At 40.5% G+C, this 72,089-nt stretch overlaps 2 protein-coding genes across 5 annotated transcripts; one reads left to right on the top strand and one right to left on the bottom strand.

Moving 5' to 3' along the window:
* Positions 1–17,127: 17,127 nt before the first annotated feature.
* Positions 17,128–37,193, top strand: TTC14 (tetratricopeptide repeat domain 14). 4 transcript variants are annotated; one of them, XM_081954220.1, is made up of 12 exons: positions 17,128–17,240; positions 19,919–20,043; positions 21,054–21,253; positions 23,196–23,280; positions 23,384–23,513; positions 25,189–25,341; positions 26,254–26,325; positions 28,567–28,686; positions 28,785–28,907; positions 30,391–30,508; positions 33,427–33,536; positions 36,015–37,193. In XM_081954220.1, exons 3-12 carry the CDS (start codon positions 21,089–21,091, stop codon positions 36,925–36,927), a joined length of 1,989 nt encoding a protein of 662 aa, XP_081810346.1. In that variant the 5' UTR covers positions 17,128–17,240; positions 19,919–20,043; positions 21,054–21,088; the 3' UTR covers positions 36,928–37,193. The 4 variants fall into 4 exon arrangements, with proteins under 4 accessions (XP_081810346.1, XP_081810347.1, XP_081810344.1 ...); XM_081954221.1 differs by having other exon boundaries at positions 17,144–17,440; positions 33,444–33,536; positions 36,015–36,150; XM_081954218.1 differs by having other exon boundaries at positions 17,150–17,440.
* A 1,714-nt stretch (positions 37,194–38,907) lies between these two features.
* On the bottom strand, positions 38,908–69,158 carry CCDC39 (coiled-coil domain 39 molecular ruler complex subunit). The gene is made up of 20 exons (XM_081956554.1): positions 68,936–69,158; positions 66,377–66,496; positions 64,968–65,114; positions 63,641–63,799; positions 61,079–61,171; positions 60,851–60,979; positions 60,413–60,604; positions 59,894–59,997; positions 57,056–57,188; positions 55,317–55,511; positions 53,810–53,974; positions 52,265–52,402; positions 51,738–51,946; positions 48,938–49,058; positions 48,242–48,401; positions 46,440–46,546; positions 44,860–45,000; positions 44,510–44,689; positions 43,043–43,116; positions 38,908–39,197 (listed from the first exon to the last, which is right to left on the bottom strand). The coding sequence occupies exons 1-20, from the start codon at positions 69,101–69,103 to the stop codon at positions 39,053–39,055; spliced, it is 2,880 nt and encodes a 959-aa protein (XP_081812680.1). The 5' UTR covers positions 69,104–69,158; the 3' UTR covers positions 38,908–39,052.
* Positions 69,159–72,089: the final 2,931 nt, after the last annotated feature.

Genomic DNA, 72,089 nt, shown 5'->3' with positions numbered 1-72,089 from the left:
AATTAGTTCGTTTAATTGGTTCGTGACTCTCCGAGACTCCTTGCTAAGTCTTGCAGATATCGGCCTGTCAGCTCTTCAAGCCAGATAAGGTCTGTGACTGTAAATCCTCCCTTGAAAAGACTTTGCTGGAGGTGAATGAGCAGAATTCACAGTAAATTATTAAAAAGGGGTTTTTGTCAGGACAAGTGAGGGTGTCTCTCTCTCTCCTTGTGTTATCTGTCCTTGTGTATCTCTCTCGTGTATCTCTGTGTAGAGTAGAAGATTGATTGATTGCCTGGTATTTGCCTAACGTGTATGTATGTATATATAGGTCCCGTATATAAACCATTGTTTGAAAGACAAAACCTCTGTGTACTGTATTTTTGCTCCTGGGTTGTCTCAAAATAGTAGTGACACTGTGCTCACTCTGGCAGAGTTTTTTCTCACTCCACAACCTTTCTTGCCATGGTTGTTAAGTGAATCGCTGCAGTTGTGAAGTTAGTAACACGGTTGCTAAGTGAATCTGGCTTCCCCATTGACTTTGCTTGTCAGAAGGTTGGAAAAAAAAGTGACTCCAGGACGCTACAACCGTCATAAACACATGTCATTTGCCAAGCATTCAAATTTTGATCATGTGACCACGGGGATGTGAAAGTGTGAAAAATGGTCATAAGTCACTTGCTGTTGCAACTTTGAACAGTCGCTAAATGAGTGGCTGTAAGTCCAGGGGTCAGCCCTGAAGCTGGCATAACTGAGGCCATTTTGAGGGATAAGGAGGGGAGGAATGGAGATAGTTGGGACATTGTAGTCAAAGCAAAATACTTTCTCTTGGGAACCAAGGACATTCCTGCAGATGTTTGGAAGGAGGGGACTGGAGTCACCTTGCAACTGGACGGTATCCTGATTGGACCATGTGACTGATGGTTTTGAGAAAGTGACAAACCTTTACTTTTAATTAGGTGAAAACCGTGGGAAGAATCAGAGTCGGCTTTCACCAGCCTGGGCCAATATGGCATATCCAATAAACCTTTTCTTTGAGGAAATTGCCTGCCTCAGAATTTTGTTTGCTATGGGTATATTACTTGGAACCCTGATATTAAACAGACTCATCTAAACTTTACACTCCAATCGGAGACTCTGTCCAGAGTCCTAAGCCCCAGCCACTTACCCGGTTTACCCAGGGAGCAGAAACACTCAGGGAAGATGGACACCAGGTCTCTCTATCATACCTGTTGGGTGCTGAAAGGAAGTTCTTTTTATGTACCGTATTTTTTGGACTATAAGACGCACCAGAGTATAAGACACACCATGATTTTGAAGGCATAAATTTTAAAAAAAAACGTTTTTGCACTCTGCAGGCCTCCCAAACCCTCTGCACGCCTTGTTTTTTGCAAAAAATAAAGGGGGGGGGGGGGTAGGCAGAGCTTTGGAAGGCTCTTAGAGTGCTTCTGGTGGCTGGGGGGGGGGGGGCAAAAACAAGCAAAAATAGCCCAGCCCTCCCAGCTCTGAGGAGCATTCTACAAATCTCCCAAACCCTCTGCATGTTCATTTTTGCAAAGAGGGCAGGGTTTCAGCAGGCCACAAATACTGTGTTCAGTGTGTATAAGATGCACCGAGATTTTCACCCTTTACTTTACTTTTATTCATATTTATAGACCGCCCCCTCTCCCAAAAGGGACTCGGGGCAGTGTACAGTCAATACATAAAAGATACATAGATAGATCAATACTTAGATATTTAAATACATAAATAGTTAGATATTTAGACGGAGGAGGTTAAAAAACTGTACATTAAAGTAAAGTATTTAAAATACAATCTTTAAAAAACCTCTAAAAAATACCCCAAAGAGTTAAATTTAAAATGGTTCCCCAAAAATACCAATTAAAATATATCTGCCAGGAGGTAAAAGCTATGGGTGTGCCAGGCCAGCTAATTGAGGGAAAAAGGTGCATATTATACTCCGAAAAATACGGTATGTCTCTGTGATTTGCTTCCTTCTCTGGACACTTAAGTGATCCTCTCAGTCTCTTCCTCTTTCTGCATCCCTTGATGCCATAATTCCAGGATCATTTACCTGCTGACTGACTTACCTATGAATACCTTTCAACCCCTTAGTGAGGATGGCCATGTCAACATGACACCTGGCTATCAGAAATTCATTGCATTCAAGGAAAAACGACAAGGAATTGCGTATTTTCTCAGAAGTTTCATTCTTGGATCTGCTACTACTGACAGTCTTCAACGTACAACCACAACGGAGTCCAAAATTTCCATTCGCAGAGCAAGACAATTGTTAAGGGAGTTTTGACCCCCATTTTATAACCTTTCAGGTCACAGTCGTTGAGTGAATCCCTGCGGTTGTTAAGTTAGCCAGATGGTTGTTAAATGAATCTGGCTTCCCCATTGATTTGGTTCCCAAGGGGGATCACATGACCCCCTCCTCCCCCAAGACATTGCAACCGTCATAAGTGCCAGTTGCCAAGCATCTGAATTTCAATCAAGTAACCATGGGATTGCTGCAAGAGTTGTAAGTGTGAAAAAACGGTCATAAGTCACTTTTTTCAGTGCTATGTAATTTTGAATGATCACTAAACAGATGGTTATAAGTTGAGGACTACCTGTGTTGAGTCCCTAAAAATTACACTTTTTTGGAAAAGGTAAGAAAACCTTTACTCTCATCTAACCAGCATCAATAAGCACCACCAAAATGGAAAAAAGTAACTCTGTAGCACCACCTTTTGGCCCTTATAAGCTTTGAGTCCTGTGTCTTCTTTTGAGGAGAGGAGAGATCATTAAAGCACCAAACTTCTGCTCTTATGATTTAAGAATACATTTTATGAAGAATAAAATTTTCCTTATTAAGAATATGGAAAAGGGAAGCTTGGGCAGTCAAACCCCCAGTTATAGTGGGAAGGAACAAGGGATTTAATACTGTACTGACAAAATACAACCAACTTCTCAAACATCATCCCCCTGTTGGATGCAGGGGTGGGTTCCTGCCAGTTCTAACCTCTTCTATAGAAGAGGTTCCACAAATCTACAGTGCCGTTTAGAACCGGTTCCAGCTCCCTCCCCCCGCCCGTCCGCACATCATCAAGATGAAGAGCGAGAGGAGGAATTCTGGGAGTTGAAGTCCACAAGTCTTAAAGCTGTCAAGTTTGAACACCCCTGGGTTTTTTTCCCTAAAGGGTTAGGGGTGCAAGGGTCTTGTAACTTGCCATGGGAAAATGAGATTAAGAAAGGACTAGAATTCTGTATTCATTCCCCTTTCGTTTTTAATTGTTAGAATTGTAGTCTGTATCAGTTATTCCCCTTGTCTTGGAAGTGACGGTACAAGTAACAGCCACGACAACAAACATTATCTTTTGTTTGCTTTAACTTATGGGAAACAAGTGGAACTGGTTTGGTATGAATACTATTCAGCCCTCGGTGCTCTCTGAGGCTTGGTTGTTTTCTTGCGGAGATTTCATTACCCAAATTACCCAGTGAAATGACTGCCCCCCCCCCCCAAAAAAAACCCAGCCAAGCTCAGAGAGCATCAACGTCAACCTTGAGCTTCAAATATTCTCTTTTATTGGTGCAATTCAGCCCACCGGCTTCAGTGACATTTACATCCTGGTAGAACGGACTGTTTGCAGTTATGTCTCCTAAAAGTTAGGATGAGGTTGCTGTTTTTATGTGAACATGTAATTGTCACAATCCAGATCAGTGTTGGCAAAACTTTTCAGCACTGAGTGCCAAAACGGGAGTGCGCTTGAGCGCGCAGGGGAGCACTGGAAACTGGGAAAACAGTTGGAAAGGATTTTACATGTCTTCTAGTCCAACCCTGCTCAAGAAGGAGACCCTATACCCATGATGGCGAACCTATGGCATGTGTGCCGGAAGTGGCACGCAGAACCATCTCTCCAGGCATGCCAGCCGTCGCCTATTGCTCTTCCGGGTTCCAGCACGCACATGCACACTGGCCAGCTGGTCTTCGTGTGCGTGGGAGTGCTGGAAACGGGAAGAGCAGCTCCCTGGGGCGCATGTGCACACCGGGAAACTGAGCTTCTTGTTTCCAGTGTGCACATGCGCACCAGGGAGCTGCTCTTCTGGTTTCCAGCGCATTTGAGCGTCAGAACCCAGAAGATCAACATGCGATGGCTGGCGTGCCCAGAGAGATGGCTCTGTGTGCCACTTCCAGCACACAAGCTATAGGTTCGCCATCGTGGGTCTAGATTATATTTTTGGGGTCAAAATTTCCTTCCATGCAATTCTTCCTGCATCTCTATATACTGTGATTGTCAGCCGAAAGTAACTAGCTCTCCAGATATTTTAATGTAAACTGCAATAGGATTTAAGGCAAATAAGAAAGGGGGATGCTAATGACTTTGGGGTGATGTGTGAACATCTGCTTCATTAAATGTTCAGAGGGCACTTTGTTTTAATTGTCCTTTAGGGACTCTTGGCAATGCATGCTGCACAAATTGGGACATTGATTAAAACAACAAAGAGCCAGAGGGAAGCTAATTATTTGAGGGTGAGTGAATCTCCTAAGCAACGTAGTACTCTATAAATACCTAAATATCTCAGCATATCAAAGGTACAAAGATGGACAGCGTATGGCCCTTCTGATATTGTTGAATTTCAGATCACATTAGATTTAGAGAGCATGACCAATGGCAAGGGATGGCGGTTTTGTAAATCATCAACATTTGGAGAACCAGACTGTCCATTTCTGCCAAACAAATCTGAGTCAGACACAACTGGACAGAGGAAACCTTTATGTTCATGAGGGAATCCATCTGACCAGAAAATGTGTTCTTGTAGAAAAAGCAGCAGTTTTAATGCTCTTCCCCACTTCTTGCCAGCCTAGTTCTTCTTAATCAGCACTGCTGCTTTCAAACTAGATGAGAATTTTTGAATACTTGGGAGTGTTCCCTCTGTCGTGCATTAATCAAATTATAGGTAACGTTCACTGATTTGGTAAAATGTCCAACTACGCTTGATTAAATAACATCTTCTGTAGAACCATTTAATCTGAGGAAACACTAAACTAATGGAAAATTGTGAGGTACAGAAGAAATGAACGAGATGGGCAGAAAGAGACGGCCTCCTTTATTACCTTCCATCAAACTGTCTTCTGCAGCAAACACATACTGTAAACTTTTTTTATCGCCGCCTCCGAGACTAGAATTTTTAGGGCAATTCTGAATCTAGTAGCTTTTATAGTATGTCTGCATTTTCCGGCTCAGAGGCATTTTGTTGTCCACTGTCGGAAACAAAAAGCAACGGCTGGATTGGGGAAGACTATTCTTGGCGATCCCAAATCACCTCCTTCAGTGATGCCTTGGCAACACCAACCTGCCCTTGGCTTCCAATTAAAAATGAACCTTCCGTCCCCAGATGCACAGAGGTGGAGCTCTCTGCAGTAATTACAAGCATATTTATCTGGGATTAAGCCACTGAATTCTGAGCAGCCATATATAAAGTCGCACTCTGTGCGAGAGGAAAGGTGATGAGCTTTGTCGCAAATTCCTTGTTCTGGAGAATATAGGACAGCCATTTATTCTTTTGAGATCCTGTCTTCTGAGGTAATGTGTTAGAGCTTGCCCAATTAATATTGGGTTTTTTTTTTCCTTTTACATTATTCCATGCAGTTAAGAAAGCATAAGCATTTCATAGGATTCATAGCAAAGAGGGATGTGTTTATATTGTGTATGACAAAAACGTTAAACAGCACATCACCATTACGTTCACAATGAGCGAACACAAAACTCTTTATCTACAAATTCAAAGGTAGGCTATTTATACCAGGGGCATCAAACCCAAGGGCCGCGGGCCAGATGTGGCCTGCGAGGTACTTAGATCTGGCCTGCAGGGCTGCCGTGGAAACAGTGAAGGACCGGCCTGTAGTGCCTCTGTCAATGAAAATGGAGCACAGGAGGGGCACCTCCATTTTCGCTTGGGCCATCACAGGCACTCTTGACACGAGTGACATCGAGCTGGTCACACCCACCTTGGCCACACCCACCCAGCCCCCGAGGTCAAATGCAACCCTGATGTGGCCCTTAATAAAATCAAGTTTGACACACACACACCCAGATTTATATCATCAACTAGTTGATGACCCGGTGTTACCCAGGTATTTATTTAGGGAGGGGGGGATGTCCAGACCAAAACCATAATTTCTAATGTTGGATTTTCCCCCTTACCAGAGGGAGCCCCATTGTAGAGTACTGTGAAGCCGTTACCATGGCAATTCCACTGCACTGTACAGTAGAAGCCATTTTACAGCAGTGCAATAGAAGCCGTTTTAAGGCACAACAGGCTGTATCTTAACAGAACACACACCCTGAGGGGTTGTAAATACCCTCACAGTAATTTTTGCCAGAGAATAAGTCATCTGTGTACCAAGTTTGGTTGAAATTGCTCGAGGCATTCCAGAGTTATGCTGGAACAGACACACAGCTGTTTATATATATATATAAGATATATGATAAAGCTGATACAGAAAGTCTCTGGGGCTTCCCTGATATGCACTCGAAGGTTACTATTCAACAATATGTCACACTGTCTGCTTTGGAGCACCACAGCTGCATTCCGAAGAGGAGAGCTTTCTCTATTTATGGAGGAGGTTGGCGCAGTCACCATTTTGAGTCATAATCACACATTGAGGATTGACCAGGTCTTATAGGGTAGATTGAATCCTTGTGGTTCAGCTGCAAAGCAGGGGATGTTGTGATGCTCTGGAAGAGCAACAGAGGGCCGTTCGGGTATCCAGGCCTGAAGCAGACTGAAGTTGTTATCCAGCAAGTTTCTGGCTATCCTAATAGATAGGATGTCTGGATGCAAATGAAGTTGAACAAAAAATTCCATCATCTTTTTAAAATCAGAATTCAAGCAGGTATTATTTATCTTATTTCATTGCCCACGACAGGGAAATCATAGTCTGTTTCTGGATTGGCCCCCCAAAATCTAATGGGGGATCTCTCACTTCTGTTCTCATACACTGTAGACAAGATCTACTGCTTCCAGCCAAGAGGGGAATTCGGTTTTGCCTGAAAGAACTCTTTTTCTGCTTTGTTTTGTAACATTTATTTTAATATAGTCAACTTGCCACAATAAATAGAATTGCAATTTTTGCCCTGAAATACCACTCTTCATCATTTATCTTTGAGTCAGCCAATTTGAAATTGTGATTCCAAATATACCGCCTTGAATTTTGTAAGTACAGTATCAAATTGCCCTCAAACAGATGGAGGGCAAACAGATGGCTCACAATGAAGAAAGGCTTGCCACAAAAGTAAAAAATAACAAAAAAAGCTTCTTCCAACATGTTAAAAACAAGAAAAAAGTTAAGGAAACAATTGGTCCATTGCTAGGAGAAAGTGGCAAGAAGGTGACAAGCAACAGGAAGAAAGCAGAACTATTTAACTCATGTTTTGCATCTGTCTTTACACAAAGGGATAAAACAGTCCAACCTATCAAAAACAGCACCACAAAAATCAGATTAGGAACACAAGTTGAAATAGGGAAGAAAATGGTAAGTGAGCACCTGTCTACCCTAGACGAGTTCAAATCACCAGGACCGGATGGATTACGCCCCAGGGTTCTGAAGGAACTGGCAGACGAGATCTCAGAACCAATGAACTATATCTTTCAGAGATCCTGGAGCACCGGGGAACTACCAGAGGACTGGAAAAGAGCTGATGTGGTTCCCATCTTCAAAAAAGGAAAAAAAAAACAGATCCAGGAAACTACAGACCTATCAGCCTGACCTCAATACCAGGAAAGATTCTGGAAAAGATAATCAAGCAACGAATTAGCGAACACCTAGAAACAAACAAAGTAATAGCCAAAAGCCAATATGGGTTTGTCAAAAACAGATCATGCCAGACTAATCTTATTGCATTCTTTGATAATGTGACAAAATTAGTGAACCAGAGGAATGTCGTCGATATAGTTTACTTGGACTTCAGTAAGGCTTTTGATAAGGTAGACCATAACCTACTACTAGATAAAGTAGAAGAATGTGGGTTAGACAGCATCACCACCAGATGGATTCGTAACTGGCTTGTCACGATGTTAAAAAGTTTGCTAGGCATGAACTGGCATTCAAGAGTTAAACTAAGAAAGCTTTATTGCGCAGGTCATAAAAGTTCTTATCTGAAAGTGATTTATTGCGCATGCGTTACACATTCCAAAAAAATTCCTTTCTTCTTTGTTCGGCTGCCAACTTGGCAACCAGAGCTTTTTATTATCAAAATGTAACCAATTAGTTATTTTCTGTTTCATTTACTTTTATTATTTTCGTATTAAAGTTTGTTTATTAATTAGAATATACTTGTCAAAGACTTTTATTTTATTTTTTAATATCTCAAAAGATATGCGGAAGGGAATCAGCCTCGGTCCATTGATCTCAGATTTCCCCAGGGCGTTTTTCCCCTGACAACTTGGTATGCAGAGTTTGGTTCGATGATACAAGCTGAGATGGCTACAATTTATGGCTGTATTTTCTCTTCGCGCTATCTTAAGATAACCGACTAAGGCTAATTAGCCATGTCAAAGAAGAGAAAGAAAAGAAAAAAACACGGACATGGAAAGCGCTCGAAAGAATCCATTCCCTCAGACACAGAGGAGCAAGATTCTTCAGGTGCCGAGCCAGATGTGGGGGAAGGAGCTACAGAAGGCAAGATCTACGGACTGAGGTCAGTAAACCTCCCTCATTATCAAGATACAATTAATGAACGGCAAAAGTCTAAACGGCAACTGCCGGCAGAGAAAAAATCCTCCCACGCAGAAAGCAATTTTATGAAATCTCCCCAGATGATGAGCAAGAAATGCAAAGCTATCTATATCGATTAAAGCGTTTTGAAAAATATACTAGGGAGGCGAGAGAATGCTTTAAAGAAATGAAGAGAAGTAGGAGGAGCTCCCCCACTCCCAAAATGTCTGAGGACGCCATCTTGTCTTCAAAACAACAGCCTAAGACACACCCCACAGAGTTCATTGGTCAATTAGAACAAAGAGATATGTACACGTCACCGAGGTCACGTGATCCCTTTGAGCCCATTGAACTTCCGGCCATGTATAGAGGGCTGCAGCCAAGAAGTGAAGCTGCACTGCCATCTGCTGGCGGAGAAAAATTATTAGAGCAAAAGATGATGCAGTTTCATCAAAGCTCTAGAGATTTACCTATGAGTTCTTTAGAAGCCAAAACTTTGCCCCCAAAGGTTAAGTCTTCAACACCCCCTGGCGGTGCTGAATCCTCCCTAGATGGAAAAAGGCAAAGCCAAAGGCGAATTCGAGGAAGCCAATTTGATGTTGCCACGCAAAGGCCAATGATGCAACCCCAGCATCCCCTGGTTCAACAACCAGATTTGCAACCAGAGCAACAAATTGTTCCTCAGCAGGTATTCACAGTCACCCCCTTGACTGGTGAGTCCAAATTAAAGGAGTCAGGAGAGAATTATAAAGCCTGGGTCAGTGAAATTGCGCTCTTGCTTCGAAGAGAAGGCACACATTCCATGGTTTTTAATCCTCCTCCTCCACCCTGGACACCTGCGATAAGAGACCTCGAAAACAGAGCAATCACGACTTTACTCATGTCAATGGAAATTGAGATCCAAGGTATCTTTCCACCTGATGCAACTGCCCAAGAAATTTGGGCTATTTTGGAAGATTGCTACAGGCCCGTTTCAATTGAATCTTCATGTTTGCTCATGTCTGAGTTCCATGATTCGAAGTTGAAACCTGGTGAACGAATTGGTGGACATTTAACCAAACTGAAAAGAATGAGAAGTGAATTGAGACAAAATGGCCATGTAATCGATGATATCCAAATGATTAGCATCATCATTAACTCATTGAATTATGAATGGAAAGATGCTGTTGCAAAGATTAACTACGTGCCTATTGCTCAACGCACAGTTAACCACGTTTGCAGACTTTTAGTGGAAGACGAAGCTATCAGGTTAGCTACACCACATCTGCAACGACCTCCAGCGTCAAAGGCTCCAGCCAGACGTCCCTTCCGAGGAAGAGGCTACGCTCCAAGGATGCCAAAGTGCTACACCTGCAACCGTGTGGGACATGACACCCGGGATTGTCCCCAACGAGTTCCAGCTCCCGCCACATACCAGCCCAGAGGAACAGATTCCAGAGGCAGAGGTAGAGGCGGAAGACAAGGCCGTCGTGGTCCAAGGCATGATTCACAAGCTCCACTTGTGACACTGGCCATAACCAACATTCCACAACCTGATCCAAAGTTCGACAGACGTCTTTTGTGGACTTTAGATAGTGGAGCAGCTGTGCACATTACCCACAGAAGGGAACTTTTCACAGAGATGGGCGAACCAGAGCCCGAGTATCGAGAACTGTATTCCTTCACCAACCACACTTGCAAGGTCATGGGAAAAGGAACTGTTTACATTGAAGAGCTCGATACACACATCCCTGATGTTTATTACATACCTTCAGCAACCAGTAATTTGCTTAGTCAAAGTCACTTGTCTAGAGATTTAAAGTTCCAGGTTCACCACCTCGAAAAAGCAAGTTACTTAGTTAAAGATGGAGATATTGTTGCTGAAACCATGCTGATTGGTGGTGTTTATTACTTAAAGCCAAAGCCTAAAGGGCAAGCACAGGCAAGTATGCAAACTCCAAAAAGGCACAACGTGAACCCAGAGAGAGTTGTCCCAGAGAGAGAAAATGTTACTGTGCCAAAGGCTCCTAAAGCCAACAAACAAAGAAAACAGAAACAGATTGCTCAGAGCAAGCCTGAGGGTCCTCATGAAACTGTTAATGTTGAGAATTCACTAACTGGTAAACCTTTACATTCCAGGTGTATTCACAAGTGGCACAGAAGATTGGGGCATGCCAGTTTCCGTGTTCTTAGAAAGATGCCGGAGTTCGCAAAAGGTTTGGATCTAAAGGGGTGTAAGGTGTTTGTGGATTGTGCCGTTTGCAAAAAGGCTAAATCTAAGGCGGCTCCAATTCCAAAACACGCTACACGCCAGTCAACACGCATTTTTGATTTGGTACACACTGACATAGTGGGTCCTTTCCCACCAACACTTGGTGGCAGAAAGTATTTTTTAACAATTGTAGATAATCATTCTAGATATGGATTTGTATATCCTATGAGAGAGAAATCTGAGACCTTTCAGATCTTTAAAGACTTTGCAGCGTTTGTTTCTACACAATACCAAGTTCGCATCGCCAGAATCCAGAGTGACCGTGGTGCAGAATTCATGTCTCAGCGTTTCCAGGACTGGATGCGTAAGAATGGAATTCTTCATCAGACATCTGCTCCATATACACCGGCTCATAACGGAGTCGTAGAAAGAAGACAAGGGGTTCTACAAACCATGATGTGTTGTCTTCTAGAAGATGCCAATCTCAGTAACGCATACTGGGGTGAAGCAATCAAATATGCAAATTACATTGTCAACCGTACTTGGAGCAGTGTAATCAATCAAACTCCTTTCTACATGCTGTATGGCTACAAGCCCGATCTCAAGAACCTCCATATTTTTGGTTCATATGCTATGGTGAACACTCCCTTAAGTCAAAGAAGAAAGGGAGGTACAGTAGCAAAGAGACTGAGATTTATGGGTATTGATGATAATTCAAAATGGTACAAATTCATTGATACTAAACATGTGATTGTCATTTCACAATCTGCTAATTTCGAGGAAGACATTGATTGGTCCAGGATTCATTCCAATGATCCTGAAGTTTATTTTCCTAGAGATGGTGTTCCAGATGCCACGCAGCCTGATGACAATTCGCAGGCAGATATTCCTTCTACCAGTTCTTCACAAACTGATGTTCCGTCTTCGCAAGCCGCGGATGCTGATGCTAGCGACGAACGTGAGGACGAGGATGATGATGATGATGAAGAAGAAGACTGGTCTGTTGCTCCTAGACGCTCCAAGAGGGCCACAAAAGGAATCCCTCCACAACGTTATTCATGGCAACTGACAAAGTCACCATTACCTTTGATTTGCAACGTTACTCTTCCTCCTGAGACATTCATACAAATCAAACAGCTCCCTGATTCAGAGCAAGACAAATGGTATGATGCAATGCAGGATGAAATGGACAGTTTAAAGAAACTTAATGTATTCACACCTGCAAAACCTCCAGCAAACAAGAAAGTCATTGGCACCCGATGGGTCTACAGAATCAAGAAGAAACCAAATGGTGAGTCTTTATACAAAGCCAGACTTGTAGCTCAGGGTTTCGCTCAACGTTATCCTGAGGACTACACAAACACTTACTCACCAACAGTCAGAACTGAAAGTGTAAAAATTGCCTTAACCACTGCAACTATTCTTGGTTTAGAAGTTTTTCAATTTGATGTGGACACAGCTTATCTACATGCAGACCTAGATGAAGAGATCTACGTGAGAAGCCCTCCAGGATTCCGAAAGCAAGAAGGGGATACCTGGTTCCTGAACAAAAGTCTTTATGGTCTGAAACAGTCAGGTTTAATGTGGTATTTATGTCTTACTGACAAACTAAATTCAATGGGCTTTATTAAGTCCGAAACTAATGAATGCGTGTTCACAAAAAGATCTAACAATGCATATGAGATAATTCTTGTTTATGTTGATGATATTGTTTATATTGGTCCAAATAAGAAAATGAGTGAGATTTTTGCTAAAAGTTTGCAGAGATACTTCACACTAAAATCTTTAGGACACATTAGCACTTATTTAGGTGTTCAAATTGAAAAGACACAGAAGGGGTTTAGTCTTTCACAAGAAGAGAAAATTGACCACATTCCACATCATTGCAACATGAAAGATGCTAGCACAACAAAGACACCCATGCAAACAGATTTTCACAACTTAACACATGAACCAAGTCCTGAGTTCGAGGATCAAACACTTTATCATTCAGTCATTGGTTCACTATTATACATTAGTAGTTGGACCAGACCTGACATCGCACTTAGTGTTAATCTTTTATCACGACACGTAGGTAAGGCAACACAATTTCATTGGTCATGCATTAAGACGTTGTTGAAATAACTGAAACACACTAAACACATGAAGTTATTGCTAGAACCAACACACACTGATCAACCAAAGTTGATTTGTTTTTCTGATTCCGACTGGGCGAGCGACAAGAAGTCACGCAAAAGCACTTCTGGTTACATGATGTTCCTAAATGGTTGTCCTGTTTACTGGCAAGTGAGAAAACAGAGTTTTGTTTCATGTTCGTCTACTGAAGCTGAATATGCTTGTGTTTCAGATGCTTGTAATTCTCTAACGTGGTTTGATGCTTTGATCACAGATATCTGGACACGTCCGATTCGACCAATCACCGTGATGGAAGATAATGTATCTGTGGTTTATATTTCTGAGTCACATTTTACAGGTTCTAGGTCCAGACACATTGACATTCGTTATCAAAACACAAAGCAATTAGTTAAGCAAGGTTTTGTTAAATTGCAATATGTTTCTACACATGATCAGATCGCAGACATGCTTAACAAACCACTTGCCGCAAATCAACACGAGTATCTGCGAAAGAAGATGTGCCTTAATTGATGATTTGATGACGTCAGCCCAGACTAGCAAAAGAAGGGGTGTCACGATGTTAAAAAGTTTGCTAGGCATGAACTGGCATTCAAGAGTTAAACTAAGAAAGCTTTATTGCGCAGGTCATAAAAGTTCTTATCTGAAAGTGATTTATTGCGCATGCGTTACACATTCCAAAAAAATTCCTTTCTTCTTTGTTCGGCTGCCAACTTGGCAACCAGAGCTTTTTATTATCAAAATGTAACCAATTAGTTATTTTCTGTTTCATTTACTTTTATTATTTTCGTATTAAAGTTTGTTTATTAATTAGAATATACTTGTCAAAGACTTTTATTTTATTTTTTAATATCTCAAAAGATATGCGGAAGGGAATCAGCCTCGGTCCATTGATCTCAGATTTCCCCAGGGCGTTTTTCCCCTCCACTCAACGTGTAGTTCTCAATGGAACTGCATCTACATGGAGGGAAGTATGCAGTGGAGTACCCCAAGGCTCTGTTTTAGGCCCAGTACTCTTCAACATCTTCATCAATGATTTGGATGAGGGAATAAATGGGGAACTCATCCAATTTGCAGATGATACCAAGCTGGCAGGAATAGCCAACACTCCAGAAGATAGGCTTAAGATACAGAAGGATCTTGACAAACTTGAACATTGGGCACTATTCAATAAAATGAAATTCAATGGTGAAAAGAGTAAGGTTCTACATTTAGACAACAAAAACGAAATGCACAGGTACAGTATAGGTGGTACCTTGCTCAACAGTAGTAACTGTGAAAGGGATCTTGGAGTCCTAAGGACAACCATTTAAATATGAGCCAGCAGTGTGCAGCAGCTGCCAAAAAAGCCAACACAGTTCTAGGCTGCATAAACAGAGGGACAGAATCAAGATCACGTGAAGTGTTGATGCCGCTTTATAATGCCTTGGTGAGGCCACACTTGGAATACTGCATTCAGTTCTGGTCGCCATGATGTAGAAAAGATGTGGAGACTCTAGAAAGAGTGCAGAGAAGAGCAACAAAGATGATTAGGGGACTGGACACTAAAACATATGAAGAACTGTTGCAGGAACTGGTTATGTCTAGTTTAATAGAAAGAAGGACTAGAGGAGACATGATAGCAGTCTTCCAATACCTCAGGGGTTGCCACAAAGAAGAGAGAATCAAACTATTTTCCAAGGCACCTGAGGGTAGAACAAGAAGCAATGGGTGGAAACTAATCAAGGAGAGAAGCAACTTAGAACTGAGGAGAAATTTCCTGACAGTTAGAACAATTAATCAGTGGAACAGCTTGCCTCCAGAAGTTGTGAATGCCCCAACACTGGAAGTCTTTAAGAAGATGTTGGATAGCCATTTGTCTGAAACGGTATAGGGTTTCCTGCCTAGGCAGGGTATTGGACTAGAAGACCTCCAAGGTCCCTTCCAACTCTGCTATTGTGTTGTATTGTATTTTTGGTTTTGGTGGTGGTGGGGGGGGAGGTTGGCATTAGCTAGTCAGATTTTAGTCTTATTTAGAAATAAGAATGATCTTATTTCACCCTCTAGTGGAATATCACTACATTACAAAGATTTAGAAACACCTGAATGTTATTGGCGTCAATCTACACTTTGCCCTTATTGTATTTTTCAGAAGGAAAATTTGGAAAAAATAACAAATGATTAATATTTTAAAATCTGGGAGCCCCAATTTATATAGGCCAGTATATGAGCTGTGACTGGGAGTTCCTTCGACAGGAAGAAATTTGGTGCTTCAAATGAATTACCAAATGGTCATAGAGGTGGGTTTTAAAAAAAGAGCAGTTATGGGTTGTTGTTTTTTTGCTTTTTCTCTGTATTCTTTTTGAAGCTTCTACTTCTGCATATATGCAGGGTTTTTGTTGTTGTTGTTTTTTTGCTTTTTGGCTAAAAGGGTAGTGTAGTGCCAGGAATTTCTCTGACTAGAAGGGGGGAAAAAGAGAAATGGTACAAATACCCAATAGGCAAGAAAAGACACAATTTTTCAAACAATTTCTGTCAAGATCACTAGGTCTTGGTATAACTCTCACAATAATGTTGGAAATATTAACAGATACTTCTACATCCACAATTGTATGACACCAGGTAAACAGCTGTAATTGCTTAAGTCCTTCTACTTTGCATGCCACATAGATGCAACTTCACTATAAGGTTGGGAACTCTGTATTGAAATCCAGAATGCTTCCACAGGTCAGTGCTGATAAGATAAAAGCACTTGGTCTTAAATTTTGCAGAAGAGACGTTTTTATACTTGTTATAATCAGGTTGACACATGCATGATTGCATCATTGCATGCCATATGGAGATTTGTTCTGGGTCCTGCTGGCTAGGCAAAAGAAATGGTCGCTGTACCACTTATTTTACGTAATACAGAATAACAGAGTTGGAAGGGGTTTGGAGGTCTTCTGGTCCAGCCCCCTGGTCAAGCAGGAGACCCTATACCATTTCACATAAGTGACTCTCCAGTCTCTTCCTGAAAGCCTCTGGTGTTGGAGTATCCATAACTTCTGGAGCCATCTAATTGTTCTCACTCTCAGGAAATTTCTCCCAAGTTCTAGGCTGCTTTTCTCCTTGGTTAGTTTCCACCATTTCTTGTCTTGCTTCTGATGCTTTGGAAAATAGGCTAACCTAAGCCTCTCAAATATTGGAATACTACTATGTCACCCACACACACACACACGCTTTTCTCTAGACTATCCATACCCAATTCTTGCAACCATCCTTCATATGTTTTAGTTTCCAGGCTGATGTATTTATAGAGATTTTTGCCTCATCCTGTATGTCATTGTCTTCTGTTATGCCACATGTTAAATCCTCTGCTCCAAACATCATGTTATTTATTTCTAAGCTTTCACTTTTAAGGCTATCAGGGAATGTGACTTTGCAGAAATTCTGCTTGGAACTGATTGCGTTTATTCCCAAATAATCTCTGGTCTTCAGGGCATATCTGTGGTTTCGTTGACTCAGCACCTTCCTTAGCCTTCTCAGATCAATACAATACAATACAATACAATAGTAGAGTTGGAAGGGACATTGGAGGCCTTCTAGTCCAACCCCCTGCCTAGGCAGGAAACCCTATACCGTTTCAGACAGATGGCTATCCAACATCTTCTTAATCAGCCAAAGGCAGATCAGCCAAAGGCAGGCAAGGTGTTGGGACATATTCTGTATTAATATGTATTAATACAGAATATTAATATTCCCAGCCATTACTTGCCACAGCAGAAGCGATCCATTTGGAGAGTTTCCATAACTGTGCCACAAGGCTCAAGTCACAAGCGAGCTCAGCACCTTGTACAAACGCATCTCCTCACAATCAGGTGGTCGTGAGTTCGATCCTAGGTAGAGGCAGATGTAAGGTCTCCTGCTTGGGCAGGGGGTTGGACTAGATGGCCTGCAAGGTCCCTTCCAACTCTGTTAATCTGCCACTCCTAAGAGGTTATTTACACCACCTTTGGCATCTTGAAAAATGTGCGGACTTCAACTCCCAGAATTCCCCGGGCTGCATGAAAAAAAGAACAAGAAACGCCCACCCCCAAGATCCCTCCCCCCCTCAGGCCTCTTCCGCCCATTCTTAGTCCGCTCCGCCTCCTTTGGATAGCCCAGTAAGGCGCATGCGTCAACCCTTGCTCGAGGCACACGAGAAGGATGGCATAAAGGGAAACGCTGCGAAAGCTGTTAACTTCCGGGTCAAGGACGCCCGTCTACGTGAGGGTGAGGAGTCGCCGCCGCCGCTCAGGCTGCAGCGGGTGGGCGGTAGTCTGACAGATGGAGCGGGACTTGCTTCGCCAGGCATTGGGCTTCCACGGGCCGCCGCTGCTCTCCCTGCTCCACGCCGAACAGCAGGACAATCCCGACTTCGGCGGCCTGCTCCCCCCGGGCGGGGTCGGCCTGGAATTGCTGTCGTCAGCTAGGTGAGGCGAAGTCTGCGGCCCCGCCCTGCCCGTGTGGAAGGAGAGGGCGGGGCTTCGCCAGAGGGGCGTGTCCTTGAGAACATGGGGCGGGGCCTGCTTAAGAGACGAGTCAGCTTTGCTCTTGGCGGCTCCTTTGGGTGGGTTTGTGTGGAGCCCGAGGGTGCCTCTGACCATATGCAGAGTGTAACGTCTGTTGGCAGCTGTGCCTCGCCTTTTATGGACGGGCAGGACTGGCAAGTGACTCTTCTTCCCAGGTAACATCTCCTTATCCCAAAGGTCCTTTTATCTCCCCCCCCTCCTTTTTTTCCCAGGAAGCAACTGGACTTTTTTTGTTTTTTTTTCCTTTTGAAGACGTTTCTCTTCTCGTCCAAGAAGCTTCTTCAGCTCTGACAGAACAGTGGAGAATGGCAGGATTTATATTCCTTGCAGACAGCTGGTTGCTTGCATCGTTTTGGAGGGTCATTGAAGCCATTTGGAGGTTAGTTTGTGTCCTCAGTGCTTCATCAACCCTTTTAAGATGTTTTGACAGGGGCCAGCAACTTTTTGGAACTCGGCGACCACTAAATTCATAATTTTAAATCCCGCGCTAATATGATTTTTTAAAAAAGATAAATCGTATTTAGTGCAAAATAAAAAATAATATTTTTTCTGCGAACCACCAAAATTTTCTCACGGACCACCGGTTGATGACCACTGTTCTAAGAAGTGCTTCAAGGACCAAACCTCCAAGGGCTTCAAGGACCCTCTAAAAGGATGCAGATGACCAGCTGCCTGCAAGTATGAATCCTTCCATTCCCCACCATCCAGTCAGAGCTGAAGAAGCTTCTTGGATGAGAAGCAAAACATCTTAAAATGGAAAAAAAACAAGAAAGCCTTTGGGACAACCCTGATCTGAATGACTGAGAATCTCTACGGACTTTTAGCTATACAATTTGGGATAAGCGACCTTTGAATGGTGTGGGAGTAGGAATGGATTTCCAGAGGAAAAATTGCAGAGTACAGGAACCAGGAGCACTTACTCAGATGACCCTGAGGACACAGATAAACCTCCAAGTGCTTCAGTGATCCTCTAAAAGGAGCAAATGACCAGTTTGCGAGGAGTAAAAGTCCTTCCCTCCTCCACTATCTTGTCAGAGCTGAAAAAGCTTGGATGAGAAGCGAAACGTCTTCAAAAGAAAAAAAAAACAAGAAAGTCCAATTGCCTCCTGAAAAAAAAAGAATAAAAGCACCTTTGGGACAACAATGACCTGGATGACTGAGAATCTCTACAGACTTCCCCTTATTAGGTGTTTTTAAGCTTGTTCCACCGAACTGCTTTCAAACAATCTGCTGGGAACTGGCAGCACTTTCTATTTTTCCCCTTTGCTTCATTTCTTAATTGTAGCGATGTCATGGTTAAAATCCAGGACCCTGAATATATGGAGGGTCCTGGATAAGTCAAGGGGTCCTCGACTTACAACTGCAATTGAGCCCAGAATGTCTGTCCTTAAGTGAGTTTTGTCCTACTTTACGACCGTTCTTGCCACCATTATGAAATGACTCACTGCAAGGGGTTAAGTTGGTCACACGGTCATTAAGTGAATCTGGCTTCCACTTGTCGAAAGGTTGAAAAGGGGATCGCGTGACTCCAGCGCATTGCAACCGTCATAATATGATCCAGTTGCCAAGCGTCTGAATTTTGATCGTGTGACCATGGGGATGCTACAATGGTCATGAGTGTGAAAAATGTTGTCAGTCACTTTTTTCTTCTGCCGTCGTAACTTCACACAGTCATTAAGCAAATGGTTGCAAGTCGAGGATTACTTGTAATAAATCCCTTACTTTTTTTTCTGGAAATGTACCACTGAAAACGGCATAATCGTCTCTCCTTATTCATTGAGATGATTTGGTTTGTAATATTGCAAATTAAATTCTTAATTTTCCCTGAAGATGCCATAGTTAAAAGCCAGGATTCTCTATGTATGTAAAAATATACATACAATTTCCTATTCCCCCCCCCCCCCAGATATTTACCCCTTGAAACAAAATATGATTGCCTCTCCTCCTTGAGATGGTTGGCTTTGTAAAACACCTTAAATGTTAGTAGATATTCATTGTCTAAACCATATTAAGAAATTTGATTAAAACTAATTCTAAATATAGACGGTAAGTATTGCAATGTACAGATCTAGGTTTTATGGTGCCAAACAAAAGCATATGTTTTGTGACATTCTGAATGCCTAACTAGGTGTTCTTATGCAGGTAGCTGGATATGAGACAGTGTATGTATTTTGAGGGCAAAAATTCCTCAAAGCAAAATAAGTTGGTTTATAATTATGAAGAAACAACTATTTCTTATCTACAAGAAGCAGCATAACAATGGTTTTCAATAGGCTATACTTGGTTTAATAGTTATGCTTTGGTTATCAAATAAATTGCCAGGTCCTTGTTCAAGAAACCATGTTTTTATGGATGTTAATCTGTTTTCTTCTGTTTCAGAAAAGAAAAAGGGATTGAAAATATTGAGATTCAACAATTCATTTCAAAAAAAGCTGATCTTCTTTTTTCTCAATCTTGGAAAACAAATGTGACAATAGTAAAAGATGAAAATGAAGAGAATGAAAGTAAGGGAATGACGTCGTATGATGGTTGGACACGTTTATAAATGTGCATCTTACGATCAGTGCTTGGAATTAGAGATGTAAAGCTTTAAAAAGATAAACGTTAGAGCATTTCATTAGACAGCTAAAAAAGAAAACCCTCAGAGGATGCTTGCTTTAAAGTTTGATTTTTAATCAAAAAATTAGTGGCCCACTTTTTTAAGAAGAAAATTTTTAAAATTGTTCTGTATAGTATGCACTCGTGTACATATTATATGGATATGTGAATTTAAAGAAAAATATAAACAGTTTTAACTTCATATTCAATGTTGGGTGTAATTTAAATCAAATGATCACAACAAAATTGTTAGCTATGACTAATAAATGATTACCAGGTTTGATAAATATGGTTTTATTATAATATTTTTTTAAAATCTTAAAAATTTTGGGTTTCTTTTTCATTGAGAACAACTTCCAAAGCTTTTGAGTATCATTAATTCAATAAAAAATATGTTAATTTTTGAATGATTTGCAGAAAATGACAGTTTACAGGAAATGAATCAATTGAATTGATATATATATATATACCTTAGGAAGTATAGATAGTAGACCGATAGCAGAATTATTATAGTAATTAGAATAATTTTTTAAAAAGGAAAGGTAAGAATTTGGCTAGATTAACTCAGAAGTCTATCTCCTTCCATAGGGAGTTGGTAGGTGTCTTTATGCAAGTCAGAAGCAGATCTATTTCAGCAGTATGTATTATTTGTTAGAACTGTATTCGTCCTCCCCAGCAGATTTTCAAGATGATTGGGTAACACTCTCTCTAGTGTTTTTATGTAATGGCACATTTCGTAGTTTCAAAGCATGGCTGTTCAAAAGTGAACCCATTTAATTCCATAGGATTGGATTCCAATGGGATTGCAAGCAATTTGCGTGCATGACTGTTACCATTTAAACTATCTGGCAATCCCTGCAGTGTTTCGGTATTTAAAACTTGTTTTTTTTTTTTTTTTAATTTGAATCTACCAAAGATTGTTATGCTATTATCCCACCATTGGAGCAGTTTATGGAAATCCCCAACGCAGAGAGGCGAGAGCTCTTTTTCCGGGATATCGAACGTGGCGACATAGTGATTGGAAGGATTAGTTCTATTCGCGAATTTGGCTTCTTCATGGTGCTGTTCTGCCTGCGAAGCGGCGTTGTGCGAGAGATAGCAGATTTAGAAATCACGGTAAGTGAGAGATGTTGTGTTCTAAACAGGACAAACCCTCTGAAGTGAACTCAAAGATTCCTTCATTAGGAGCACCAGCACCACCCTGGCAAAAAGTTTCTCTCTCACCGCAGGCTAACAAGAGCGTTCGGCCGAGAGATGAATAGTTGTCTGCCACATCTATTCATCTCTGTCCCCTGCCTTTTATCCCCAGAGCTAGGTTGGGGCTTCACTAGCAGCGGTGGCTCTTCCATCCCAAGGACCGGCCCATGGATTTCCACTGCTCTCCTCTCCTCTGCCTTCTGCGCATCCACATGTTAGGCACTGGACCCAGCTGTTCTTTCTCTTCCTAATCTCCCACCTCTGTTGACTCTCCATCTGAGGGTTGACGGACGGCCCAGGTTCACCTCTGTCTCTTTCTCTCTGCCAGCTCCATTCCCTCTTCCCCCTCAGAGCTCTCAGGTTGCCTTAATGCTGACCCTGACTCCCATGGAGATGTCACTTTCTGAAGAGTTTCTCTTTTGGCCTCATGCAGCTGAATTGGCTGAGTTGATCCAAGGAAATTAAGGACGCTCTTGATTCAGAATCAGCTCTATCAGCAAAAATGACCTTTCTTATACTCAAGGATTACATTACAGTTACGAAAGTCCTGAACCCAACTGTGAACTTTGGTTGCATTTCTGATCAAGTGGGACCCAGACAGTAATCCATATGGGACGCAACCAGGGCATGAGTAACTGAGAATAGGAGCTTCCTGATCAGGAAAAGGTGCAATTATTGAACACAAAATTGCACAAAATATACATTAGACTTAATGTAAAACATACAATTAGACACAAAGATAGTCCCCCCTGCCCCTCTGCTATATAGCTAACTTTCATAGCACTATCTTATGCCTAAATATATTTACCCATGAAGTAGGGTTCTATTGTTATTATCCTTCTCATCTTCCCTCCTACCTTCTATTGGTATCTTATGATTTATCACTTGTTGTTTCTATCATATGATTTATGATTGTATCATACAATTTATGATCTATGAGTTATCACTTTGTTGTTTGTATGTACACTGAGAGTTCATGAACAAATTCCTTGCATATCCAATCACACTTGGCCAATGAAGAATATATTCCTATACATTAGACTTGGTAAGAATAAATCAGCTGTACTGCCTGTTGATTTAGTCCTTATCAGACTGGATTTGCATTAACATTGCTGCCTGCCCTATGTAGAATAGTATAGGAGTTTTATATGGAACTAGCTGGATACCCATGCTTCGCGACAAAACTATGTGATCGGGCTATGCAGGAGAAATTTGGCTCACAACCAGTTGGCTCTGGTGGTCAGTAATTGAAACACATGAGGGAATATCGCTCCTGCCTTGAGTCTGGAAGCAGTTCTATAGGTGGAAAGCGTAGACATTTTGGTGAAGTACCGAAGTTTAGTACTGTAAGGAGCCCCAGGCCGCTCTTGAGTGAAGGAGTGGAACTTCTGCCAGTTTGAACTCAGGTAATGGAATGTGAGGCAACTGGCAGTTGGAACAGAGTTCTTTTCAGGCGGGGAGGGGGAGTAGAACTCCGTAGCATCAGAGCGTGTTAATTACTGTATAAGAAATACTAATGGCCATTTCGGAAAACCCTTTCTTAGTGAGCACCTAGAAGCCAAAAGGAACATACTTGCCAAATTTCAACTTTGTAGGCTTCACGCTTCTGGAGATTTCATGGTGAGTGAGTGGTACTTGGCTTTTATATAGAGAGATTTAAATGGTGATTATCACACAGAATAGGAATAACATTCTCCCAAGTTATCCACTCAAACTTTGGAATTAAAAATCCAGCTTTTAAAACTATAGAAGGTAAATTACCCTTGTATAGATGTCCTGCAACTCTTCAGTTATTTCTTTGTGAAATGGGACTGAATACGTCTACCCCTAATTTTTTGGAACTACATGTTTTCTATTTTAGGCGCTTTGTCCATTAAGAGATGTGCCTTCGCAAAGCAGCCACGGGGATCCCTTATCATATTATCAAAATGGTGACCTTATCCAAGGCAAGTGTATATCATCGCTCTTAGATTTAGCCCTAAGTATATGTTGCGTTGTTTTCTGCTGTTTTAAGTCTGGTCTTTTTTTTTTTCCTCCCGTTTTTAATAGCTGCAATCAAGGATATTGATCGCTACCATGAAAAGCTCAGTGTATCGCTGCACAAGTCTGCTTTATCTCCCAGTTTAGCAAATACCAAATTAGGAGTCATCAGCTCTGAAGATTTGCCTGTGCATTACAGGTAGGAATATAGTTATACACAGTGGCTCAATGGCTAAGACGCTGAGCTCCTCGATCAGAAGTGTCGGCAGTTCAACAGTTCGAATCCCTAGCGTTGCATAATGGTTTGAGCTCCTATTAACTTGTCCCAGCTTCTGCCAACCTAGGAGTTCGAAAGCATGTAAAAATGCAAGTAGAAAAATAGGGACCACCTTTGGTGGGAAGGTAACAGCGTTCCATGCACCTTCAGCATTTAGTCATGCCGGCCACATGACCTCCCTTCCCTCCCTCCCTCCCCTCCCCCACCACATGAGATTATCTGAGAAGTTGATAATGATTATTTTGTAGTACTATTAAATAAGTATTTATGTGTTTTTGTCATGGTTCCGAGTAATGCTCCCAATTTGTTTAAGACTCTGAGGCTGTTGCTTTTTCAAACATCTTGTTTATTGGGTACATCGTATCAGCACGTTCAAAAGTCAAGGCAACTCTGATTCTCCTTTCTCTTTTAGTGAGCCTATCCATCTCTGCACATTCCAATATTTTTATTACATTTTCTTCTGTTGGTGTATAATTATTTTTCCAGTTTTGAGCGAATGTAATTCTCGCTGCTGTAATTATGTGTAGAATCAAGTATCTAATATTTTTGTCATAATTTCCTTTTATAATTCCTAACAAAAATAATTCATGTTTTAGTGCAATTTGGTGTTTAGTAATCTCCTTTAACCAATCTTTAATTTTTTTCCAATATTTTTTCTCAGATGTGCACGTCCACCACATATGGTAGTAGGTTCCATGTTGTTGGTTGCATTTCCAACAGATAGGTGAACACTCCGGGAACATTTTTGCAATTCTCAGTGGTGGAAAGGTGCCGTCTGTAGAACATCTTGTACATGTTTTCTCTATATGTCGTTGCCATCGTTAATTTGTAATTTATTTCCCTTTTTTTTTTCCATTCCGCCAATTCTATACTATACCCAAAATTTATCGCCCATTTTATCATCGTTTCTTTCACATTTTCTTCTTCCATTTTGAATTTTAATAAATAGTGATATATTTTTTTAATCCATTTTTCTTCGGTTCCCTGTAGAATTTTATCCAGCTCTTGCGGCTCCTTATAGAATCCATCCCTTTCCCTGTCTTTTTTTATACCTAAAGTCAAGGCAACTCTGAATAATTCCCATGCTTTGGCATAATTAAAAGATAGATAATGGCCGCCACCACCTTGTGTCCCAGATCACGTTAACCAACCAAGCAGGTGATGGATGAGCCTTTTAGTACTTCCCTCCTGCCATTGCTAGGATACGCTGGGTCAGCTTCAGCGCTCACCTGCCTTATCAGTGTTACATCTGGCACTCTGAAAGGAAACATCCTAACATTCCATAGATTTCTCTCCCCCCTAAGCATCGTAACTGAAAAACGAACCAAGGAGCGTTTATGGCTTCAGTTGGAGTCGTTTCGATTGTGGACAATTTTCATATAATAAATGTTTGGTATGTGGAGGAACATTGCAGAATTTCCTGAAGGGGGTCAGTGAGCAGAAGAGTTTGGGACCCCCACGATCTTAAGAAGGGTGAACTTTATCACAAATCTTTTCGTGGTGTTTCTTCTTACGTTGGTAATGCAAGATGGAACAGAGAAAATATTGTTTTAACTCAGTTCGCGATTGTTGTTTTGTTTGTTTGTTTGCTTTTCAGGAGGAGTATCGACATAGCCGGTAGTTTGGAAACGTATGAAAATGTTTTGCATAATTCTCTGGGCTTTGCCAATCCTGCTGTAGTGGAGTTCCTAGGAAGCAAATTAGGACTCGATGAATGCAGCCCCCCCTCTTTAATGAGAGGACTACAAAGGTATATAAACAGCATCTTAACCGAAAAGTAATTCCTTCAATGAGGAGTTGGTTAAAAATGACATTTCCATCATTTGCAAAAAAAAAAAAAAACACACCCCCAACGTATCAGCATTAATGACTTTAACTCAGGGGTGTCAGTTCCCAAGTTTGGACACCCCTGCTTTAACTATACGATAAGACAAAGCAGATTTTCATACCACCTAAAGTTTGACCATAATCTAATCAGGTGGAAATGCCAAATCTAAGGTAAATTTGGCTGTTCAGCTAACATTCCTGATTATAGAGTTAGACAACTCCGTAGTACAGTGTCTTGTGTGGTTAGGAAGGTTAAAGAAGCATTCATGTATTGTCATATAGTAAATGTTTGGAGTGGTGTAGTGGCCTAGAGGTAGAGCTCTCGCCTCACAATCTGTGAGTCCGATCCTAGGTAGAGGCAAACATTTGTCTCTCTGGGCACAATGAGACTATATCTGCTGAACAAAACTCGGCATTGGTGACAGGAAGGGCATCTGGCCAGTAAATACCCAGCTCCATTCAATTGCCCAGACTCCACCCAGCAAGGGATTATGGGCTCGTTAAAAGAAGATGATGATATAATAAATGTTTGGGGAATCAAGGAACGTTGTGAAGTTTCCTGAGCAGATCGATGAGCAGAGGTTGGAGATTAGCCAAGTGCTGCCATGGGACAGGGTGAGCTCCCATCCTTCACTCTAGCTTCTGAAAGAAGCCCCCAACTGGGCATCCGCCCAGCAACAATGATGTCACCAGCTAATCCTTTCAACCCAGAAGTGCCTTGGTGTGTCTGACACAAATGATGCGATGTGCGACAACTCTAGTAGATACGTTATTTTTTTGGACGGGCTATATAAATAGACTGGTTGATTAAACATTTTGGTTTTTTTTTCCCCAGCAAAAATTTCAATGAAGAGGATTTTGCTGTTGCGTTGAGGAAAAGACAATCTGCTTCGTGGGCCTTAAAATGGTACACACCACTTTGTTTTCATTACAGGATAGTTATAGAAGTCAGAAAAGAACCAAATTTTTTCTTTGTCTTTTTGTTTTGTTTTGTTTTTGTTTTTTGAAAATTTTTTTATTTTTATTTTCATACAAGTAACCACGCATATACCATTACATCTTAACCAGCTCTATTTTGAGTTATCCAATATTACCGTATATACTTGAGTATAAGCCGAATTTTTCAGCCCACTTTTTGGGCTGAAAAATCCACTTCGGCTTATACTCCAGTGAACAAAAAAAAGGAGGGAAGCTTCTGCAAAGGCAAGTGACAACAAGTCTCCCAGGCTTTAATTTGCCGAGCTGTGTGCACGCGCCTGTTTTCCACGGCGTGGAGCAGCGGCGAGATTCTGGGCGGCGAGCGATGATTCCGGGGGCCATCAGTGGGGGGGGCAGGGTCCATCCTCGCGTTCCTCATCTTCCCGGATGGCCCCTGGAATCATCGCTCGCCGCGCAGAATCTCGCCACTGCTCCACACCGTGGAAAACAGGCGCGTGCGCACAGCTCGGCAAATTAAAGCCTGGGAGACTTGTCACTCGGCTTTTGCAGAAGCTTCCCTCCGAAGCCCGAGAGGAGGGAGGGGAGCCGCGCTTCGGTCTCGGCTTATACTCGAGTCGGCTTATACTCAAGTATATACGGTATATCAGTTCCTCTTACCATCAACCCACAGCAACTATCATTTGCCCTTCTGCTTTCCATACACCATATTATACCCATCCACCTGCCTCCTCTCCCTCTCTCTTCCTCCCTACCTCCTTTCTTCCCTCTGACATCCCTCTCTTCTCTACTTTCCCTTCCTCTCTCCTTCTCCTCACTCCTCTTTCCACTCCTTCTCTCTCTCCTACTTCTCTCCCTTCTATTTCCCTCTCTCCTATCCCCTCTCTTCTTTCTCTCTGAGCAAACTCCATTTAATATTGATGGTATTAACAATTACATTTCAATAAACAACTTTCATATTAATAATTTTAACATACATCCTCCTTTTAAAGGTATACATATATAGCAATTCCATTGTTATCCTCTGCCGCCCCCCCCCCCCCAAGCTTATTTTTTGGCCAAAGTGTGGGCAGGGTTCAGGTTTCCAGCTATCCTCATAATAATATTACATAGTTATTCATCAATGGTGGGTTACGACCGGTACGCCCCAGTACGAGTGTACTGGTGCTTGCCGGGAGCACTAGGTACTGTTCCGGTACGGTGCTCCGGAGATCCCACCCGCGCGCCTTACCTGTATTTGAGCTGTTCGGGGCTTACGCGCATGGAGCGTACTGCGCCTGTGTGACGCTCTGCCGAGCAATTGGAGCGTTACGGAGGTGTGGCGGGCGGTAAGTATCCATGCGCGTGCTGCGCACATTCATGTGGACGCCCAGCCCCGTTGCACCGTACCGGTTGCACCGGAATCTGGAACCCACCACTGTTATACACCATTATATGCCCCAAATCTCTTCTTATAGTCTCAATTATTTTTCCTCATTAAGAGTATATTTGAACTTGAAAAAGAATCATGTTCTTCCATGCCAATAAACTGTCTGAATTTTGGAAGCAGATAATCCTTTTTGCCATTCAGCCATATTAAAGGTTTTTGTAATGCCAAGGGTGGTGTTATAGGTAGTCCTTGACTTACAATCATTCGTTTAGCGATGATGGCATTGAAAAAAAGTGACTTATGACCGTTTTTCTCACTTACAAACATTGCAAGCATCCCTGTGGCCACTTGGTCAAAATTAGGATTCTTAGCAGCTGACTTATTTGCGATGACTACAATGCCTCATTGGGGATCACCTTTTGCAACCTTCTGACAAGCAAGTCAACGGGGACGCCAGATTCACTTAACAACTGTGGCAAGAAAGGTTGCAAAATGGGGCCAAACTCACTTAAGTGTCTTGCTTAGCAACGGAAATTTTGGGCTCAATTGTGGTCTTAAGTCAAAGACTACCTGTACTTTATTAGAAGTAACGTATTGTTCAGCCTTCTAACTGCAGGCTAATGATAAACAATAAGTTTTAATTCCTCGAAGATCCTTCTAATGTCTTACTGAATTTTGGGTTTTAAATAGTTGTGGGAGGAGGAAACACTGCAAGTCTGATAGAGAAAAGCAGTAGTAAAATAAAGGATTGGCATTTGTTTTTATGTCGTGGTTAACTCGCGTTCTTCATAAAGTTATTTTGTTGGTTTATTGAAATCTTAATTCAACTAATTTTATTTTTAGTGTAAAACTTGGTGTTGATTATTTTAAAGAGGGCCGCCATGTTGATGCCATGAATGAATACAACAAGGCATTGGAAATAGATGCCCAAAATGTTGAAGCCTTAGTGGCCCGTGGAGCACTGTAAGTATTTGCTTTGTGTCTGCAACCCAATAATGTCACCGAGCGAGTGAAAAATAAATGTACTTAAAGGTGTGGGTTTTTTTTTCTTTTTCTTCTAGCTATGCAACAAAGGGAAGCTTGAATAAAGCAATTGAGGATTTTGAAATTGCTTTAGAGCAGTGCCCCACGCACAGAAACGCTAGAAAATACCTTTGTCAAACGCTTGTTGAACGAGGAGGCCAGTAAGTGTTGCCTTGTGTTTCTTTATAGGTTCTCCAACCTGTGCATTTTACGTTTCTTTCCCTCGTCTATATTTTTATGCCTGGTTAAAGATAAAGAACAACTTGGGTAGACCTGTGTGTGTGTGGTTAATTCAGCAGCACGGCTTGATGTGAAATCATCTGTTCACATCCCCGCTTATATCTGCTTGCTCTGTTTACCACCATCTGTTTTACGCTTCAAAATGAAAACAGCTTTCTGATTAGCAAGCCAGTTAAGCGTGGGCTGGTTTGCATGGCAATGAAGTGGATAATAAAGGTGGCTCAAAACATGTGCTCATCGATGTTTCCCTATCAAAGTTTCATTGAGTGGATGCCAGAAGAGCCTGGATCCTGTTGTTGTGGCCCGCCAGTGGCCAGTGAAGCTGGCAGCAGATTTGGATAGTGGGGAGGTTGGGGAGGAACGTAGGCCATGGACCAAAGTCTGGGGAAGGCTCTGATGAGGGCTCTGTGTTGGAGGGAGAGAGGAGGCCAGAGCCGTATGCCAGTTATCAGCTGCCTTCAGAGTCAGACATCAGTGAGGCAGAAGAACAGCTGGAGTCTGTTCCCAGTGCGTGGATGTGCAGAGTTAGCAGACGAAGGGAACAGCTAAAGAACAGGGGTCGACTTGGGAGTAAGGTGGATGATGAATGGCCCCTCCCAGAGGAAATAAAAGAGGAGCGAAAGGGGAGTGGAGTTTGCAGGAGACAATTAGTTCGCTTAATTGGCCTGTGACTCTCTGAGACTCCTTGCCAAGTCTTGCAGATATCGGCCTGTCAGCTCTCCAAGCCAGATAAGGTCTGTGACTGTAAATCCTCCCTTGAAAGACGTTGCTGGATGTGAATGACCACAATTCGCAGTCAATTAATAAAAGGGGTTTTTGTTGAGACAAGGAGTTTGCTTCATGCTCTTGGGCAGCCTCAGTCAGAACATACCTTCTAATGATCACTGGATTGTTGAAAGTCAGGGGCTACCTGTATTTGTGTTCATCAACTACTATTCCAAATTCATTTTCACAAGCAATCTTACCAAACGAGTGTAAAGGTATCTCAGCTGTCAGTAACTTGCCAGGGAAAAGATTTGGGGTTAGGAAGGTAGATAGAGAATAAAGATGTGTACGGCATTCCGTGAAGCATCCACATTCCATTCAGGTAAAATCATTAGGGAACTTAAACAATGCTTAGCAATGGAAAATCTGGTCCCAATTGTGGTTGTAAGCCGAGGACTAGCTGAATAGCTGTTTTTTTTTTTTTTAAAGGGAGTTTGCAAATTTAAAACAGAACAGCCACAGACTTTCCACATTACAGGAGTAGATCCGTCCTATTCCGCTTTGTCCATGTCGAGGTCTGAATTGCGTCCTAAACCCCCAACTGAAGAAAGGTTGAGTCGGGTTAAGAGAAGAGTGTTCTTAAAAATGTATTAAGCATAAAGCACTTCAGGTTCATGCGTGCTTAAAATCATTTGTCAGGTTGGAAGAGGAAGATAAATTGTTGAACGCCGAGAGTTACTACAAGAAGGCTTTAAGCATAGATGAAAGCTTTCAAGAAGCTGAAGAGGCCTTGTTGAAGCTCCGTCAACAGATACAGGTGATTCTTTACTTTCTGTTAGTTGACTAAAGTAAATAGCCAATGTCCTACTCAAGAAGCAAATTACGCGTTGGTCTTCCCCCCCCCCCCCTTCTGAGGAAACATTTTGTGCTAGCCAAAGCTAAAAAAATTTTTAATCTCATATGGCCATGGTTAGGGACACCTGATGGGGAACAGACAAGTAGAATACACATAGGCTAGATAAAAATAGAAGATTTTTAGAAAATTAAAAAAATCAGATTATTTTAATTTAAATTGGATTTTTTATAATCAAATATATTTTAATAAAATGCTTTTATTGGATAGTTTTCTATTTAAGATACATTAATAATGGGACCTTGGAATCCTAGTGGACAACCATTTAAATAGGAGCCAGCAGTGTGCAGTAGCTGCCAAAAAAGCCAACACAGTTCTAGGCTGCATCAACAGAGGGATAGAATCAAGATCACTTGAAGTGTTAATACCAAAACTAGACATACCCAGTTGCAGGAACTGGGTATGTCTAGTTTTAATGAAAAGAAGGACTAGGGGAGACATGATAGCAGTGTTCCAATATCTCAGGGGTTGCCACAAAGAAGAGGGAGTCAAACTATTATCCAAAGCACCTGAAGGCAGGAGAAGAAGCAATGGGTGGAAACTAATCAAGGAGAGAAGCAACCTAGAACTGTGGGGAAATTTCCTGACAGTTAGAACAATTAATCAGTGGAACAGCTTCCCTCCAGAAGTTGTGAATGCTCCAACACTGGAAGTCTTTAAGAAGATGTTGGATAGCCATTTGTCTGAAATGGTATAGGGTTTCCTGCCTAAGTAGGGGGTTGGGCTAGAAGACCTCCAATTCTGCTATTGTATTGTATTGTATAATTTGGTTTATTCAGCATGAAATGGAGCTTACCATGTTTTCCTGAAAATAAGACAGGGTCTTATTTTCTTTTGAACCCTGAAATAAGCGCTTGGCCTTATTTTCAGGGAGGTCTTATTATTTTTGAGGTGCAGGAGGCGGCAAGCATGGTCACCTCATGGCTGCTGCTGTGTTGCAATATTTTCGGGGAGGGCTTATTTTAGCAGATGCGTTCAAAAGCCCGAATGGGCTTATTATACGGGGAGGTCTTATTTTCAGGGAAACAGGGTAGTTATGTAGCATGAGGCTGCATATTCTGCAATATTTACATTTTTGGTAAACTCATTCAATGAATCCAAGCTCTGCAAGCTAAATAGGAAACTTTCATTTTGTTTGCAAATAATAATATTAAGGATTCTAACCACCAGCAAGAATGAGTCCCTACATTTAAAGAGCACCTGTCATCTCAGATTCATCATGGCAGCGCCTGTTAGCGGGCATCCGCTCACCTGCTGCCCGCCACATCCCTCACCTTGTTGTGTCACTGCCGCATCACCAGCCATCCCCTTAAAGTGAATGGAACTGTTGGCGACTCAACAGCGGGTGAGAGGATGAGCCGCTGCAGGACAGAGATGACAGCTGCTCTTTGCAAATTATTATTTAAATCGAGTTGATTTAAATCAAGCCTTTTTGCTAGTGATTTAAATCAACTTGATTTAAATCAAATCCACCCTGAATACATAGCACAGAAGCATTTTAATCATGGCCATAATACCGTGTTACCCCGTTTCCAAGTGCTTATTTTCGGAGGTATTTCTTTTGATGCCCTCGAAATAAGCACTTGGCCTTATTTTTGGGGAAGTCTTATTATTTTTGAGGTGCAGGAGGTGGCGAGCGTGGTCGCCTCATGGCTGCTGCTGTGTTGCAATATTTTTGAGTAGGGCTTATTTTCGGGTGGAGGGCTTATTTTAGCGCATGCGCTCAAGATCCCAATTGGGCTTATTATCCGAGGAGGTCTTATTTTCAGGAAACAGTTTGGTTTATAAAGTTTTGTGACCTACGCAATTAATCTTTGGCACACCTTCAAAATTTATTAAGCAGAATTTTGTGGATCAGAGTTTCTTTCTTTTTCTTTTTCTTTTTAATTATTATCATTTCTATGGGGAAGCGGCCGAGGGTCGCTCTGCATGGGCCCGTCGGCAACGTTTTATTTTCTGTGAGGTCAAGAGAGGTACATGTGACAAGTGCCAAGAGATTGATGTCCTTTTATCCAGAAACTTTCCCATTTAATGCGACAGCAAAAAGGAACGGGTGAATGGAAGTGTTTGGATTTACTTATTTATTTTAAAAAAGGAATAAAATGCCCACTTTTGCTCTGCTTTCCTTGGTGGAGCTCCGCTAGTTAGGACGTCCTTCTGAGCACGCGCATACGAAGCCTTGGCGGGGTGTTCTCCTGTAATACTGATGATACCTTTCTCTCCAATGCATTTTCCTCCGAACTGCAACTGTGGCTGCTGTGTCTGACCTCTGTGGGGCTGCTCGTCACCAACAACCCTGTGGAATATGATTCCGCGTGTAAACTGTGCATCAAACTGGGCTGTGATACCGTTGCCAAATGGTTTGTATTCATACATGGCCCTTTTCAATTCTGTTTTGATGGGAATCACATTTTACGTAAATCAATTCAATAATGGCACATTCCTTATTCATTTCTGTTTGGTTGATTATTCTTTGTGACCACAACTCTTTTGCTGGTTGCCGTATTAACCTTCCATTCATACTTCCCGGATTGCTAATGTTGGGTTACGGGGATACCAAATAACCTGTACTTTTTTTTTTTTTCTTCTCCCTTGCCTTTTAAAATTTGGGCTACAAACTACAACCGTAATACCATGCTCCATTCATCCCTATCGCTTAACCATCCTTCGTAATTACTTTTTTTCCCTTTAATATTTCTTTCTTTTTTATATATACATGGTTCCTTTGGAATCTCTGTCAATTTTGTATGTTGCGGGTTGGGATGGGACTCATTTGTTACCACTTGTTAATACCATATTTTTGATGTTGGGATTGAAAAAAGAAATCTCTGGAAATTAGAGAGAAACAAGCTGCAAAAGAAGAGAGGCAGAAAGAAAAGAAAGTAGAAACAAGTGCAGAAAAACTGCGTAAACTCTTAAAAGAAGAAAAAAGGTAACCTGTTTTAATCTGTCTAGTGTCTCGTACCTATCTGTGTCCATACAGCTTTTCTTACATAAACCAGGGAGCAATCTGATGCTGTAAGTATAACAATTCACGGTTAATGCTGTTTTGTTTTTGCTTTTTGTTTTGTAATGTGATTTATTTTCCTCAAATGTTTTTTTTAATTTATAAGAAGGTTCTGCAAGCAATTTAATTTACAATGAAAGAGTAGTTCTAAAGCACTGTTTTTCAAACTTGGCAACATTTAAGATGGGTGGATTTCAACTCAGAAATAATATCAGAATTTTCTTCTCTTTCTGTATTGTACGTATGAGAGTATAATTACTTGCACTCCGCAAGAGCGGAATGGGACAGTTTGCCACAGCCAACTCGCCGTGGCCGAGTGGACAACTCACTGCAGGACAATTTAACAATTCTACTTCTGTCAGCGTTCCAAATACCATGCAAAAGTAAATCAGAGTCCAGAACAGAATCATCCTTAAAGTTCCAATTTAATAATACAGGCATGTTGGCATTGTGCTATGAAATTCCAACTCTGATTTACATCCTGAGAGTTCACCCAGTTGAAAGTTCATGATCTATCACCACCCCCATAAATCAATCACATGCCCCAATCCTTTTCTTCCATGCTGGCATCTCCACCCAGCTTCTTACGGTCGCATGTCGAGGTGCGGAGACAAAAGATGACCTTGAGCTTCTAGAAAGAATGACAACAAAACATTCCACAATTCTACTCCTTTCTATACCCTCCTCCCAACTACTACACTAATGAAACAGCATAGGGAATTTTAAGAAAGTGTGGCAGGCCAAAGATTCTTAAAGGAACCTCTGCAGGCCTGACAACTTCATTCTTTCAAATAAATACAAAAGTATTTTAATTTTTGCCGTTCACATCTCATTCTTTCCCTACCTTTGCATCCATTCTTTAATGATTCTATTCCACCATTTATTTGATATTAGTGTAACTCTTGTCCCCCAGCAAGTTGTCCTGTGGCGAGTTAGCCATGGAAAGTTGGCCGTGGAAAGTTGGCCATGACAAATTCTCATAGACCCCTGAAGAGCCATGGTGACACAGTGGCTAGAATGCAGTACTGCAGGCTACTTCTGCTGACTGCCGGATGCCAACAGTTCAATCCCAACCAGCTCAAGGTTGACTCAGCCTTCCATCCTTCCGAGGTTGGTAAAATGAGGACTCAAGATTGTTGGGTGTGTGTGTGTGATATGCTGCCTCTGTAGAACCACTTACAGAGGGCTGTAAAACACTGTGAAGCGGTATATAGCATTAGCACCTCTTTATATACCTCTTTACAGAGTCAGCATATTACCCCCAACAATCTGAGTCCTCATTTTACCTACCTTGGAAGGATGAGTTAACCTTGAGCTGATTGGGATTGAACTACTGGCAGTCAGCAGAAGTAGCCTGCAGTACTGCATTCTAGCCACTATGCCACGACGACTCTTATAAGTCTTTATTGCTATTGCTATTGTACTTAAGTTTTAGGCTATCATGGAAATTGTTGGGTTGCACACCGGCTAATGTACAGATAGTCCTTACCATGCATCCATACTAGGCATGTCTAGTATGTACATATGTATGTATATGCAACATTACAGTGTGGTTCTTGTCTCTGATAGGAAATGTTGATTTTACATTAGATTCTGTGTAATAGTAAAAATATGAAGTCTGTGGTATCCTTGGTGCTCTCTGAGCTTGGTTGTTTAATTGCAGATGTTTCACTACCTGACTAGATAGCATCTTTAGTACTGGTGAGTGTGTGGTTTGCTCCCTATTTATACATAGTAGCTTGCCTTGCCATTGTTGAAGGTGTGGTTTCCTCTTTGGTGTTCCTTAATTAGGATATTGTGTTCTGCTTGTCTGTCTGTTGTTAATCCTTGCTTATCTAGGTATTGGCTGCTGGAAGGAATCTGTTCTCGCTTTTTGTTTTGTTTTACTCTTAGTTTTTAATTGTCCGTTTTGAATGATGTCTAAATATGGCTTATTTCTATATGTATGTTGATAATTGATTTGTCTGAATGCTAAACTTCCAGAATTCAATAGCACTTTTGAATTAAGCTTGGTCTAGAACGCTCACAGTAGCACGGCAAGCAATTGTTTATAAACAGGGAGCAAACCCCACACTCAATAGCACTGATGATGTTACCTAGTGGGGTACTGAGATGTCTGCAAGCAAGCCCAGAGTGCACTAGGGACTCCACAGTTCAACCCTGAGCTATGTGTATTCTCTTCTACATGAAGTCTAGCGGTAGCAGTTGAGTTTTCAGATGTGCCTGCCTGAAACTTTTAAAACTAACCTGTATACTCATTTAGTTGAGTATATTTTGCCCTTCTAGTCAAGCTATCCTCGTATTTTTCCTATTGATACCCAAACGTTTGTTAGCTCAGCAGCTGAAACACATCCCCATTGTAAAATTTAATCGCAGTGCCTCATGATTAATTAAAACTTTTAGGTTGAAGAAGAAAAGAAAAAAGTCAACTTCCTCTTCCTCCTGTGATTCTTCATCAGATGAGTCTTCCTCCTCTTCCTCCTCCTCTTCTGATGAAAAGCATAAGAGAAGGAGTCGGAACCGGTCTGAATCCTCCCGCAGCTCTAAAAAACACACCTCTAGGATGTTTTCCCATCCGAGCAGGAAAGAGGACAGCTATTCTCCTCCCCCCAATACCTCTGCTTCTTTCCTTAACCAAAAGCACGAAGTGGAAAAATTGTTAGAGAGGCAAGACAGGCTAGCCAATCCAAAACCCGAGGGAAGAGACAGAGAAGGGGATTGCACATTTTTAAAGACGTATGCCGAAGATGACCTCTGTGGAGGTAAGTTTGAAGATTCTAGGGATTCTCGCCATCACTCCAAGACTCGGGCAAATAGTAGCAAGATTGAGAGACAGAGTAGATCAGACCGAGCTTCGTCCAATAGGAGGGATAGCACAGGCTCCTACTACAGACAATCTGATGAGCGAAATAAGGCAAGTGATTTAGGAAGGCTGGAAAAAGAACTGGGCAGGAGGGAGGGTTATCACAAGTTCAGCCCAAGCCATGCCAAGTACTCCACGTCTCCCACGGGGTCGGATTACTCCTCCAAATCCGCCGAACATTACAAGCAGTATACCAGCCGATGGATGAACGAACCTAGTAGGTACAATGCGGATGGTAGAGCTGAGGCAGCCCGGGGTAAACCTGAGAAAGAATCCAAGAACAGGGATAGGGAAGCTCCAAGGGCCAAAGGAGGAGACGAGGAAGCTATGCTGAACGGTAAAGAACAATTAGGCAGTGGTGCTAAAAAACAGCTGCCTCAGAACTTACTCAATATATTTAATCAGATTGCTGAATTTGAAAGGGAAAAAGGAAGCAAGCCGAAAAATCAGTGAGTTGAAACATTAAAGTCAGGTGCGGGAAAGCATCTGCTTTTAATCACTTGGCAAGTCTATACTCTTTCAAGTTTTTTTTATTTAAATTTGCTTGTTAGGTATTGATTTAAACGGGGTGGGGGGTGTCCAACCTTGGCAAGTTTTAAGACTTGTGTGCTCCCAGAATTCCTCAGCCAGCATAACTGCCTGGGGAATTCTGGGGGTTGAAGTCCACAAATCTCAGTGGTGGTCGAGGTTGATAAATATGCAAGAGTTGTATTGTTTTTTCCCAATTGAATTTCTTATGCTGTTAGGCTATTAAGGTCTGGTGGCACGCCTGGCTGAACAACGTTTAAGGCTGCCACCTGTGCTATCTAGCATCAAAATTGCACTTTAAACATTTCCCCCCCCCCCGCCACAAGGTGCAGATGACTGTTACTTTGTACTGTTAATAATATAACCATGTATTGATAAAATAAATTAATTGAAAATATTTTAATGTATATCATCAATGTATATAGTCTGTCTTACTATTAAATTTTTTACAAAAATATCACTGCTTCCCAAATGTTAATTCAGAACTTGCAAAAATAAGGGGACGTGATAACGGCAGTTATGCCCGGGGTAAGCCTCTGCTAACGCTAATCTAAAGGCCAAAGGGTGTGTGTGTGTGTGTTTGTTCCTATACATCTCATGTTTTCCTAACTATTCAGGCAGGGGGTTGGACTAGAAGACCTCCAATGTCCCTTCCAACTCTACTATTGTATTATTATTCACTGATAGAACAAAAGAGACAAGGAGTCAAGTTGGCTTGGGTACGAAGAATCTCTCAAATGCCATGTGGAGTTACTAAGGAGGACAGTTGGGAGATTTTGGATAATAAGCAATACTGGAGGATTGGCTGAGAGAGGGAATACAGTAGGGTGACCCAGATATATTCAACACATAAATGCTACAGGGAACTGATGCTCTGCCTAGATATGAAGCTCGAGCATGGCTTTAAATGACTGTCCTCTGCAATAGGCCCAGCAACTTTTAGTAAGTGTTAATAGTAATTTAATGCATTGTGCTTTTAGAACAGGGCTATCAAACTCCTGGCTCACAGGCCAGATGCATCATGCACTGGCCACACCCACACACTATTTGGCAAAGGGGGGAAAAGTCCCAATACGTCACGTGACATCTCCCTGACCACGTTCATTTGACACGCTTGTTTTAGAAGAAGTGGCATTTTGGAGCAAAGCAGATGGTGTTTTAAGAAATTCATGGCCTAGAAAGCAACAGCGGCAAGATCCTTACCTCACCCATCAGGTCATTGGGTAGTTAACCAGTAAACAAGACAGTTTTTAAAGTATTCCTGTGGGAAAAGTGGGAATTCATAGGAATGACTTTTGAGTTTAAAAGAGAGTGCATTCTTAACAATTAGTAGCTCCCAAGACAGAGGAAAAGGAAGGCACTATATTGGAATTCAACAAAGGCAGCGTAAGATGATGAAACAATAGTTATGACGTTTTGAGTTGGCCAATTCCCAAGCGACTCTAGGCGGCTTATACAGGTGGTCCTTGACTTATAGCAGTTCATTGGGTAACCATTCAAAGTTACAACGGTACTGAAAAAAACTTTCAGTTGCCTCCTCAAAAAGCGCCTTTGGGATAACCAGAGTATATTTCCTTGATTTATTCTTCCCTTCATAAGATAAAATGCATATAGAGCCGGTGCTTATTGGCTCTTGGATAACACTGACAGAGACTAGTGGCCCTTTAGATGATCCTGGAGAAGTCCTACCAGCTGTTCTCTTAAGACATGTTTGCTGGGAATTATGGGAGTTCAGCAACACCTGAAATTTAGAGGTGCTCCAGTTCAAGTGGGAGGACTGAAAAAGTGTTAAATACACATTTCTAAATACGATAAATTATGGAGTGGTCAAATGTGACTTTCTACAAAAATTGTTACCTTTTGTTGTTGTTAAGGCTTAGGTTTTGTTATAAAAATAAAACCGAGTTCGTCCTAAAACATTTATTCAAATTGAAAATAATTCATTCACTATCACATAAATTAATTTTAGTTGTGTAGTCAGACATGCTGTAGCGTAGCAGATAACTCTGAATTCTTAAAAACTTTGAATGCAACAGGGGGGGAAAAACCCCTAATATGGGCTTTTGCTAGGAGAAGATGTGACGCTACTCTGGCTTGAAGGACGAGAGATTGGACCTGGAAGTTCAGGACTGGAGTCCAAAGTCAGAGATACAAGTCTTGCATGTGGTTGACTGGAAGATAAGCTCTTAAAGGACCTAGAAAATAAGGAGGCAAGTATATTACTCAAAAACCATACAAATGAATTACAAATCAAAACACTTTATGGTTCTTATCACCATAAGAAATGCCTTGTCAAATTATCATATTAATGATAAGCTATTTTAAATTCCTTCAGTTGCCAATGAAACCCACTTTGGCCCAAATTGTCCCCACCTTTACAAAATGTAAGGGAATGTTTCTGAACTTGACATCAGGGTCTATAAGGATAGTCAGATAAAACCTGTTAACAAGTCTTATTATTACATTATTTTCAACATATTTAGACTTCAATCTCTATGGTAGATCCTGGATTGTATCTCCCCACCCCACCCCTAATTTTTAAAGATGAGTGTAAAGTTCCCAGAAGACGACCTAATTAATTTACGAGCCTCGAGACAAAGTTCAAAAGAAATCCAATCATTTATTAGGACCGACATTCTGGCGTGGACTCCTGTGGAGCCAAAACTGCTTTCGCTTAATTGCGTTTGAACTTTACCCCTGTATCCCCTCCCTTCTGTCCTGCGTCATAACTCGTATTTTCCAACTAGGCTGTAGACATGAGATCCGACTCCGACCGAAGGCATGCATGGAATTTCCCCTTCCATGCCAGGCTGATAATAGTCATGGCAATGCTTTAGAAGTTGACAATGAGATTGTTTGTGTTCCTTCGCTTTTCTAAGGTACACTTTATCTGTTCTTGGAGATTTAAACTCGTTTACAATAGGTAGATAGAAACATGATCAGGAAATAGCTATTTCAAGTTTCAATCTTTCCCCTTCAAACTCTTCATGATTATCTGGCCTATTTTGATGAGGTTCCTGTTTGACCCTGTGTGGTTTCAGAAGGTTTTCTAGAAGTCCTGGCATGCATTTTGGCCAAAACCCTCATGGCTGCTAGGAATGAACGAGTGCCGAACTGAATTGGGCCTGCATGGACGCTCTATACATGTGGATCTTGTAGAATGCCATGGTTTATTGTGCAGCTCAGAGATGAAACAATATGAGAAGTCCAGAGCACCACTGGAGGAAGACAGACTGAAGCCGATAGCATACAAGGAAGAGCCTGTATTGGGACTAACTTTGGCGATAAGGGTGGGAAAGCATAAAGGTAAAGGTTCTCCTTGCACATATGTGCTAGTCATTCCCGACTCTAAGGGGTGGTGCTCATCTCTGTTTCAAAGCCGAAGAGCCAGCGCTGTCCGAAGACGTCTCCATGGTCATGTTGCCGACATGACTAAAAGCCGAAGGCGCACAGAACGCTGTTCCCTTCCAGCCAAAGATGGTCCTTATTTTTCTACTCGCATTTTTTACATGCTTTCGAACTGCTAGGTTGGCAGAATCTGGGACAAGTAATGGGAGCTCACTCCATTACCCGGCACTAGGGATTTGAACCATCAAACTGCCAACCTTTCTGATCAACACGCTCAGTGTCTTAGCCACTGAGCCACCGCGTCCTGTGTGGGAAAGCATACCTTGCCCTTTTTACATCTGCAGATAGTCACTTAGCCCTGTTTTGGGTGACCAAGTCTATCTTTTGGTAAGCAGCAGCTGGAGCAGCTCTTGCGGGTCTGCCGTGAGGAATAATGTCCACTCTCGCTCAACTTTGTTCAGATCAACTCTTGAGGCAACTCTTGAGTCCTGTTATCTGGGAAGAGTTTGAGCCAGTTGATCCTGAGGAAGTGGGCAGGGTTCTCGCGGCTATGAGCTTTGTCACCTGTGTCCTGGACCAATGCCTCTCCTGGTTGATTAAGGCTCCCTGGAAGGTGGCATGTGGATGGATCCAAGTGGTGGTTAATGCTTCTCTGCAGGAGAGGGTGGTACACCTGCTTTAAAGAGGAGGTAGCGCCCCTCCTTTTCAAGAGACCATCTTAGACCTGGCCATGCTAGACCACTTTTGTCTACTTTCCCTGTTTAGGAAAGATGGTTGAGGTTTCAGAGGGTCCTGACTTAAGCAGATCAGAACTTTTTCCAGTCTGCATTCAGGCCAAAGTACAGCACAGACCTTTAGAGAGCTCAGGACAGATGTCCTGGTATCTTGGAGTTTTCAGCATCACCAACCCATGTTATGGGCCAACTTTGGGAGCTGAGAATGGGAGGTCCTGTTTTATGATTTCAACTCTGCTATTGTATTTGATGGTTCTCCCAACTTTTTCTGTGGCTGGTTTTAGTGAGTGCTGGGGGCGGGGTAAGAGGTTGAATTTGAGATCCCTTCAATGTCTCGGAGCTTGTATCTTTCCCCTCTCCTCCTTTAATAGCACAGGGTGAAGTATTATCAGTAGACTGAGGACGCCCAACTTTGACTCAATACTCAATATCTGACTGAATGGCTGAAAGTTTGGGGCCACCCAGGATCTGATAATTGTGTTTTCCTTGATTTTTGACAGGTCCGCTATTCCCCAGACTAAGCTTGTGTGCAATTTTTTGGGGGGGGTGGAGGGTGGAGGGGTGTGTGACAGCAATTGCTGGGGGAGGGGACTTTGCACAGATTCATCTTGTTTACTAACCATAACCTTTTTCCTGCACAAACAAACAAATGCTACAGTTTTACGCGTGTCCTTTTTGTCTTCAGATTTTTCGCTCAACTTTTTTTGCAACTACGTTGGCTTCTTCTGTCTTCCATTTTTTTTTTCTCATTGGAATTGTTTACAGGTGATCTTCAACTTACAGCTCAAATATCCACTGCTATGCAAGGCAGTTATTGAGGTTTGTCCCATTTTATGACCATTTTTGCCACGCTTGTTAAGCGAATCACTGCAGTTGTTCAGTGACTCATGTGATCACCAACCAAATCTAGCTTCCTCTCATTGACTTTGCTTGTTGGAAGACGGCTGGGAAGGTTACAAATGGTGATCACAGGACACCGGGACCCTGCAGCTGTCCTAAATACATGACAGTATGTAAGTCTTGGTGCTATTGCAATAAATACATGAAGTTGCCAAGCGGCCAAATTTTGATTACATCACCATTGGGTTGCTGCAAGTGTCATAAATATGAAAACTGGTCATCAGTCACTTTTTTTCAGTGTTGTAATTTCAGTTACTAAACAAATGGCTGTAAGTTGAGGACTACCTGTACAGTGGAATGTTTAATTTTTTTTAAAGGAGCCCTTGTCAGAATATTCATGAACTGCCAGACATGGCAACAAGGTCAGCCAATGAATAGGCATAACAACTAAGTCAGCCAATGAGGGCTATTTAGAAACCGAAGCAGTATTTGCTGGAGACAGCTGGGCGTGGCTTAGTCCAACTGTTCTGTATCTAAGCTCTGATCTCTGAAACAGAAACTTATCTTCTGTCTGCTGCACTGAAACTACTTACAATCTCTCCTCTCTACCACGTTGGAAGAACCCCTTGTTGGTATTGTACATTTACTCATGTACTACATTGTATATAAAGAGAAGTTCATGAATCCTGCTGAATCAGTCTCCCGTTTGTGCTTTCTGGATTTGATTTCTGCAGAAAACTCTGATAACCCTCATGCCCTCTGAGCTCTTTTATTTCTACTACTCAGTCTTATTGGGCTTCTGAAACCGGAATACTTGTAATGTTGAATGTAAATCCTTCTCCCTTTCCTCCCCTATTACAAAATTGTAAATTACAACTGCTATATTATAATGATGGGAATCATCTCAGCAGGTACCTATACATATAAATGGTATTTGCTTTATTTGCAGCATTTACTGGCCAGTTTAGAATTTGCATTCTAGAGTTAACTCTCGATTGATGAACTCATCCCTGTATTTCCCTGTGGAACAAACAAGTCACGGTCAAGCTCTTTATAACCAATCCCCCATCTCTAAGCACATGTGTGGCTACGTTATTTGACTAAGAGGTGTCACTCACACGTTGGAAGATGAGCTGGGAGCACTTCGAGAACTGTGGCGAGAACCGGAAACTGAAGGAAGATGTAATGAAACCTACCAACAAATAAACAGAGGTTTGATGAAGTCTGCTATAAATCTCTAGAAATAAAAACACTGCCTTTATTTTACCGTGCTAATTAAAAAGGCTGCATAGCTTAGCAAAGTAAGTATAAGTATAATCTTTATTGTCATTGTACTTAAATACAACGAAATTGATTATAAATACTGAGTTATTCGAACTTCTGTACTACTCTTACCTTCATTTCTAACGACTCTACTAAATTTTGCTTCATCTTTACTATGCTAATTTGAAATGAATATGGTTTCAAGTTGATTTGTCACCAGCCAGAATTAGGGGCCTATCAGATATTGATGATAAGGCCAAGCTGCAATTATTGTAAAACAGAATCTCTTTTATTTCATAAATCAGCATTTCCCAATCTGATGGCCTATAAATATGTTGCGGTTAAAAGTCCAGATTTTCCAGCCAGCACGAGGAGCCATGATGGCACAGTGGTTAGAATACAATACAGGTAGTCCTCAAGTTACGAATGCAATGGAGCCTGCCTATTCCATTCGTAACTTGAGGATTTGTGGGAGTGAATCTCATACCTTGAAAGGGATCACTCCCTCCATTCACCCACGCATTTGCTAATCGAATGTGACGCTCGTTAAGTGCATACGAGGTATTTCAGGGTGGTGAAGGCCATGGGGGATGAGGGGCTAGTGATGGAATAGGCCACCTGCCTAAGACCACCCAAGGCCTCCCCTACCTACTGAAATATATGCTCCCCACAATTGCTTCCTCAGCCACGCGGTGTCATTTACCCTGTGAAGATCTAGCAAGCAGTCTCCTCTCCAGCCTCTCAACCACATGCACCCCTCCGATTCTCAAGGCTTACACAGGCCTCGCCCAGCACATTGCCAGCTGAAATGGAGCTTTTGAGGGGCAGATCCGCCCCTCAGAAGCTTCATTTTGGCTAGCAACAGGCAGGATGAATGTTGCAGAGCCACTGTGGTTGTTTGTAAGAAGGAAGAACTACTGTGGTCCTGTAAGATTTGCACTTTTGGGACTTGTTTGTAAATGCTAGGGAGTGCTTATCGCGTAACTTTGAACGTGCGCTAAAGGAACGCTCGTAACCCGGGGAGTACCTTTATTCCAAGCTAACTCACTGCTCACTGCCAAGAGTTCCATTCTCAACCTTCCATCTTTCTCATGTCAATAAAATGAGGAGTCAGATTGTTAGGGACAATATGCTGATTCTGTAAACCGCTTAAGAGAGGTGTAAAGCACTATGAAGCGGTATATAAGTCTAAGTGCTATTGCTATGATGAACACATTAGAGATGCTTATTAAAAATGATCCAGATTCACACACTGTTACTAAGGGACCAGCATATGAATTTTTACATTAAATTAAGATTGATTAAAACAACTAAAGTGATACCTGTTCAAAGTATTTTTGGAAGACTTTATGTAATTCTGGATGTGTTTCTGAAATATCAAGCAACATTTTATCTATGTATTTGCTGAAGTCCTTCAGTGTCCGAAGTTCGATGTCTTTTTCTTCTGGAGTTTGTGATTGAGTGTCCTGTCGTGTTCGGATTTCTCGGCTTAATCGGGAAACCTTTTTAGATATGCCAAAAAAGATTTAAAGGAGAATATTCGATGTTAAAATACCAGTTAACTTTTATATTAACATGTTTTATTTTAGCTAACAACTGATCATATTTACCCTAAATAGGATTTTACTGAGTTCTAAATTAAACTGAATATATTATGGTAGTTTAAACTAACCTGTTTTGTGACTCTTTCTATTCTGGGCTTCTGATCATCTATTTCTCTGATTAATTTCAAAACATTTGTATGTTTATCTTTTATTTTTTCCTGGAGAAGGACCTCTTTTTTCACAAGAGCATCAAGATTATTTTGCATAGCCTAGAAAAACAAATGTACATATAAGTTTAGAAACTTCTTTGAAACTATCCAATCAATAATCACTATAACACAAAATAAATATGAATAAATAAACACAATAGCTTGAATATGCATTACCTCCTCTCTCTAGAAGATATAACCCAGAAACAAATAATAAAAACAACCACCTGCTATTTTTATTATTTGTAAGTGAAACTAAAAAAATTGCTTTCTTCATATATCAACTTTGAAAGTTGCTTTTGATGGACTATGTCCGTACAATTAGTCTCAACTTACAACAGTTCATTTAGTGACCGTTTGAAGTTACCGAAGCACTGAAAAAAGTGACGATTGTTTTTCACAGGTACGTCCATTGCAACATCCCCATGGTCACATGATCAAAATTCAGGCACTTGTCAACTGACTCATGACAGTTGCAGTGTCCCCTTTTGTGAACTTCTAACAAGAAAAGTCAATGGGGAAGTCGGGTTCAATTAACAACCATGTTACTAACTTGTTACTAACTCCCGGCAGAAGAAGAACATGGCTTCAAAACCTAAGGGATTGTTTTGGACAAAACTCCGCAGCACTTTTTTATGCAGCAGTTGACAAAAATAGGATTGCCAACATGATTGCCAATGTCCGATGTCAGAAAGGGCACAAGAAGTAGTAGTTACTAACTTAACAACTGTGGGGATTCACTTAACCACTGTGGCAAGAAAGGTCATAAAATGGGGGTAAAACTCACTTAAACAAATGTCTCACTTAGCAAAAGAAATTTTGGGCTCTATTGGTGTAAAATCAAGGACTACTTATATCTATTTAGGAATAAAAATGTATAAAATGCACACCAGTAACCGTATTTAGGCAGTTCTGGTGTGAGAGAAATATATCATCTTTACACATTTGAGATGGCAGTTTATTGTCATATTTCCATAACAACCCATTCCCATGGCATGAGCTGTGGAGGAACAGTGGTTAGAGTGCAGTACTGCAGGCTACTTCTGCTGACTGCCGTCTGCCTGCAATTTGGCAGTTCGAATCTCACCAGGCTCAAGGCTGACTCAGCCATCCATCCTTCCGAGGTGGGTAAAATGAGGACCCAGATTGTTGGGGGCAAATACGCTGACTCTGTAAACCGCTTAGAGAGAGCTGTAAAAGCACTATGAAGTGGTATATAAGTGCTATTGCTATTCCTGCAATTACTACTACTAAACATCCACCTAAAATGTGCAACCTGCACATGGATTTTGGGCTTAAATGTACCAGGCATGATGCAGATTTAAAGCCACGTATAGGAATGTTGAAAAACAGCCCTTTTGTGACACAAGTCCAGCACTTTCATGTTTGTGTGATATAACATACAAAGGTGTATGAGAATGTAGACAGACGTGAATAGAGTGTTCTAAGGAAAAATAAATCTGGATCTGAAGAAAAGGGTCTTCCAGTCACCTCTTTACCTGAATATCCTCTTGAAGCTCCTTGATCTGCCTTCGCTTATATCGATGTTTCTCGTCAGAAGCTCTCTTTTCTTCTTCCAGTTTTGTTTTCTCTTTATACTCGTCACCTGTGAAGTATTGCTGGATATTGAAGACACTCTGTGAAGGCTACTTAAGTCTACTTTCTAACAGAATAAACTGGATACAGTTAGCCTGCAATAACATTTCCAATATGGAATATGTTACACAAACATGGATGATATATAATGCAATGAATTCAATGCCAATGGGCTTTTGAAGACATTTGAGCCACTACTTCATTTAGTTAGCTCAAGATTGTTTAGACAAACTTTCAATTTAAAGCAAAATCATTTTCTTTTTTTATGCTTGCATTCTTTCCATATATTCATTATAATGATACATAATCATAGAGCCAGCAGAGGGAGCAAAAGCTAAAAGAAAATAGCTTTCCAGAACTACACGATTCTGAAGTTGTACTGTAGTATCGGGGCACTATGAATAGGGAAGATTGGGTGTTTTAAATCATCTTTAAATACGTTCTGTCTTGTTCTAAGTGCAGAATTCGCTGTCCTTTGCTGTAAATATCTTTTTTATTTTGGCAATACCTCATAATATGAAAAATTGCTACTCAACTCAAAAGAAAAAGCTGGCCAGAAGCTATTTGTATTTCAGCTCCCAGCTACCATGTTTTTTTTTTCAAGGCTCTTCCTTAATAGGAATTTCATGGGCCATATTAAGTTAAATATTTTTGAAACCCTTACAATCAGCTTCTCCTTTCTCTGCAGTTGGTTTAACAGCTGCGGACAGGCAGACACTACAGAGAGAGATTAATTCGGCACAAGAAACCATTGGTTGCCCCCTAACATGACTGGAAGACATAGCCAGGTCTGACTGTTTCAGCAGAGTAAGGAAGATACTTGGGGATGATTCACACCCTGGTCAGTGTCTTGTCTCACTTTTACCCTTGGGCAGAAGGCACCGAAGTATGGCCAGCCAGACAAACAGATTTAAGAACAGCTTCTACCCATGGGCTGTCAGACTCCTAAACACAATCACTCCATGTACATATGGAAACATATGACTTAGTTCTTTTCTCTTTTTTTCTTAATTACTTGTATAAGGACTGTTTTCCAAATTATTCACGTTGTCTTGTATTTTTGTTATGGATTACAGGGGTGTGATACTCAAGGCCAGGAGGCCAAATCCAGCCCGGGAGCCTCTGCCAGTGAAAATGGAGCTCGGGAGAGGCAAAGGTGCCCCTCCCGAGCTTTGTTTTCACTGGCAGAGGGTTGCAGGAGGCTGTCGCAGCTGAAAACTGAGCTCATGAGGGCCGCGGACAGCCCTCCCTAGCTCCCGTTTTCGCTGGCAGAGGGTTGCAGAAGACCGTCGCAGGTGAAAACGGAGGTTGGGAGCCTGTTTTTGCTGGCAGAGCGCTTGGGTCACCACAGGCCCCCCTGACATGAGTGAGGTTGAGCTGGCCACGGCCACCCCAGCCCCCAAAGGTCAAACACAACCGTGATGCAACCTCAATGAAATCGAGTCTGACCCCCCTGCTCTAGGAGATAAGCTATGCTTTTAAGAATGACTTGCCCAAAGTTATCTACCAAGTCAGGATTCCCAGAATGCCCATGGGTATCTCCTCCACCAAAACTGGCATTGTATCACAATAGTACTGTCCAATCTGGATCTTTTCTAATCCCCAATAGCTACTCTATTTACATATGCATGTACCATACTCAATACAGCTCCTTCTCATCCTTCTTTGCTCTTATGCCTTGCACATAAAGCCATAATGTACTTACTTTTGTCTACAACTTGCTTGAATGAGTTCCTGTACTGGCTGTTACAGTTATTAAGTACATGCAGAGTATTTTCTAGGGCTATACATTCTTTCTCAGCTTTTTGGATCTTTGCATCCAAGGTATCTCCTTCACGCTGAAGGTCTTCCTTCTCCTGGGCAGCCTTGAAATAACGTAAACATGTACATTAAAAAGAAAAGCTGAAGTTACTCTGTGAGTAAATGGTTACGTTCTAAGTCTGTGCTTAGTGACAACTTCAGTGACAGCATCCAATCTCCTTACCTTCTGTTGGCCTCTTTTTCAAGCACCTTCATTTTCCAAGAGATCAGGGGTCTTCAACCTTGGCAACTTTAAGACTTGTGGACTTCAGCTCCCAGAATTCCTCAGCCAGCAGTGAAGTTGAAGTGCACAAGTCTTAAAATTGCCAAGGTTGGAGATCCCTGTTCTAGATAGTCATATTTTACAATCATATTTTTATAACTGGGATAAACCATGAAGTCCCTCCTACTTACTTTTGTTGTCAGAAAGATAATTCTTCACTTTAATTTTACCCCAACATGTCAGTAAGTAGCATCTCTTTATTTCATGGTTATAGTCAGCATCCCAATAATTACAAAAAAAAAGGTATAAATTTTTTATAATTTCTAAAAAAAACAAGGTTTATCAATCTATCATATCGAATCCAAGTAAGATGTTTACCTTTATAACATAATAAGCCTGGCTTTGCTCTTCTCCTTCTGGAGGCATCATGACAATGGTAACAATTTCATATCTGCTCTTCAGTTTCTCAATTTTACTCAGACGCTCGTGAAATTCTGAACTAATTGAAGGAGAAATTGAAAAATAAGTCAACTGGGATGTTTGACGGAAAAAAGCCACAGTGTTTTACCTTTTTTTATGAACTTACAAACTGCGTCAGCTGTGACTACACAGTTCTCAATGCCTCTCAAACATGAGATGATTTTCCATTAAAAACTAGGCCTATTTGTCCCCTTTTCGTTTTTGTAAAAGAGAGACAACACGGTTAGCAGTGAAGCATGTAACTAAAATCTTTTCAATCAAATCTTTTAAAATCTTTGAGGTGAGCCTTCTTTTCATTTGATCTCATGTCCTTAAATTCTGGCTAAAACATGGAAGCCTATAAAATGAATTAGAGAAGGGCAACTGGGAACACATAATAGTCCTTAATCTTCAATGTTATTAGAGGAAATCATCAAAATATTATTTGATAGTTCAACAGGACCAACATGTAACATGGAGGGACAAGACATAATATATATGCTGCCTTTTCACAAAACTCTGAGTCCCAAACTTTATAAAAAGAAACTCCCAGGAAGATAGTTTTGGCTTCCAATATGACAGTTGATGAACTCTAAAGCAGACTGAATGATACAGCAATAATTAAGGTGCACTCCCAGTTCTCCCTATTATTTCAGGGAAGGGAAAAAATGGTATTGCATGGCAGATCCCTGCATCATGGGGAGTAACTATCTAGTGAATCTTACCCAAATATTTAAAGGTTGGCATTTCAGTCCTACAGCTGCAAAAGCTGCCCCCTGCTGATTATATCTTAATATTGCCACTGCTAGAAGAGAATGAGCAACAGCAGGAAACAACCTCAAATCAAATTATATGCAAGTGCCAATTAGTAACGTAATTATCAACGGAAAAACACAGAGTCTGCCTCTTTGGCGAAAGGGTAGGCTCCAGTCATACTAAATCACTCTAATTTCCTATTGCGTGGGTTGTGGATGGAGAAGGAGGGTGGGGAAAAGGCTGCCAGATCAGCTGGCTGAGTTGTTCCTTTCCTGGTTGGGTTTAACCACCCGCTGCACACAGAGCCTTCTTTCTTGTTATTTAAAGTTGGAGGAAACAGGGCTTTGTAGACCCTAACTTGTGACTGGTAATTTACTGTCAAGTGTTTTAGATTCTTTTTTGTTATACGTTTAAGAGAATTCTGCAGGAGAGAATTTTGAGAGTTAAGCATCTGCTTCTGCCATGCCGGTAGTCCTTGACTTACAACAGTTAATTTAGTTCGAACCCCAGTCATAGTTACAATGGCACTGAAAAAAGTGACTTACGGCCTTTTCCCACACTTTTGACTGTTGCAGCATCCCCATGGTCACTTATGATTTACATTCAGAACCAGCTTGACCACTGGTTCATATTTACGGCCATGGCCGTGTCCCCGGAGTCATGTGACCAACATTTTGCGACCTTCTGACAAGCAAAGTCAATGGGGAAGCCAGATTCACTGTATGATCGTGCTACTAACTTAATAACTGCAGGGATTCCTCTTTTCTATCCTGCTCTATGGAGTGGAGAGTTGGTCTCTGACAGAAAACCACTTGAAGAAACTAGAAGCATTTGAAATGTGGATTTACAGACGGCTGTTACGTATAAGCTGGGTTGACAAAATCACAAATGAGGTGGTGATAAGTCACCTGGGAAAGCCAAGGGAGATCATCAAAGCCATTAAAAAGCAAAAGTTAGAATATTTTGGACATATGATGCGACAGCCAGAAAAATACGGTATCCTTCACTTAATCCTTCAAGGAAAGATTGAAGGCAATTGAGGTCCAGGCAGAAGAAGAACATCATGGCTTCAAAATCTAAAGGATTGGTTTGGACAAAACTTTTACATGCGGCTGTTGACAAAAATAGGATTGCCAACATGATCGCCAACGTCCGATGACGGATATGGCACAAGAAGAAGAAGAAGACGTGATTCACTTAACAACTGTGGCAAGAAAAAATGTAAAATGGGGCAAAACTAACTTAACAAATTTCTCACTTGGCAACATAAATTTTGGGCTCAAATGTGGTCGTTAAGTCAAGGACTACCTGCATTTTAATGTAAGGTAAAAGAAATCTTAGGGACCGCAAGAATGTTTTATAAAAAGATGAATAAATGCAATTTCAAAAAAGTTTGCAGATGAAGAGCAAGCAAATCCTAGGTTAAGCCCACTCTCAACTATGACTTTACTGGCAGACCTTTGACCAAATAGTAGCTGAGTTCAACATTTCATACTAACCTAGAAAGTGTTCCATTTATCTTTGTCTTTTACCCAACTTCCATGCTTTGGACTTAGCATGTTATTTTAATCAGACTTCTAGGGCCTGTTCACTAAATTGCAGCAAGAAACTACAGCATAGCTGATATGACACCCCTGAGAAATTAAGTGAGAAGTTTTGTAACTTCTTTGAGGAAAACATGGAATCATTAATGCCGTGAGAAAATAAAATGTACCGTCGGTTGTTCTGAACTATATGAATACTTGTGTTCACTCAACTATCGATAGGACTGAGTATTCTCTAACCACGAAGACATGGACAAGTTGTTCTTCCATGCAGTTTGAGAGGCTGTTGAAATGTTAGTTATTAGGAGATGCTCAAAGGCAGAATACATGACCTGGGCAATTCTTACAGAGTCTCTGAACACTAGATAACTCTCTTGAAAGCAGACACTGCTTCTCCACTGCTTCGTGGAGTGATTTACCTCAGAGTCTGACGCTCTTGCTCAATGAGTCGTATCTGCGTCTCAATCATTTCCTTATGAACTTTGATATCAGCCGTTCTCTCCTCCATTGCTGTTTTTAACTGCTGTTTCCGTTTCTCCAGGCAGAGCACTTTCTCTGCCTTGTTGTACAGCAAATCTCTTACCCGTTTCAGTTCCAGCTTTAAGAGGTTGTCTTCAATCATCAGATCCTTCCATTGAGAGAACAGGAAGAACATAGGCATCGTGAGTCCAGATGCAAGTCACAGCCTTCGGGTGATGACATCATAACACACATGTTGTCATTTGTTCTACCCGACTCCCCCTCAGATGCCCGTGCTTATACAAATATAGCTTTTGTTTTGAAACCATCGAAGAGGATAAATGGCCACAAGTGTGATGCAGAAATATACAAATTAGTCTTGACAGCACAAGACAAAACACTCATTTCAGACAGGGAAGTTGTTATGTATTAAGCACTTTTTTTCCCAAAACACTTATACTTAGCATTTGAAAAATAATAATCACACCTGCTTTTCTGCTCTGGCTTTTTTTAATAACTTGTCCGATTTATCTGTGAAAAGGTTTATCTCATCCAGTCTAACAGTCAAACCAACCATTTCTTCTCCAGTTTTATTGATGGCCAATTTGCTAAAATGGATTTCACTCTGGAAAGAAACAAATACAAAATCTCCTGTTAGTTTAAATCAGGAGTGTGCTAAACAAAAGTCATCCATGTTAAGAGGCATGGTTCCCAATATCTCATCCTACTGTTTTTTGTGTTAGGTTATACTGGACAATACGTGACCCATTGCGTCATCATTTGAGAGATCATTCTTTAACTAATGTTGGAATATTGGAATCTTCCTTCCCTCCCATCCTCCTTTCTTCGTCCACTTTCTTCCTTCTTTTTCCCTTCTTTCATTCCTTCCTTCTCTTTTTGTCATTCTTCCTTTCCTTCCTCCAGCCCTATTCCTTCCTACCTTCCCTTTTTCCTCCTTCTGTTCCTTCCTTGCTCCCTTCTCTCCCTCCCACCTCCTCCTTTTCCTTCACTCCCTTCCTCCCTCTCTCCCTTCTTGCTCCTGCCTCTCTGTCATTTCCTTTTCCTTTCCCTTCTTTGTCAGGGGAAATTCCACCCTTTTTGTGGGTGACATGCTTGTTCCTTCCACTTTGCTATTTCCTTTTCCTTTCCCTGCCCTTCCCCTCCCTCCTCCCCTCCCCTCTCCCTCCCCTCCCAGCAAATAGGAAGTGGCAGCTGCTTGAGGTGGGAGGATGAGCGAGGGAATGCATGTCATGGTGTGATCTCAGAGGGATCTGTGGAAGATGCTCCATTTCTCCACTGACTTTCTCCCTATAAACCTTCCACAAGCAAAGGAAGATGACAAGGAAGATCAACAATCATATCAATTCCTTCTGGGTTCCCCATCAGTTTCTGAGAAGCTGTCAAGAAATAATGAAAATCAGGATCATGTGACCGCAGTTGATTGCAGCCACATGGCAATGGCAATACACAGCAGCAGTCAGGAGCATGGAAATAGCAATAGCACTTAGATTAATATACCGCTTCACAGTGTTTTACAGCCCTCTCTAAGAGGTTTACAGAGTCAGCATATTGCCCCCAACAATCGGGTGTCCTCATTGCACCCACCTCAGAAGGATGGAAGGCTGAGTCAACCTTGAGCCAGTCAGGATCAAACTGCTGGCAGCCGGCAGTCACCATAAGTAGCCTGCAGTACTGCATTCTAGCCACTGCGCCACTACGGCTTCAATGGCAATAAACATTTCCAAATTTCATTCCCTTGAGAATAATAGAGTCCCAGCATTCTGTAAGTTAGCCCGTTTATTGACAAAGTTGTTTCCCAATGCTGCAGTTTTTCACCCAATTGAAAGTTACAAACTATCAAACAAATATACAAGAGTTTTATTAGTATACGGATTTGTTTTCATTCTGAATAGTTTAGTGGCATTTGCGGCATTTTCAGGGAAAACAGGACTAATGTAGATGATGAACAATTCTTTTAAGTATTACTGCAATGCCACAAAGCATCTTCTCATGGGGGAAAAATCCATATTACCTGAAGTTTCTTCTCCTGTGATTGTAAAGTATTGAATGCCTGTTTCTTTTCATCCATTATCTTTATTAAGTTAGCAAGTTTGCCTTCTAAAATTTGCCTCTCATCTGTGTTAAGTTCTCCCTTCAAACGTGATAGCCGTCTGTCCACTTGCTGTATGTAAAAATCCTATTCAAAGATTTCAAGCAAGAAAGAAATTAGCAGAAAGACTGGAAAAATCCCTGGTGATTAACCTTCTAAAAATATAATGAAGCACTCCTCAATAGGGAGGCTTCTACATGAGTAGGTAGTCCTTGGGTTACGACGGCAATTGAGACTGGAATTGCTGTTGCTAGGTGATGACATCCCGTTACCATGTCGCTAACCATGGCAATTCTGTCAGGCTTGGTTGCCATTATTAAGCAAGGATTATGAAGGTCATTAAGCGAAGACCTCTTGTGAGTGCAACCTCCAACTTCCTGCAGGCCGATCAGAAGTTGCAGTCAGATGACGTCTTGCTTTATGACCTGCATACTCTTCACTTAACAATGGTAACTGGGACTGCTGGAATTGCCATTCTAAGCAACGTGGTCATGTGACAGGTAGGGAACTTTGGAAATTGCCATCATGTGACCACAAGACATAACAAAACAGCAGACAATCCTAGGACTGTCATACGTCCCACCCATTTAGTGCTGTGACAAGTTTGAGCAATTGATAAATGAGTGGTCGTAATCCAAGGATCATCCGTGATTTCAAAGTGATGTACATGATTTATACATAAACCAATAGCAAGATTTGGATACATTCCTTCAAAAATAATTTGAAGCAGTCAAGGTAAATTTTTGTAAGAACAGAAAAGATGAATATATCCAATTCTTATTTGTTATGAGAATTATATGTGTAACTTCTCTGCAGGAGAAGTGATTACAAAAAGCTGGTTTGTGGCTTGCGCAACCCAATTTAAAACATATTGATTTGAAACCAAATGGAATTCCATTTCAAGCAAATTGTTTCCTTTCCTAGTGATACCGATTAAACTTTATTTCAGGTAAATAGAATTTTACGACTGAAATAGTAGAATAATAATGAATTTATTATTTCACAGTTCAACATACAACTTTAGGTTTATTTTACAGACATGAATATAAAAGATGCACAATTTATTCCACAGAGGATACACATAAATAAGGGACTGATTAAATATCTCTCCTCCAGAATATCCTGCTGGTGCCATTTGCCACAGACAAAAGGTTTATAATTAGAGAATGAAAGGTCACCATCATGACCTTATCTAAAGTTTTTTTATCCTGTTTCCTAATCTTTCTTTTATCCCTTTTGGCATGATCTCCTTGGATTCTATCAGTTTTAAACCAGTTGAATTAATTAGGAAAACAAAAACTGAAAGGCTTAATGGATTTTAAAGCTCTGTTGGTTTTTTCCCTCCACTAATGCATATTGTGATTTACTGCGATCTTGCTATGAGATTAAATGAAATCCATATACCTGCAGGTATACACATAAACCTTACCTGGTTATACATAAGTTCTTGCTGGTTAAGGGCTTGTATATCCAGCCGCCGTAATCGGTTCTGAAGATTTTTTTTCAGGCCACGACGTCCTTCAATTAAAGATGTGATGCCCTTTTCATTGTCCATAAGTGTTTGCAGCTCCTTTGTTTTCTTGAAATGTGCCTCTCTCAGTTGTAACGCCTGTGTCTCTTTCTCCTGAGATTATTAGAATTACAATACATCAACGCATATCAATAGTGTATACATTTTTCCCCTCTAAATTTGGGGTTGTAAAGCTTGAGTCAGACGTGAATCGAACAAAAGTTTTGCTTAGGCTATTTCACTATCTTGGCCAAATTTTATGGCCCTTTTAGAATATGGAGCTGTTCTGCTATATTATCCCTAATCCTCTTTCATCGTTATTTTTCTTTCCCTTCTGTTTCAGGTGAGCCCCGTTCTTCCTACTTTCTGGCTGCTTCATTTTCTTGAAGGGCAACAATGCAAGCCAAACATCAAATCTACCTAATTTATTATTTATTATTTATTTGATTTGATTTCTAGACCGCCCCCTCTCCCCGAAGGGACTCGGGGCGGTGTACAGGTACCAAATTAAAAACCATACAAATAATCATAAATATAGTTAAAATCGGATTAAACTTTAAACCCCTGTACAAGTTTATAAAAATTAAAAACTTAGCCTAAGACCAACCCGTGAAATTTAAAAATACAGACTGAGGTGGGAGAGCTGGAATTAGGCCAAGCCGGCTAGATTAAACAGGTGGGTTTTGAGCTTCTTACGGAAGGACCGGAGGTCCGTGGTAGTTCTGATGTCCGGGGGGAGGTCATTCCAGAGGGTTGGGCCCATCACAGAGAAGGCCCTTCCCCTGGGCGTCGCCCGCTGGCACAGCCTAGTGGATGGCACCCGGAGGAGTCCCTCTCTGTGTGAGCGAATCGGCCGAAGGGATGTGTGGAGCAGGATACGATCCCGCAAATAACTAGGCCCTGTGCCATGGAGCAAACCACATATGCCTTAAGAAAAGAAACAAATCCAGGTAGTCCTTGACTTACGACCACAATTGAGCTCAGTGAGCCATTTGTTAAGTGAATTTTGCCCCATTTTATGACCTTTCTTACTACATTTGTTAAGTCAATCATTTCGGTTATTAATTTAGTAACAGAGTTATACAATTGTTAAGTGATTCTGGCTTCCCCATTGACTTTGCTTGTTAGAAGGTTGCAAAAGGTGTTCACACAACCTCGTGACACTGCAAAGGTCATAACTATGAACCAGTTGCCCAATGCCTGAATTTTGATCATGTGATCATGGATATGCTGCAACGGTCATAAGTGTGGAAAACGGTCATATGTAACTTTTTTTAAGTGTGTTGTAATTTTGAACAGTCACTAAACGAACTGTTGTTAGCCAAGGATTACCTATAGATAGCTAATGGACGTTAAATAAATTTTGCATGTCTGCAGGTCAAGGATTAAAGCACATTCTACATTCTAAAGTACCACTTAGTCTTAAGAGTAATTGAATTCCTATAAAAATATTGTTAGAACATCCTACGTGTCACGTGATAGTAATAACAGATAGCAAAACTTATTAGCTTCATCTGTCTACCACAGCCTGCAATATCTGGAGCTTCTGATTTCCCCAATTTGGCCAAATCAACTGACAACAATTATTTAAATAATATTTTGCAGACTTAAAAAAAATAAAAAACAGGCTGCAGGAATCTTTGAAAGAGTGTTTTTACCTTCAAATTTTTTTCTTTCTCTTTTAGTAGTTCCTCCATTTTGCATGCTTTTTCTTCTTCACTTAATGCTTGGAATGTCACAAATTTCAATTTATTTGCAAGAGTTTCATTCTGGTCCTTAAGCAAGTTTAGTCTAAATGAAAATTGCATTACATATAAATGTCTTGAGTACTGTACAGAAATTAAAATAATTCATAAATTGTTAAAAATCACGCATCATTGAAAACTGTCCTGCTTATTACCGAGTTTCTCCGAAAATACAACAGACGGAGAGGAAATAGGACGGATGCCGCTCATCCATCCTCCGTGCTTTGAAACCGCAAAAAAAAAACGCCAAGCGATGGGCGGCGTCAGCAGCGGAGATGCCCTGGCTCTGCAGGTAGAGTTAGCCAAGGGCATCGTGAGCCTGCGAGTCGCACGAGCAGGGAGCAGAAAAGCCGTTCGCGCAACACCCCTCTCCAGCCATGCAAAGCCCCATTCACTCACCTAGGGGCATTCCGAAGGCGCCGAGCCGCGGGAGGTGGAGGGTGGCAAACAGGCACTCGCGTTGCTTGGTGCCTTCCGGGTACCGCTAGGTCGGTCAGTGGCGCTGTGCCCGGCTGAAAAGGGGGGTTGCCGGGCGGCTGCTCGCGAGCATTGTCACCTCATGGCTGCTGTGTTGCTGCTGCAACAGCGTAACACAGCCATTCGACCCTGAGACTGTGCCCGGCTCTTTGGGAGCACGCTCTCAAGAGAGCAGCTGCCCGGCAACCCCCCTCTTCAGCCAGGCACAGTGCCGCTGACCGACCTAGCGGTAACCCGAAAGCACCAAGCAATGCGAGCGCCTTTGCCCCCCACCTCGTTCCCATGGCTTGGCGCCTTCGGGATATCGCTAGGTCGGAGAGCGGTGCTCTGCCTGGCCGGAGGGGGGGTTGTCCAGGGGGCTTATGTTCAGGGGGAGGGGTAATATTTTTGCCCACCCAAAATATGTGGCAAGGCTTTAGTTTCAGGACAGGTTGTATTTTCAGGGAAACATGGTAGGTGCAAGACTATTGGCTATTTTAAAAATAATTTTTAATGACAAAGCGATATTAAAACGTACCATTCCATTTTATAATGCACTAAAAAGCTTTTCTTAAAAGAAATGTAATGGAAATCTGCTTGTGCTTGCAAGCCGTATTAATATTGACTCTGGGAAGGGGAATTAGATAATATTATTAATTTCAATTTATTACCACCTCTCCATTCTCAAGATAGCTAATATTTAAGATTGTCAAAATATTCATGACTGGGAGAGACATGGGAACAAGGTCAGCCAATGAATAGGCATAGCAACTAAGTCAGCCAATAGGAGCTTAAACAGATCTGAGTCTGTGCAAAGAATTGAAACAGAAACTTAAGCAGTCTGCTGCTCTGAGAAGTAAACTAGCAGTCTGTCTGGGCTTGCTTGCTGAAATGAAACTAACTGCTTGTGTTTGCCTGTAACTCTCCTGCCTTATGTTTACTTGGAAGAACCACCTGTTGATATTGTACATTTATTCATCTATTCTTATGTATATAAAGAAGTTAATGAATCCTGCTGCATCAGTTATCTGTGTGTGCTTCTGGATATGAATTTATGCAACAAACTCTGACAAAGATTGCTAATAAAAAAGCCCAATGATCTGAAAAGAGATAGCATCTAGTTAAAATCAGCAGTCAAAGTTACATCAAACCAACTCAAAGGCCTCTCTGCTCTGTGAGAGTGAGATTTTATGTTATGTAGTTTACCCATAGTATGCTGAATCTTGAAGCAGACATTTTGCCTTGCACAAAGGGCTACTAATACTATAATTTTTCATTAACAAATGTAATAAATCTGGCTCTCCTTCTTAATGGAAAAACGAAGAGATGGAATATGGAAGGAAAACATAGAAATTTATGCCAGAAATATTGTCTAATGCTAGTAAAATTCTGTGAATGAGATAGGGTAAATGCCCAATCAAAACTCATCTGAAGCCATCCTAACTGGATACGTATCTATCTCTTAGATTTCTATTTAGTTCAAATACTGGCTAGGTTCAAATACTGGCTAGATCAAATACTAGCTTTCACTAAAAAAGGAGTCCTTGCAGATTTTACTCCACTAATCATTGCCAACACTGGGTGGTGGTGGTGGTGGTGTATGCTCATCTCTGTTTCAAGACTATTGAGCCAGTGATGTCTGAAGGCATTCTCATGCTTTGAAGTTATGGAGTGCTGTTATCGTCCCATAATACAATACAATAGTAGAGTTGGAAGGGACCTTGGAGGTCTTCTAGTCCAACCCCCTGCCTAGGCAGGAAACCCTATACCGTTTCAGTGATACTTATCTATTCACATCTGCATGCTTTTAAAATAGGTTGGCAAGAGTTGAGGCAAGGACAGGAGCTCACCCCATTGTGTGGTGTTCTGGACTCAAACCTGGGGTGTCGGCTTTCCAGCTAACATCTTAACTGCTGAACTACACACCGCTCAACTTTTAACTAAGCCAGTTAAAATGAAATGGTGCATGTATATACTGTAGTATAAACAGGCTAAATTTAATCGGATTTAGCTTATTGTGCTATGTAAATTCAGCTGGTTAAATATTTTATGGTTAAATATACTGTGTTAAACGCCAAAATGGACTAACAATAGTCAAATTAAGTGTGTTATGTGACTGTAGCTGTTAAGTTATCTCATAAATTTAAGAAGTTTCAAGCACATAGCCAGATAGTTAGCTTTGTAAATTAGGAAGCAAAAGAAATTGCTCATTTAGTAGATGGCAACCGACCTACCTAGTGCAGCATTGTTCAAGATTTGTTTCAGGATTTTTAAAAGTATTTAATTAATACATACCTTAAATTTTTCTCCTGGATTTCTTTCTTAAGGTTGGCTACGAGGGTTCTCATTGATTCTAATTCAGTAGCTGTCCCATCCACAGTAGCTTTCAGTGTATCCAACTAAACAATTAAAGAAGTGAAGTTATAAGGAACATTTGTGTTGTTCATACAGAACAATGCTGTTTGTCCTTTTGGGGAAATACAGATATTTTATTTTTTAAAATATTTTAACAATTTTGCAGTTTAATAATTGGATGCTTGAAAAAAATAATATTTTGGGAACATAAATATTTTCTTTAATTTTACCATGCATCCATGTCTTTAGCGCATTGTCATCCAACACTTTTGTGTGAATGCGAAATAAGCAAATAATCCTTACATTAATTTTATTCAAATTCTATTCTTATTCCTATTCTAAGAGGTTCCCTTTCTCACACTGTAATCAGAATTGGTATTAACAAAATATTTACACATAGATTCTGACCTAAGAGATAATAAAGACCATTATTCATGTATCAATTTATGCTTAAATTACCTCATTTTGAAGTGCATCTCTATTATTTTCCTCTGTCTGGTATTCTAATCTCAGTTTGGCAGCTTGTCGATCAGCAATGGAAATTCTCTTCTCATACTCTGCGTTGTTCCCGCTTTCATTCGCCAAAAATTGGACTTTGTCTTTAAGCACGCTTTCCTTTGCACGGATTGCTCTTCTTGCCTGTGCTAAAAGCTATCGACAGAACATGAAAGAATGAATAGGCAATAAACCAAATAACCTCAAACATTCTAAATAAGGTTAGGAAAGCAGCCCTGTCTTTTTTCTGGTGATCTCACCAAATGTGCACTCTAGAATAAATTGTGTCACACTAGAAAGCAGTTATCAAAAATTATATACATATGCATATACCAATAGGAAGGCTCATTAGGTCAGATTATATTCCATAATCCATTAACAAAATCCAAGGGAAAAAATTACCAAGGCACAGCTATCTATTTCTTGATCCCGTTTCTGCATCTGTTCTATAGTGTTTTCCCACTGTCGGATAAGGTCTTGTCTTTCTTGGTGAACTCGGCGGAAGTCTTCGGCTGTTTTGTCCAATTCGATCTGAAAGCGAATGGTATCAGTTAGCAAAATATTTTACTTATAAGCAACCCTTAAAATGTTGCATTAACATTAATTTTCTAAATGCGTTTGTGAACAAACCTGAGCAGCTAAGGTTTCTGTAAGTTCATTGTCAAGAATCCTGCGTTTATTGTTAGAATTAACTGTCAGCATTTCGATTTGTAGACTCAGTTTCTGAAAATAAAGAATAATCAAGGTTATTCTTTTAAACAGTAACTCCAAAAATAAAATACAGCTAGGAACCATTAAGCATTACCAACTGTTATATTGCCCAAAAGAAAAGGCCATTATGGAATCCTATGGGCTCAAGAAATCTCAAAGAAACAGTGACACTGACTCTTTACAAAATAGTAAATAAGACATTTAAAACAAAAACCCACCATAAAATGGCACAGATAACTAGCCCGGTGGGGACCAAGTGAAAAGAAAAGGGCTTCAGTTATGCTTGCTTTCAAAAAAAATTCCAGGGCCCTTCCAAATACCAGTAGGGTGAGGGTAGTTCAAATCTAAGGGGTTACCTCTAGAGCAGGAGTTCCCAACCGCGGGTGGGAGTCAATATTCCAAGGGGTGCGAAAACTTGGGTTTTGAAGTTTCAAAATTATAGTGTATATGCATAATTATATGCATATAATTATTTACTTTTGTAAGGGGTGCGAGAATATATCAAGCGTTCTAGGGGTGTGGGGTATAGAAAAGGTTGGGAACCCCTGCTCTAGAGAAAGGTACTGCTAGAGAGAAGTGCTGCTTATAGGGTCATGTGGGATGGCAATGTTTAATTGAAGGAACCTGGAACATGCCAACTATGCCAGACTGAATCAGGCAGCAGATACTATGGGAAACAGGTGGTTCCTCAAGTAACCAGGCCCTATGCCATGGCAACTATTTTAGTTCCTTATTTGAACTTTATTAGATATTGTTTTAAATAGAGAGCTATGAGGGAAATGAACTATTCCAACCAATTTACTCAACACATATATTACACATATTACAACACTTACATATATTACAACCACTTATTGCTTTATATTATGTATGGTAAAAATATTTCCAACAGTTATTGTGCTTCATTTCATATTGTCTGGATTATCTGTTGCAACAGTAGGCAATTTCTAATTTACACATATTATGTCTGCAAAAAACTATGGCTTTTGAAGCTATCAATATATTAGCCTGTATTTCCCACCAACCTTGCAATTAGATGAGAATTAAGAAGTGAACTGCAAATTCCGTGCTGATCTAGTCCCATACCGCCAGCTGTGTATTTGGAAGGTAAAAACTAAATTGTTGTTTGTTTCTGATAATTGCAGTAGGAAATCACGGCTCTGGAGACAGGTTATCGGTGGGGAGCAGGGAGAGCCTTGTTACTTTGATATTGTTTCTGCTGAAAATAGTGATCCTGAGCTGAATCACCTTAATACTGGGAGAGAAATTCTGCTTAGGACCCTTGGTTCCCATAACGGAAATAATCTATAGCCATGGGAGAACCCTTACAGTTTCCCTTTATCTCCCAGTTCATTTAATATTCATTGGGAAGAAGGGGAATGCAAAAAGATGGGAATGACGGATGGTGGTGTTTGTGTGTGTGTGTGTGTGTGTGTGTGTGTGTGTATGTATTATGTATCTATCTATCTATCTATCTATCTATCTATCATCTATCTATCTATCTATCTATCTATCTATCTATCTATCTATCTATCATTTTAATTCTGGGGTAGTTTTTTAGGGGTAGATTTTAATGTTGCTTTTAATTTTAATTATTATTGTACAGTTTGTATGTCTCCTCCTCTATCTATATGTATCTATATGTATTTATATTGTGTTTTTATTATGACTGTACACCGCCCCGAGTCCCTTCGGGGAGAGGGTGCGGTTTATAAATTAAATAAAAGTTAAAGTTAAAGTTAAAGTTAAAGTTATCTATCTATCTATCTATCTATCTATCTATCTATCTATCTATCTATCTATCTATCTATCTATCTATCTATCTATCTATCTATCTATCTATCTATCTATCTATCTATCTATCTATCTATCTAAATGAATTATTCCATGCTGGCTCACTACAAGCAAGGGACTTTAGGATGGATATTATGGCTCTAGCTAGGCAATTACATATTTTTCCTTTATTTTAACTAAATAATGATGGGCAGTTTTAATTTGACCCAAACACCACAACAAGAGAAAAGATACACAAACTATTTTCCTAGGTGAGCTTATTTCCCTGTAACAAAAGCCCAGTGGTTCAGGTTGACCAAGGACTGAGATAGATTAGGATCTGAGTTTACCCACTTTTTCAACCAGCAACTTAACAGTTAGATCACACTGGCTGTTCCAGCCATCCTTCCAATTATTTTTCTTGAAATGCAAAAAGAAGAAGAAAAGAATCTGGTAATTTCTTCCCAGTTAGAAAAAAACAGGTTTTCAAAATGGTACAATGGTAAAAGTTTTAATAATAATCTAACTCTCAGATGTTCTGTTCAAATTCAGAATTTTTAATATTATCATTAATTTCTTTTTTAAAAAAGTATGTTTCTAGATATCCACACATCTCCCATACCTGTTGCTATTGTACAATAGATTCTCCATCAAAATAAAATTAGAATGGCATATTTTATAACTTGATGTGAAATATAAAATACATACTCGTAATTTTCCATCATCTTGCTGTGCATATTTCTGGATTGTAAGTGCATCATTGTCTTTATGAGCAGACTCTTCCAACCAAGCTTCTAAGGCTTGTTGGTCCCAGTTCATTTGACACCTTAAGTCTTCCAATTTCTGAGTCAGCTTGAAAACATTATTCTAATATTGATGGTGAAAAGAAAAAAAAATGTATAAGGCGAAGGGAATATTCATACTGTTATTAAATCAATAAACCTGTTATTATTACACTGTTACAAATCTATGTATGATATCTGGTAAAAAAAAACCTACAGCTTACATAATGGCAGAATTAAATGTGTATCTTACAGTTTTTTATTTGTCACCAAGTAATTTAAAAACTTGGTTAACTTAGTCTGAACACAGCCACATTTACACGTTATATAAATAATTCATTTTGGTTTATTAAATATGAATGCATAGTGTGTGAATAATTTATTTTTCAGAATTTAACTGTGATGTTAAACAAAATGAAAGGTATATATAACAACTTAAGTAAAGTACTCAAAATGCAACACATTCTATCTGGAAACACTGGAACTCCAGAATGATTTGTTCTTCCAGGTTCCCTGAACTTGCCATTCCAATAGTGATCAAGACATTGTTCCAAAATCACACACTACAATTCACATGATCTGGAATATTCCAAAGTTTTCTAGAATTTTTAGAACTCCCAACCTTATTTTATATTTCTCAAATGAAGGATTAAATACTGATATTTAAGGAGGATTTCTATAGATTAAGATAATCAGATATACCAGTAATTGAGGTCATTTTCCTGAGGAAAACCTTAGAATTGGGAAAGCAATAAGAAAAAAATACTTAAATCCAGATTCCCCAGACTGGAACCTTGTAGATCTTTTAAGACTACAAACCCCATGATTCTCTACAGTAGGCGTGGATATGTAGTTCACTCAAGAGGCATCCTGTTGGGTAAGAATTTGAATCCTGCCTTTGCCTAAAGATTCTTTGATTCAATTATTTTTCTTTCCTGTAAGCTACAACTCCATGATATAAAATGTATTTTGCACTAGCTTCCAAATTCAATTCCTGGCATCTCCAATCAAAAAAGAACAGATAACATATGGACAATTAAAATAAGACTGCTAGACCAAGAGAAAATTATGAGTCAGTTTTCCATCTTCTATTGAACCAGAGGTACACCCTGAAATGAGTGCTCCAAAAACCACTAATAAATGCACTGTTATTTTGTTTTCTTTGCAGCAATGCATGTGACGAGTAAGAGTTGGGGGGGGGGAGTCTTTGACAAGGTATTTTTCAGATGCACAATGAAATATTTGAAACGTACTTCCTGACTATTTTTCTTCTCTCTTAGTGAAACCAAATCATTTTCCAGCTTTTGAATCTCAGTCTTCAGGCGGCCCACTTCTCTCTCTGCAACAGCTTTAAAATGTTGCTCAGTTTCTATTTCATTCTTCCTGGCTCTGAAAAGACACTTAAAAAACAAGGTTATTCATTACTTCACCAGTTTAGTGAGCAATTATCATCTGTAAACCACTTTTAAAGCTTCATTCTCTTATTTAGGTATTAGACATTTTTAAAAGGATGTAAAATTTAAAACAAAATACCCAAGGAATGTTGTCATATAATTGTAATAAGCCCTTTAATTGGTGTTTATATAAACATATGCATCTTCTATAAGAAGAGATCAGCACTGACTCTCACAGATCAGTTTTCAATTCTTGGAACACAAAAAATTGAGATGTAATTTTCAATCCATTGTTGTAGCTTTCTCTAGCCCAGAATGGAAGAAAAATAGGATTAATTATATTCATGTTAAGTTTACAGCCAAGAAGCAAGATTCAAATAAACATTTTAATGATTTTAATGGATTTAAGAATTAGCAGGTATTTATGTGTTCTTTCCATCTGCATATAGAAATGACATTTTCTAATTTGCATAGTTTTAATATTTTAAATGCTTTACTATTTATCTTATTGCGATCTGCAAGCTGCTCAGAGTCACCTTATAGAAAGTTGGGCAGCATATACATTTAATAAATAAAAAACATATTGCCATATGCCAATGAATGTTGCCATGAAGCAACATTCATTTCCCATACAAATTCACCCAGGCGTTATCTATCTAGAACTAACATAATAAATCTAAACTCCTTTTTGTTTTATGGGCTATCATCTTATAAATATTTAAATGTTAAAATAATATGAATGTTAAATAATATGAAGCAGAAATGAATCTATAGATTTTATAAATACAAATAAGGGAATATTTCCAGTATTTAAATATAAATGCAAAATAAAGACCTAACAAGTGCCTTTATAAAGAGGAAGAAATGCAACTCCTATTGATTTGGGATAGTGAAGTTCCATTTTAAAAGGGTTAAGTCACTATTACTATGTGACTAATTTCAAATAGTTATGCATAAGATTATAACTTCATACACCAACTTAGCATATTTGCTTTGAATCATATTGCATGCACTAAAATTATCATGTAGTAATTCTGCTTAGAACTGCTCATTAAGTTGTGCAATGCAATAAACTTACTGAAATTAAACAATCTATATCTAGTCATTATTTAGGTGAGAAATTGATTCAGACTTTTATGTATGTTTCCAAATTCCATGACAGAAAGTTGGATCAATAATACTTATGGCAAAAATCTTAGGCTTACAATAGAATAAATGCATATAAAATTATGCTTTACAGTAGGTGATCAAAGTCTATAATCACTTACTTGTGTCAAATCAAACTCCTGTTTGACATTTTTCAAGTGTGAGGACATTGCTGTAATACGTTCTTCATAGTCTGACAACTGATTTTGCAAATTTGTCTTTTCTTTTTGCAAATTTTGCAACTGTAAAACAAAGATCAATATATTTAATGTTACAAATTATCAGAAAATAGAAACACACAAACAGGACTATGGTGGACTGGAAATATTCTTGTTTTGCAAAGATAAACCTCTGCAGGGATTAATTTGAAGAAAATTAATATTTTTCCTGTACTTTGTGATTAAAAAAAAAAATCTCAACCAAATTCAAACAATTTAAATAGGTTAACAACATTGATAAAAAACACATATTTCTACATTGTGTTAAAATGTAAGATAAAATGTTAAAATGTACAGTAAAACTAACAGTAAAAATTTAAAAATAGCACAACACAATTAGCACATAATTAAAAGGTTTGAGGAAAATATGTATATTTTCAACTCCACTGTGGGACAATAAAAACAGCATCAAGTGTATCTCCATTAGAATGATGTTCCTAAGTCAAAGGGCTGCCACTTAAAAAACTTACTCCTGAAAAATCTAAATCTGTACCCTAAGCAATAATTTTATTTAAATACACTCCCCATGGTATAAGCCATCCCATTTTATTGGGCTATATATAACCTGTAGATATATACCCAGATAGTTCAAGAATGTGCCCTCGGAAAAGGTACCTGGGATGATCTCACCGCAATCACACCAGAAACAGTTAAATTGTTAGCTTCCTTAGATATTGAATTATAACATCTATCTCATTGCAATTCTATGGCTCCATATTATGGTGATTATTAAGGGTTTTATCTTCATTTAATGATGGATTCAGAATCCAGACATCACAGGGTTGATTCCAAAATGCCTCTCTCCCTTCAGAGGGTTTATTCTTTTTATACAGTTTTTACAAGCAAAGGAACGAGCATATAGCAACAGCATTGTAACTGGCTTATTTTCCTTGTCAACCTCTGAGAACATCCCACCCAGCATAAAATCTCACATCACTCAATAGTTCCTGGTAGTGCCTTGTTCTACTAATTAGGTGAGCTCATAGACAGTTGAGGTAATCAGTTACTAAGATATGGCAGTGTGCTGCGCATGCCTGTATGTAACCTTTGTATAACCTCTACAATTTAATATATTATCTCATTATATTTATTATATTATTACATTATATTATATATTATTATATTATATTCACACACACACACGTTATTTAAACCAAATATGTGTATCAGTGACCACTATATGCCATACGCTAAATAAATAAAAATACACCCAGACAGGTATACATCATGGAGACATACACGGACATATATGCATAGAATTAAACAAAATGGACCATGTTCTGAATCAGTACACTGAGTTCAAATTATGTTGATGTCAAACCAGAGGAAAGCCGGGTTTGCCCCCTGAGTCTGGATTAGTGAACGGGAAAGTGAGGGAGCCTTCCACCACCAGTCCTATCAAGATGGGGATAGAATCAGAACTGGGCAAGTACATACAATGAATACATTGAATGTTATTATTATATAACCAACAATGTCAAATCACTGACTCTTTTAAACTGACCTTAGCCTTCCTATGCATGAAGTTCTTCCCCAAGAACCTTGAGGATCATCATGTACCTGGGTAGTACATGTGCAGCTTTTGTAATTCACCAATGGAATTTTTTTCTCAACGTGCTGATTATTATTAATGCACAGGCAAACAATCGATACAAACTCAAGGTAAATCGCTCCAAACTCGATTGCAGAAAATACGACTTCAGCAACAGAGTGGTCAACGCCTGGAATGCTCTACTTATTGACTCCGTTATTACAGCCTCCAAACCCCCATAGCTTCAACCTCAAACTGTCTACCATGGACCTCACCCCATTCCTACGAGATCTGTAAGGGGCCGTGCATAAGCGCACCAGTTTGCCTACCGTCCCTGTCCTACTGCCCCCATTTATTTGTACTCATTTTTTTCATTCATGTCCATGTTTATACCTATACCTGTTATCTTGTACATGTTTGACAAACTAAATACAAATGTTGATTGCAAATGCATGTGCCACCCAACTCCTGTTCTTCTGATGATGGTGATTAGAGCTGGTTGGAAGGAGAGAGGCCCCCAGAGGACCTAGCAAGAAGGGGAAAGCAAAGCAGGGGCGATAGGGATATCTTCTCCATGGATATCCTGAGTGACAGGGAAGAAATGCCAGCTGCAGCATTCACTCGGGCAAATTCCTTGTTGGGGCAAATTCACAGCCAAGCAACTTCCCTGGAGATACACAAGAGGCAGATAATAATACCCTCGTTCTCGGGCAGAAATATAAATGAAGGCGGCGGACTTTGCCTCATCGCCTTAGTCATCTTGAGAGGAGCCCGGCTGTTGTTGGTGGGGGGGTTTTTGGTCGTCTTTTTGTCGCCTTCTGCAGCCTCCATTGCCGGACCCTGCAAGGAAATAAAGCGTGCTTTCTCTCTCTCTCTCTCTCTCTCTCACACACACACACACACACACACACACACACACACACGTCCCTTGCCTCTTCCTCCAGCCACTTGTTTTCTTCGTTAGCCACGGGAATGGCGAATCCATCTTCCCAGTCGAGTTCGGCCAACACCAAAGCGGCCGAACCGATGACGGGGGGCCCGATGACAGGGGCCCCGCTGCCGCCGCTGCCGCCATCCCTTCCGCGGCCTTCATTGCTCATGGCGCCCCTGCCTCAATTTGGCCACCGCGGCTGCCTGGCCGCCGTTGGTTGCCTTAGCAACAACCGGGATGCGTTGCCTCGGCAACCCCCGCGCGCGGAGCTTCGAGTTCCGGTCCTTCCCCCTCCCCCCTCCCACCATCCCACCCGGCTGGCTGGCTCGCGCGCTTCCCTCCCTCCTCCCTTTTCAAGGCTCTTCGCTGGTTGCAGCCGCTGTCACTCAGCGCTGGGGTTGTCGAGGTCGATGGGAATTGTAGTGCTCGGGCTCAACAGGTGGCCGCTCCTGGTCGGTTTTGTCTGAGCTAGAGGCGACAGGGCTGTAGGTTAAGGGGAATCCAGATATGAGACCACCAGGAAATGCCAGGGAATTGCCAAAAAAACAAACCTACTCAAAAGAAGACAATGAGCAACCAGTCATATGGCTTCAAAAGTAATTTGGAAAAGAATCTTGTTTAGAATAGAATAGAATAGAATAGAATAGAATAGAATAGAATAGAATTCTTTATTGGCCAAGTGTGATTGGACACACAAGGAATTTGTCTTTGGTGCATATGCTCTCAGTCTACATAAGGAGAATAAAATACATTCATCAAGAATAAAAAGATATAATACTTGGTGATAGTCAAGGTTACTAATAAGCTATCAAATTGTACTAGGAAACAAATAAAAACAATATAAATTGAAAAATACAAGCAGCATGGTTATAGTCATGAGTGGGGAGAGATACTAGGAAGGAAGAGAAGAATAATAGTAATACATTCTTGGTAAATTATTGACAGCATTGTGGGAATTAGTTGTTAAGCAGAGTGATGACATTGGAGGGGGGAGGGGGGCTGTCCTTTTGTCTAGTTGTTCTGGTGTGCAGTGCCCCATAGCGTCGTTTTGAGGGTAGAAGTTGAAACAATTTATGTCCAGGATGTGAAGGGTAATATCTGAACAACTTGGCACTGGATTTTGGAAACAACCTCTGAATCTTAGATCTTCACAAGCTAGCCACTCAATGTTGCTGTGGCATGAATTCAGATTTTACAAAAACTCTTCCAAAGAGATTTATCAGTTAATGTCTTTGAGAGAAGACCTTTTGCGTAAATCATACAACCACGTGCATTCTTTTTCAACAATCTATATTTTAACCAAGTTTTCTTTTCCTCTTTTAAAATAAAATTAGGTAACATTGCAACTCTATAACAAAATAACCGGAGAAACTCATATACAAACGTAAAACACCTTCAAAATCCAGAAGAAGGTTAATCTGTGATTACAAAAATAAAAAAACCCAAAATAAATAAAGAGCACCATAATACCCGAGAGCATTTTTACTTTATGTTGATGTTGTGATGAAAAATCTCCCAGAATGGCTTACATGCGAGGAACAAAAACAAACCCTTCCACTACAAGTTTACAACTAAATAATAATCTGAAAAGGATAGAAGGAAGAGAAAAAAGGAAATGCAGGCATTAAAAGCTATTCTGGCTGGGATGGTGGGAATTGTAGTCCAAGAAATCTGGAGGTCATTGTATAGTCCTCCTCTCCCAATTTTGATTTTTGATTCTTCCCACTAGCCACGTTTTCAGGACCTTCCAGAATACCATCAGGTTGGGATCCATTTGGATCTGAGAGAGGTCATCATTCCAGAGGCAGGTGTCACTACAGTGAAAGCATAGTTCATGACTATCAATAGATGAATAACACTGTTTCATCAATGGGATATGGCATGTACCCACTCTGTCAGATCAACTGGGCAGATACCACGTCTTTGATACTTTGTGGTATTTTATATTATATTTTTATGGTCAGATTTCCAAGTTGGGCTCTTAAACATTTAACAGCTGCATGAGATGCAGCAATTCAGTGCATACAAGGAAAGCTTCCAGCTTGTTGCTTGATTTATTTATTTATACCTGTTTATTATTTACAAATAACCGAAGATAGTGAACATATACGACACACCTTCCTCCTCCTATTTTCTCCAGAACAACAAGTGTTTAGGTGAGTTGGCCTGAAAGAGAATGACTGTTCCAAAGTTACCCAGCTGACTTTCATGGCTAAGATAGAACTTAAACTCATGGTCTCCTGCTTTTTAACAGAATAAGAGATTTCAAAGAGACCTTTGATTTCTTCTAGTACAACCTCCTGCTCAGGCAGGAAACCCTATATCATTTCAGACAAATGATTGTCTGATCTCTTCTTAAAAACCTCCAGTGTTGGAGTACACACAGCTTCTTGAGGCAAGTTATTTATCTGATTAATTGTTCTAACCGTCAGGAAATTTCTCCTTAGTTCTAGGTTGCTTCTATCCTTGACTAGTTTCCACCCATTGCTTCTTGTCCTGCCTTCAGGTGCCTTGGAGAATAGTTTGACTCCCTCTTCTTTGTGGCAACCCCAGAGATATTGGAAGACTGCTATCATGTCTCCCCTAGTCCTTCTTTCTATTAAACTAGACATACCCAGTTCCTGCAACCGTTCTTCATATGTTTTAGCCTCCAGTCCCCAAATCATCTTTGTTGCTCTTCTCTGCACTCTTTCTAGAGTCTCTGGTATGGTGCCTTAACCACGAGACCAAGTTGGTTCTTTGGGTGACAAGCATGGCACTTCTACTCACTGTGTTACAATTTAAGGTGAGATGTCAGGAGAAACATAAAAATAAGTGAAATGCAATGGAAATTGCATTTTTAAGTGACGTGTTGTAAAACAAGAAGAGATACGTCAAGAATAAATACAGGTAGTCATTGACTTACAATCACAACTGAGCCCAAAATTTCTGCTGCTAAGTGAGACAGATATAGAGTGAGTTTTGCCCTATTTTACAACCTTTCTTGCCAGAGTTTTAAATGAATCACTGCAGTTCTTAAATTAGCAATAAACTTGATAATTGAATCTGGCTTCCCCATTGACTTTTCTTGTCTGAAGATCGCAAAAAGGGATCACATGACCCTGGGACATCGCAACTGTCATAATTTTGAATCAGTTGCCAAGCGTCACAAGACC

Source organism: Natrix helvetica, assembly GCF_964273705.1.
Source record: "Natrix helvetica genome assembly, chromosome: 5".
Taxonomy (NCBI): Eukaryota; Metazoa; Chordata; class Lepidosauria; order Squamata; family Natricidae; genus Natrix; species Natrix helvetica.
Note: the sequence above shows the minus strand (reverse complement) of the source record. Positions and strands in the feature narration are given on the sequence as shown.

What these genes read in the sequence shown, in the direction of transcription:
- TTC14 (XM_081954218.1), top strand. Translation starts at nt 17,295, where the DNA reads ATGGAGCGGGACTTGCTTCGCCAGGCATTGGGCTTCCACGGGCCGCCG. An exon ending in AAATGGTGACCTTATCCAAG is followed by an intron (nt 23,281 to 23,383) that starts GCAAGTGTATAT and finishes CGTTTTTAATAG; the next exon opens with CTGCAATCAAGGATATTGAT. An exon ending in CTCTTAAAAGAAGAAAAAAG is followed by an intron (nt 33,537 to 36,014) that starts GTAACCTGTTTT and finishes TAAAACTTTTAG; the next exon opens with GTTGAAGAAGAAAAGAAAAA.
- CCDC39 (XM_081956554.1), bottom strand. Translation starts at nt 69,103, where the DNA reads ATGAGCAATGAAGGCCGCGGAAGGGATGGCGGCAGCGGCGGCAGCGGG. An exon ending in CAGAAACCTTAGCTGCTCAG is followed by an intron (nt 60,980 to 61,078) that starts GTTTGTTCACAA and finishes ATTCGCTTTCAG; the next exon opens with ATCGAATTGGACAAAACAGC. An exon ending in AGCTTCAAGAGGATATTCAG is followed by an intron (nt 45,001 to 46,439) that starts GTAAAGAGGTGA and finishes TTGTTTTTCTAG; the next exon opens with GCTATGCAAAATAATCTTGA.